The 72,089-nt window shown below is 40.3% G+C and overlaps 3 protein-coding genes and 1 long non-coding RNA gene across 4 annotated transcripts; all 4 read right to left on the bottom strand.

The window, feature by feature from the left end:
• Nucleotides 1–32,844: 32,844 nt before the first annotated feature.
• On the bottom strand, nucleotides 32,845–34,094 carry LOC145960866 (uncharacterized). The gene is made up of 3 exons (XM_083080557.1): nucleotides 34,090–34,094; nucleotides 33,825–34,043; nucleotides 32,845–33,679 (listed from the first exon to the last, which is right to left on the bottom strand). The coding sequence occupies exons 1-3, from the start codon at nucleotides 34,092–34,094 to the stop codon at nucleotides 32,845–32,847; spliced, it is 1,059 nt and encodes a 352-aa protein (XP_082936683.1).
• Nucleotides 34,095–34,605: 511 nt separating this feature from the next.
• On the bottom strand, nucleotides 34,606–35,987 carry LOC145960865 (uncharacterized). The gene is made up of 2 exons (XM_083080556.1): nucleotides 35,185–35,987; nucleotides 34,606–35,119 (listed from the first exon to the last, which is right to left on the bottom strand). The coding sequence occupies exons 1-2, from the start codon at nucleotides 35,985–35,987 to the stop codon at nucleotides 34,606–34,608; spliced, it is 1,317 nt and encodes a 438-aa protein (XP_082936682.1).
• An 8,865-nt stretch (nucleotides 35,988–44,852) lies between these two features.
• On the bottom strand, nucleotides 44,853–45,539 carry LOC145960864 (uncharacterized). The gene has a single exon (XM_083080555.1). It carries the CDS (start codon nucleotides 45,537–45,539, stop codon nucleotides 44,853–44,855), a length of 687 nt encoding a protein of 228 aa, XP_082936681.1.
• Nucleotides 45,540–53,461: 7,922 nt separating this feature from the next.
• LOC145960479 (uncharacterized) lies at nucleotides 53,462–53,803 on the bottom strand. Its single transcript, XR_014435374.1, has 3 exons — nucleotides 53,763–53,803; nucleotides 53,611–53,687; nucleotides 53,462–53,489 (listed from the first exon to the last, which is right to left on the bottom strand). It is a non-coding gene; the product is annotated as an uncharacterized LOC145960479 (long non-coding RNA).
• Nucleotides 53,804–72,089: the final 18,286 nt, after the last annotated feature.

Raw genomic sequence — 72,089 nt, 5'->3', positions numbered from 1 at the left:
AAACTAAAGAAAATTTACTTCCACATCAACAACCTGCAGATAGACCAGATATATGCGCTAGAGTATTTAATATAAAAAAGAATTATTTAATCGATATTATCGTTAGACAAAAACTTTTTGGTGAAGTTTTGGCATATGTTTATGTAATAGAATTTCAAAAACGTGGATTACCACATATACATTTGTTGATTACATTAAAACAGAATTGTAAGATATCAAATTCTGAAATAGTTGATAAATTTATTTCTGCAGAAATTCCTGATCCTAATGAAAATGAAAGTTTACATAATATTGTAATGAAACATATGATTCATGGACCATGTGGAGATTGGTGTTTAATAAACAATAAATGTTCGAAACACTTTCCAAAATCATTTCAATCTGAAACAATTATGGATGAAAATGGTTATCCGCACTATCGTCGAAGGAATAATGGATTGCTGTACGAAAGACCTGGACGATACGTTGTTGATAATCGATATGTTGTTCCATTTAATCCATCGCTATTATTTTTATTTAATAGCCATATTAATGTTGAAATAGTTTCGAGTATACGATCCGTAAAATATTTGTATAAATATATTTATAAAGGTCACGATGCTGCATCTATAATCATTGGAGAAAATATAGACAAAACAATAATTTATGATGAAATTAAAGATTTTATTGAAGCTCGATATGTCGGGCCTGTAGAAGCATGTTGGCGTATTTTGAGCAAACCTTTACAAGAAAAAAGTCACGCTATATTTCGTTTACCGGTTCATTTACCAAACGAACATAATGTAATAATCGATGATAGTATTAATAATGATGCATTAAGATCTGCTGTAGAACGAGTAACAATGTTGTTAGATTATTTTGAGTTAAATGCTCGAGATGAAGAAGCGAAACAATATTTATATAGTGATATTCCATCTCATTATATATTTAAAAAAGTTACAATTAATGGTAGAACTATTAATCGCTGGGAAAAACGTCAAAGATATTTTAATTGTATCGGTCGTATGTATTCCATTAGTCCGTCTCAGCTAGAGTTGTTTCATTTACGTATACTTTTACTACATGTTAAAGGGGCTACGAATTTTCAAGAATTAAGAACAGTTAATAACGAGATACATCAAACTTTTACCGACGCATGTTTAGCATTAGGACTCATAGAAGATGATGAAGAATGGTATGGTGTAATGAATGAAGTAAAAGTTTGGATGATGCCAAAACGACTTCGTAATTTGTTCATACGAATTTTGATTCATTGCCAACCAGTTCATCCGAAAAAATTATGGGATGAGTTTAAAAAAGATATGTCGGAAGATTATACAAGACGATTTGGATCTATAATAGGAATAAAAAAAGCTTATACTTATATTATTAATTTGCTTCAAATGGAAGGATCAAATGTTGCTAATTTTTCTAAAATGGAACAAGAAATGGAGAAACAAGAAACAAACGACGAAGAAATGATTGAAGAGGATACATCGATAGGCATGCGACAATATGAACAATTAAACAAAGAACAAAAAGAAATTGTTGATACTATTTTAATAGCAACAACAAGTAATGTTCGCGAGCGAATCCGACAGTGGACAGTAAGAGCGGAAGGTCTTTCAGAAAAAAAAGTGCGCCTCGTTCACACAAAAGACTGACGTTTATTGGAGTCAAAATTAAAAGACAAGAGTTTAGTGCAGTGATTTCGATTAGCGAAACAGCGGTATAACAAAGTGAGCGCGGTTTTCGCGAGCGGTATCGCGAGCGGTGTAGCGAAACAAGAGCGAGCTAAATGCGTTTTCCGAATTCGTAAGCGGTCGTATAATGCGGTTAATCAGCGGTTTTATCTAAGAGATTGCGGAAAGTCCAAGAGAGTAAGCGATCGTTATAAGCAGTTTACTATGCGGTTTAACTAAGCGGTTTGACAAAGCGGTTTGACGAAAAGTGCGAGACTTCGGCTTGCTCGCGTGCGGTGCCCGTTATAAGGCGAGCGGAATTTTGGGCCCGTTGCGACGTGGCCCAATAAATTTAATTGTTTAGCGGTGACCTCATGGCGCCGCGCGTAATTGGCCGCCGATGAGGTCTGATGTCGGCTTTTTCGCGGTTGCCATGCGCGCAGTCTTTTTAGAACAGCTGATTGGCGATCAGCTCTTCGTGACGTATGGGCGCGCATGCCCGTGCGTCGCGCTGATTTTGTCGACGGTTGATATTATTATTGTCAATGTTTATGACACGCGTTTCTTATGACCCAAAAAAGTTAGAGATAACTCGAACGATCGAGTTTTTCTGGTGAATAGAGATCTCGAGAAGTTTCTCGACGCCCGTTAATTTTGAATTCTCGAGTTGTAGAACATTTTGAAATATTCTAAGAAATTTAATTCGGGATGAATTTTATGATTTTCGAACATCCCGCCCGCCTCGTCAGTACGTGACGAAATTTTCGAGTGTGTTCGGGCTCGGGCAGGTGTCGCGAACGGTCCGATTGATGGTTATTGATAGCGATCATGAATGGAATGCGTGACGTAGTACAAAGACACGTGTTGCTCAGTTCATTCGAGACTTTCGCGAGAATAAGTAACGCGTGAATGTGATGAAATATCTACAGTGGTGTAAATGTACCGAGAATGTGTGAATTTGTGAACGTCGAGAATCGCAACGTAAAGTGCTGTAACAAGTGATTCTAGGAATTAATCGCGTGCGGTGTATCGAGAATTCGACGATCAATTTTTGTATCACTTGAAGATGCGCGGTGAGTAGTGTTGCGGATAACGCGGCCACAGACACGATAAACGAAACGCGGAATGAATGTGACGGACAGATGCTATATATATAATATATACAATGTGTATGAATGAACAGTAGCGCGAGACAAAGAACTTTAAAAGTTGCGGCGGTCTCGCGTGTCCGGAGGTGACGGCTGCGTCGTATTGTACGCCCCAGGAAGCTGACCAGTGGGACGTTGTGTCGCCATCGGTGACACCCGGCAGTGGCTCGCAGAAACCGATGCAGCGGAGAAGAGCGGAGGGTCGTCTCGGGCTCGGTGAACGGTTGGCCGACGGCGTTGAGCGATCCGACGGCTCGATGCTCGGGAAGCTCTCCGTCGGGCACGTCGCGGCTGTTGCGTGGCCAGAAGGCTTCGTCCCGGAGGAGCCATGCTGGGGTCATCCACCGCAGCGGATGGCTGACCTGGTCGCTGAATACTGCGGATGGACCTAGAAAAGTGCGGATGTGAGTTCACAGATTTGATGTGAGGGTGGACGCGCACAGTTATAGTCGCGGCAACGATCTTGGCTTCGCCGGGGCGACCTTGCCCTTGGCAGCCAATTAGTGTGGTGCGGTTTGACCCTTTTGTTGATCGCTTCTCCTGCGGGACTCCAGCCAGGATGCTGTCGTCGGTGGCGGCCCTCTTTTTGCAAGGGATCCCGCCCGCCATGCACAGACTGCGAAGTGAGAGCGGTGTGAGAGCGTCAGGAGCGGACGGTTCCTTCCCCGGCTCTCGGGGTCGCTGAACTGGCTCGTTCAGCTCGAGGTTGGCGGAGCTGTTGCGATAGCGGAGAGTGGTCCTGCTGCCTCCTGACAGGATCCAGCCCAGAGTCGTTTTCTGGGCGATTGGCTCGTCCGCACGGCCCTTGCGGAGTCCATCCTGAAGGATGGCTGAGTGGACGTCGGCGCCGAGCAGAAGATCGATCGGATCCTGGTCGAAAGGTCTTGGATCAGCCAGAGAGAGTCCGCGGATATGCGGCCAGGTGGACAGGTTTCGCATCGTCGGCCCGGAATATGAGGAGAGGCGCGGCAGAACGTGCGCGACGACGGAGAGAGTAGCTCCGGTCGTCTCAGAAGAGAGGCTCACGGAAATCCTTCCGCGGGTGGCTCTTGATGGCGCTCCTCCGATCCCAGCGATTGCAATCGAGGAGCGGGCTCGCGGCAAGTGGAGGCGTTGTGCCAGGGCTTCCGAGACGAGAGAGACTTCGGATCCCTGGTCGACCAAGACGCGGACAGCTTGAGGCTTCCCCCTGGAGTCGGCGATGGTCACGCGTGCGGTGGCGAGGAGGGTCGCCTTGCGATCTGATTTTGGCAGCACAGCGGAGAGTGAACTGACCTCATTAGAAGACGTTGCGTGATACGCATCATGCAGCAGAGTGTGGTGCCGAGATTGGCACAAGACGCACGTCTTAACTGACTGGCATTGCGCCATGAAATGAGTGCCGAGGCAGTTGAAGCACAGTCGGTTGGCTTCTATGAAGGACTTCCTATCGCTCGCGGACTTCGCCTTGAATTGTGAGCACTGCATGAGTGAGTGCTCTCCCTTGCACACGACGCACTTGGAGGCGTTGGAAGTGTGCTGTGTGAAGTGCGACTTCGCTGACCGTGCGGCATCTTCGGACCTTGCGGCGGACCTTGGCTTGGCGGCATTCAAGGTAAGTATCCTTTTGGATATGAAGTCTGTCAAGGTGTCGTGGCTCGGCGGATCGATGGAGTCACACGTTGAGGACTCCCACTCGAGCCGAGTTTGTGGATCGAAGAGCTCGACAATTAGATAGTTAAAGAGGTCCATCCCATGGGAGGCAATGGGCCTGTCGATGCTCTCCTGCGCGTTGACGGCGGTGGTGACGGCGTTGAAGATTCGGCTCAGCTCGTCGGCGGTCTCAGCCTTCATCCTCGGCACGGCGGTGAACGCGGCGAAGTTGGAGCGGATAAGTTCTCGCTTATTTTCGAAGTGTCGGCTTAAGATTGACCATGCTCGCTCATAGTTGCTCCCGGTAACAGGTAACGGACGAATTAAACTTTCCGCAGGTCCTTGGAGGCAGGAGCGGAGATAGTGGAGCTTTTCCACTGCGGATATGGACGAGTTATCGCCGATTATTGACAGAAACAAGTCGCGGAACGCGGGCCACTCCTCGTACGCGCCCGAGAACGTCTGGAGTTTGATGCGCGGCAACGAGAGTCTTGAAGCTTGCTCTGGACCTGGCTCGCTTTTGGACGCGGTAGGCGCTTCGCCCTTGAGTTTTTCGGCATAACTGGCTAGCGTGCTGCGTTGCGTCACGTATGTATTCTCCGCGACATCAATAAAATCAGATTTGGCGTACTCACTCTCATGGTACCTTTCTTTCAGAGCCGCCCGAATGAGCTCGTGCTGAGCCTCGATTTTTCCCCACAGGTTATCGAGGATGGTGAGACGAGCTTGGATGGCGCCGAGGGTGATATTGTTGACCCCCATTTTGCGGAGATTGTCCACGGAGCGAGACATTCGTCCGTGGATGTCGGTTTGAGCCTCCAACAAAGCCTTCAGATCGGCACTCATTGTAACTGATTTCTTGTCTTTACAGAAAACTCACTGCACAAAACTGATCGGCACTGTGGATGTCACCCACGAAACTGCGGATGAGGATGATAAAAAATCCGGCTCGAAGGACCAAAAATGTTCGCGAGCGAATCCGACAGTGGACAGTAAGAGCGGAAGGTCTTTCAGAAAAAAAAGTGCGCCTCGTTCACACAAAAGACTGACGTTTATTGGAGTCAAAATTAAAAGACAAGAGTTTAGTGCAGTGATTTCGATTAGCGAAACAGCGGTATAACAAAGTGAGCGCGGTTTTCGCGAGCGGTATCGCGAGCGGTGTAGCGAAACAAGAGCGAGCTAAATGCGTTTTCCGAATTCGTAAGCGGTCGTATAATGCGGTTAATCAGCGGTTTTATCTAAGAGATTGCGGAAAGTCCAAGAGAGTAAGCGATCGTTATAAGCAGTTTACTATGCGGTTTAACTAAGCGGTTTGACAAAGCGGTTTGACGAAAAGTGCGAGACTTCGGCTTGCTCGCGTGCGGTGCCCGTTATAAGGCGAGCGGAATTTTGGGCCCGTTGCGACGTGGCCCAATAAATTTAATTGTTTAGCGGTGACCTCATGGCGCCGCGCGTAATTGGCCGCCGATGAGGTCTGATGTCGGCTTTTTCGCGGTTGCCATGCGCGCAGTCTTTTTAGAACAGCTGATTGGCGATCAGCTCTTCGTGACGTATGGGCGCGCATGCCCGTGCGTCGCGCTGATTTTGTCGACGGTTGATATTATTATTGTCAATGTTTATGACACGCGTTTCTTATGACCCAAAAAAGTTAGAGATAACTCGAACGATCGAGTTTTTCTGGTGAATAGAGATCTCGAGAAGTTTCTCGACGCCCGTTAATTTTGAATTCTCGAGTTGTAGAACATTTTGAAATATTCTAAGAAATTTAATTCGGGATGAATTTTATGATTTTCGAACAAGTAATAATAGTGATAACTGTTTTTACATTGATGGTCCAGGTGGATCTGGTAAAACTTTCATTTATACAACCTTGTATTATCTACTTAAAAGTAGAGGAAAAATAATTAATACAATGGCATTTACCGGTATTGCTGCAACATTACTTCCAAATGCGAAAACAATACACAAAGTTTTTGGATTACCTGTACCTCTTTTCGCCGATTCTACATCAAACATTAAAGTACAATCTAAAGAAGCTGAAAATTTAAAACTTGTAAATGTTTTTATTATAGATGAAGCTCCTATGGCACCACGCTATATATTAGAAATAATAGATCGAACGTTACGCGATATAATGCAAAATAATTTATATTTTGATGGTAAAATCGCTCTTCTTGGTGGAGATTTTAGACAATTATTACCTATAAAAGAAAGAGCTACGCGTTGTGAAATTATAAATTTATCGATAAAATTTAGTACTCTATGGAAACAATTTAAAATATTTTCATTAACACAAAATATGATAACTTTACCACAAGAAAAAGAATTTGCACAATTTTTAATAAACTTAGGTAATGGTTCTTTAAATGATTACTCAGATAATGTTCATATTCCAGAAAAATGTATAGCAAACGCAGATTTGGATATGGTTAAAGACATGTACGGAGACATTATAAAACGTAAACAATATAAAACTATGACTAATTACGTTATATTATCTGCAAGAAATGTCGATGTTGATGAAATAAATGAAAAAGTAGTAAGTTTATTGGATAAAACGATAGAAAGAGTTTATACAAGTATAGATACTCCTGAAACGACTGGAGATAATAAAGATATTTATGAAATAATTCCGATAGAATATCTTAACTCTTTAAATCCAACGTGTCTTCCACTTCATGAATTACGCTTAAGAAAATACACTATTGTTATGCTTATTAGAAATCTTAGCATCAATGAAGGTTTATGCAATGGTACTAGATTATTAGTTTTAGATTTAGATAATAATTTATTGCGTTGTGAAATTTTAACAGGTAATAAGACTGGAGAAATTGTCTTCATTAATCGTATTATTTTGTATTGCGAAAATGTATACCCATTTACTTTTAAAAGAAGACAATTTCCAGTAAAATTGGCATTTGCTATGACTATAAATAAATCACAAGGACAAACTTTCGATAAAATTGCAATAGATCTTCGAAAAGATGTTTTTAGTCATGGACACCTATATGTCGCATTTTCACGAGTTCGCTCTTGGGAATCGTTGAAAGTTTATTTAAGGGATGATAATCTGTCTAAAAAAAATAAAAAATTATGTTTATAAGGAAATATTTGATTAATAAAATGTTATAAACAAATGATTGATGTATAATTATGTTATAATAATGTAAAAAATGACAAGGTAAAAGCAAATTGAAAGAATTTTTGTCTCAAATGCTTGATTTAATTAAAGATTAAAGATTATCGATGATTATTATTGTTTGTTTTATATTATTTTAATTAAAATTATTAATATTTACTTATACTTTTAAAATTAAAAGAAAATATAACATAAATTATAATTTTCATCTTAATACACATAATCTGCTAACAAAGTTAATTTTTATAAATATTTTAAATTTTCTAAATATGTTAATTTTTATAGATATTAGTATTTTAAAATTAAATTAAACAATTAATAATTTAAACAATGAATTTTTATCAAAAAGTATTAATCAAAGTTAGAATATTATTAATTAAAACATTATTTTAATTTTATAACATGTTAATATTTTAAAACTTAATTTAATAAATTAACGTTTTAATCAGTTGATGTGTCAAAATTTAAAGAAATATTAATTTGTTAATTGAATTTTAAAATAATAATATGTTGTAAATAATATATTATAATACTTTAAAATTAATTGAAATTAATTAATATTTTTTGACAGAGTAAATCAGTTAAATTCTTAAGAATGTTCATGGAATGCGCGCGCGTTAGCGCGCGCTGCGAGCTAGTTTAAAGAAATTTTGCAATTCCGACCTTAATTTTGTCGAAAATAGAAAGATCTGAAAACTGCCGTTCCGATGTTTTATATAGACCTCGAAACTGCTATTCCGTTCTTTTATATAGCTCTGAAAACTGCCACGTGTATATGAATTGCAATATTTTCGACTTTCTTCACACAGTTACCTTATAAATTCTTACTATATGCTTTCTTTTTTGTTTTATTACCTTATGTCATATTATCGGTTTTACATGTTTCGCGACTTTAAATTTAAATATCATTATTCGTAACGATCTACAGGTAAAAAACCGTTAAAATAAAATTTATCATTGATATCCAGAATTTTAAGAAATTTTTTTGGAGAAATATCAATACACCAAAAAATTTTAGAGGAAGAGGAAGGGGGAGGGGGAGAAGGAGATAATATCAGTTGCGAAGCCGTTTTCAAAAGTCGAAATTTCTAAATATTGATATTGATCCCAACTTAGAACATTCTTAATTATTTTTTTCGAAAATATGTAAACTAGATTTGAATTTCTCCTTAACTTATTTATTTATATATTTGCAAATATATCCAACGGTAGTTATAAGGACTTCACAAATTTTAAATATTAAGAGAGTATATATTTACTTTATATAAGGTTTTTCAAGTAGTTAATATTGTAATTAAACTATCTGTAAATATATACAACTTATATGAAGCTTATCTTTTTAATAATAACAGTTATACACTTTTAGTATAAAAATTTTCTATCTATTGGTAGTATTAAGGACTTTATATAAAAAAATGATAGAACGGTAGTTTTCAGGACAGTCCCTAAAACTGCCGATAGACATATATAACTTTCAGGACCGACCCGAAAAACACCACAAGTCCTCAAAATTGCCGATTCATTTGAGAAATTGTCCCGAAAACTGCCCTTTGACATATACATATATATATATATATATATATATATATATATATATTTTAATATATTTAAATTCTCACTTAAATAAAATATATACATATACATATACATATATATATATATATATATATATATATATAATATGTATATATATATTTTATTTAAGTGAGAATTTTTTAAGAGATAAAGCAGACTAGCTGAAATATTTGTTAAAAATTAAATCATTTAAGTCAAAATTTTCATATTTTTGGGGATAAGCTTCGTTTGTACCAATAATTTTTAATATTTTTTCTGGTAACTCATAATCGTGACATTTACCGTATACCTTTTTAAACCATAGCGTACACATAATATTGAATTAATCATATTAAGACTTAAATTATTTCTTGTTTTATTTTTTATTAAGTTGAGTTGACTGAAGATACGCTCAACTTCTGCATTTGAGATTGGAAGTACTAGAAATAATAAAGCTACTTCTGCAATGTTCTTAAAAGGATTTTCACTTGCAGCATCTCGGTATTTATAAACTTCTCCCCAAAAATGTACTGTGTGATGTATGTTATTCCATTTAATCAAGTGGAGTTTATTATATTCCATTTCTATCAATGTAATCTCTAAAGGGTCAATATTCAGTTAATAAAGATGTAATTAGTAATTTCTGATGCTTTAATACATTGTCAACTGAAAATAAGTTGATTTTTTCCAAAATGTAAATATTATCAGGCAATCTCTGCTTTATCTGTTTATATAAAGAAAGCAAAAAATTTTTGCATCTGCATCTTACGTTTTTTTCTTCTGCAGAAGTAATTCTTTTTTTTTCTGCAAGTTCTCTCATTTTATTTTCAAATGCATAACCCAAATAAGGATTTTGATCTAGAAATGGCTCAATATCATTTTTTATAGGATCTACTTTATGAGATGGAAGTATTATCATTTTACTAATGCTATTAATTAATAAAACAAGATCACTTAATAACTTTAAAGGATCTGCATTATTGGCTTCAAATGCTTTGTTTACCTGTTGAATGTTATTTAAAATATGTTTAAAAAATAATAAATATAATAAATTTGTCTCATCTTTGTACATACTATGTATATAAAAGTTCTGCATTGTAACATTTCTCCAAATTGCGTACAATTTCAAAGTGAATTGTAAGTTCTAAATATTGATTTAAAATTGAGCAAATTGCAGATTCAATGGAAAGCCATCTTGTGTTGGCGATCTATACAATTTTTTTTGGTTCTTTTCCATCATTAATAGTTTTGTATAATTTACTATAATTACATTTCCTAATAGATAAACGTGAAAACCAGTTATAAGTTTCAGAAATTAAATATTCTAAAACACCAATGGCAATGCATAATTTGCTGCATGAGAAACTGCCAATTGTAGTACAATTGTAGTAGGCAAACACACTTAATTAAAATTAAATTTGGAATATCTTCCTTCAATTTTTGATAAAGACCGTTATTTATGCCAATCATTGTACTACAATTGTCAGTTGCAATTCCAACTAAGTTTTCTAAAGGTAACTTATAAATATTTAATGTCTCTTTAACTGCAAAAGCAAGACTTTCTGCATTACATGAATTTAATTCTGTTAGCGTCAAAAATGTAGATATAACTACTCCTTTATTTGTATCAAAATAATTAATACCAATAGCTAAATTTTTTTTACAGTTATATCTGTAGATTCATCTAGAAATAAACTGTATTTATGAAAACTTGATTCGGATTGAACTGATTTTAGTAAGTCCTGTTAAAAATATGGATATAACACACACTCTATTATGCCACTACACTTAGTTCGATGAAGCCTCAATTGACTAGCAGCCAAAGATTCATTAAATACATTTTTACATAACAAGCTAAGATGATCGATTGACAAAATAGAAGAATGATTGCAAACAAACATAGCTAATTTTGCTTCTGCAGCAGAATGTTTTAAGGTTTTACTTGAAATGTTCAGTGTTAACTGTTGAGATCTGGCTGATGAAAAAGGTGTTGCAGTTTTAATATGCTTTTTTGTTTTCATGTGATGAGTTAAATCAGATAACTGCGTTAATTTCACATCTGCAATATTTACAAAAAGCTCTTGTAGTATTGGCAGGGCATTCTAAAAGCCAGTTTGCAAAATTGTCTTGCTTCAACCATTCTTTTCTAAATTTTTGAGTATATTGTTGCACTTTTCCCATTCTAAAACAATTATTATAAAGTAATTAATACAACATCAAAATAATAAAAAATTCAGTTTGTGACTTGCTAGACAATATTTACGTTTCATCGACATGGAGCTTATATACTTGGAGACACTATAGCTAAGAATGTAAATTTGTAATCAAGTGACGATATATTTTCTGTCCTTATGTTTCTTGTTTTGTTTTCCTTACGCAAGTGTGGACAATTACAAGTACAAGAATATCACAACTTACTACATTAAGACTCTAAAATGTGATGTCTGATAAATAATCTTTTATAAATTATAATAAACTTGTAACTACACTACAGAATTTATATAAGAACGTATGCGCGAACGAAGAAGAATACAAGGCATAGATGCTAGAAATGAGACGCAATCGACAGCTGACAGATTCTGGCAGTGGAGGGAACACAACCGATTTCGTAATCGTAAGGTCGTAAGAAAATTGACCAATCATAGTTGATTATTCTTTTATAGCAGGAAGAATACTCGACTATGATTTGTCAGTTTGCTTACGATTTTACGATTACGACTAAAATTTTTGTACATGCAAAGACCTTAATTCAAAATTTTAAAACATTTGTAATTATTAATACAGTACAAAAATATTTTAACTTTATAAAAAAAAGCCAGAAAAAAGCTAAACAGCTAAATCCATTTTTCGCAAGCTAGATGAAAGAAAAAATAGCTATATCTAGCTACAAAATAGCTAAATTCGCAACACTGAAGACGAATCTGCAATTCGCTACTAACCATGTCACTTAACATTTTTCGTATTGTAGCGAGACAAATTACATGTAAATAATCTAATACTACATTTGATACTAAACCTAAATTAGGAATAACCTAATTAGGGATAAACCTAAATTAAGGATTAATATCTACTAAAATGCTACGTCCTAAATGATAATATCTGATATCTGTCTGATTTTCAAAGTCCTCATCTGTTTGTCTTCTTGCATTGTCTTCCAGAAAACAAACTCTATTTTTTCTAAAATCACCCTCTACACAGCATTTGGTACAACTAGAATACCCTGAAAAAGTTTTTACATTTAGAATACAAGCCTTTGCTGGAGCATCACAAATTATTTGTTTAATGACAACTTTATGTATTTTTAAACTAGACAGTTTATTTATATCCGAGAGCCGACATCAAGAATCTAAAATTTAAAGTTTATATATTTTCCTATTATAGATCAGACCATCTCGAACAATATCGATAGCAGCATCGCTTGGTTTACAATTTCCGTGATATGTGCCTATTAAAAAACGATGCTATAATCGATTAGACAATCAAATATTGGCCACAGTACACTAGTTGAAGATTTAGAAAATGGTAACCCGTCGACATTAATAGACAAAGAAATAGTATTTTCAAATTCAACAAACATTGTAGAATTCTGTTCAATAAAGTCTATTCAGTTGCGACCTAAGCCGTAATGCCAATAAAATCCTGGTACCATTTCTTTAACTTCCGTATACCTTGGGGTCTACAACGTTCGCGGATCGGTTGGTAAATCCGAATTATGAGGGTCGGTTTTTAACACTTCCAAAAGCGCTGATAAGTCGGAATGCGAAATGTTCCTTTCTACAGCCCACTTTGCAAGACGGACTTTTAATTCGATTCTTTGTGACTGCTGATTAATATTTACGATTTCATTTTTGCGATATTCAGCATTAATTTGAAATGCATCATGCTATTATTTTCTTCCGAACTACTATTATTAATTGAGTAGAAAGACACCTTTTCAATGTTCACATTATTAACATGTGCAATAAATATTTTCTCATTTGAATATTCAATTGAAAATGATAAATTCGAAGCTAAGTTGGTTATCGAATTTTCTTCCTCAATGTCTAAATTCGAAAATCTTTCTTCATCAAAAAGTGTTGATAACGAATCAAAGCTTCTTTATTTATTAATTTTCTTACGTGTCGAGTTGACATAGTGTTTATTGGTTTTCTTTTTGGCATGATTATTTTACCTACAAAGTAGACAAACGAAAGGCAATTGTTATACAACTATTAAGACGATGAAAAGAAAATCAGATTGTAAAGTTATTTTTAACTCCAAGAAACATTCACTTTTTTCACAATTGTGACAGTTTAGAAAAAAATACTATATATAAACTATCAAAAAAAACTTATATTGTTATTTCAATATTCGCATATTTTTTTATGGTAACGTTTAAAGTATAGTCAGTTAAAATGTTTCATATAATACATATAATATAGTATTATAGTATTTGTAATAAAAGATCTTTTTGTACTTTTCTTGATTTTTTGTAAAATTCTATGTATGTCAGCAAATTTAGTACAATTATTTCATTAAGAGTCTATGCGTATATGAGAAAAATATTTGTCACCATAAACCGTATACCATAAAAATTATAATGCATGTTGTATATATGAGATACGTGCGATATACATTTATTGAGTACACGCGTCGTCTGGCATCGGCATTTATAGTGATAAAATGTGAAGGAATTATATTTGAGACTTTTTTAATGATTTAATCATACCTAAAAGGTCCCCAAAAACACATTTTTTCTTGCCTCTCGAGCATATCATGTCTTATTATAACCCCTAAAAAGGTGCGATATATTTTGCGTATACTTAAATTATTTATGTTAAATGTTACGAACATGATTTAAACATGAAATTATAAATAAAATTCACTTACCTAAAAAGAACTCGTCGATTCAACACTAAAAAAATAAGGATCCACTCGAGATGATGTAACAGAATAGCAAATTTGATGAAGACACGAGAAAACACCAGATATCAGAACACATGAGAATCACAGGCGGAAAGCAGACATAGACAGAATAAGCGGGAAATGATGAACAAGCGCAAAACGTTAATATGGAAACCACAGGCTTAAGCCCATATTACACTACGGGTTGCGAGCTCGATTGGAATTAACCAATCAGAACAACTGGCCGGCAAATTTCTCCACTCTGATTGATCAATTCCTCAACCGAGTCTGCAACCTGTAGTGTAATACGGGCTTTAAGTTGATATTTCACATATTGTACCAGTTTTGTCAGATACTATTAAAATACAGGCTTTCTGGAAACTCGAATGTACTTCTCTATCCTGCATTCAATTAACATACTTAAAAAATTTGTCGTATGACTTACATGAAATATCAGTCAAATTAATATTCTTGTCTCATTTTTAGTAAAGAGAAAATTTTATTTAATTTAAAGTACACTTTTTATAAAACTGTTAGATATTTTTTACTGGATCAATATTTGATCAGGTATAGATGATCACCACATACTAATAAGCATCGAAATAAATTTATTGTACAAAATATTTGATTAAAATATGTTGCTTTACATACATCGCAAATGGATTTATTAACGTAAATCGGATGCGATTTGGATCCATTGAGTATCCTGTGGCGAACATCCGACGGATGTTCTAAATAAGGGATACAATAAACCATAATTCGTCCAAAAAAATCGAATATAAAATGGATATATTTATTTTGGACATCCACTGGATGTCCTTTGATGGCCGTGTTACGTTCAGGCCCGAGGAAGGATGGGCCGAAGGAAGGGCGTAACGCAGATATCCCAAGAACAGATGCCTTAAAGGCAGATATCTCGAGTCGAGCGAGCTTGCGGGAGGAACGGAAATAGGTCAACGACCGGGAGGATCGATCTTACTCTATTTTCGATCCGTATGTCCGCTCGACGGTCCCCTTTTTGGTAAAGGAACTTAATCCTTATTACCCGGGACGGGATCAAGTGCGATTCAGGAGCGAGGGTGGTGAGAGAGATCGATTGAGTTGGACGCGGAACAATAAATTTAAATGAATTTATTGTACATTATAAAAAAAATTATACACAAATCGGCATGATCTAATACATAATTCTGTAACAATATTAAGTGAGCATGTGTGTGTGTGTGTGTGTGTGTGTGCGTGCGTGTGTGTGTGCGTGTGCGTGTGTGTGTGTGTGTGTGTGTGTGTGTGTGTGTGTGTGCGAAGATGCGAGGCGAGGAGGTTTTAGTCGAAATTACAAGAATATCTGTCCCGTAGGTATTCTACAGGAATAGCTAAGGGATTATTGGTATATGGAGTAAAGCAAGGGATACAGAGTTCAGGAGGAGCGGTGATAGTGAAGTTGTACAAGGTGGGAATGTATATGCGACCAGGTCCTATGATAAAGGAACCTGGAGGGATCGGATCAGTGTATTCGGGGAAGCAGGCGCAAAGGAAATTCGCGAATGTTCGATCGCTAGGATCGAACAAAGATGAATAAATAGGAAGAGAGGAAGCAGGAGGAGAGGGGGAGGGGAGTCGGGAGTTGCTTTGTGGGGTGAAGAAAGAGAGGGCGACAATGGCGGAAGATCAGCCGGAAAGTCGGGTTCCGTGTCGTACACGGGAGAGTAACTGGGAGCAAGGGTTCCAGGAGACAGATACAGGGAGTCTCGCGTATCTTCTTGAATGTTATTTAAAACGATTCTAGTGATGGGAAGATTCTTGTTTAATTCGTTTATATCTAATGTAAAGGAGGGGTCAGCGACTGCACGAACCAATAGGTTGCGCCTTCGGCGGTTCCGACGGTACCTATTTCGTTTGGCCCGACGCTTCTCTGTATAAGTGCGAGTGGAACAGGATTTCACTGAGAATATAATAACGATAAGTGAATATTCAAATCGCGATAAATAAGAATTTAAATATCGAGTGATTCGACTTACTATTGCAAATGAGGTTGATGTTTGCGAGGATGGGTTGTAGCGAAGTCCCCGTGGGTCGTTGAAATTTTGCGAAACTTATAGTGCGAACTTATGCTGAATAATTTAAAAAAGATGCTGGCTGGCTGGCTGGTTGGCTGATTACCGATGACAGATTGCTGAACCGACCTCGGATTACTGATCCAGATTACTGAATGCTGATTACTGAACGAATCTTGCTGTGAGCTTCCCCTTTTTATACCCGATTAAGAAAATTTTCGTCACGTACGCATCTTTTCAATTGATGCAATTATTTGTTCATATTTCTTAATTTGGATCGATTTCCCGATTATTGACTAATCAATTTCTTAATATTGATTAGACTCAATTCGTCATCGATTTCTTAAGATTTATTTTTTTAATTGTTTACTAGTTGATTAATAGTTTCCTAATTTATAATCTATAAGATTTATTTCTTAATATCGTTCATTTTTTGGAATTAAGTGGTTTATGAATCTTGATAATTTCGAAATATAGGTACTTGATAAATTTCGAAATCATAGGTACGTGACGAGAATTATTTGTTGAGATGATCGGTACTATTTCCTAAGGGTCTTTACTCATAGATATCTGATGGTCGAAAGAAAGATTCTCAGTGTCTCGTCCGTCCTGATAGTGTGTACTAGGGAGCGATCAAATTACGCGTCTAACATTCTTTTACGCTACAACCATGTCGGGCGAATTAATCAGGCATCGCGGAAGGAAGAATTCGCGTAGTCGATAAGACGTAACAGCCGTGTAATGGATATCCATAAACGGACGTCGGTAAGATGTTCGTAACATGTCCACGGACGTTCCGACATAAAACAAACATAATTTAGACGTCCGCTGGATGTCTTGTGCTATGGGTTCTAACGTAATTTTCGAATCCGAATGAATCCGAACCTGGCAATAGAATTGCTGTAGCACACGTCAGTATTTCGAGATTTTCCTAATCTAAAAATGCAAAAATGCCGTTTTCGATAACTATAATATCTATAGCAATTTTTTATCAGCATTAGCATCAATTTTATTATATAATATTTATCTTCAAAATCAATTTTGGTTTTTCCTATTGATTTCTTTCTGACATATATCAAATTGAAATTTGAGATATTTTAAAGCGAGGAAGTACATTTAATTCACATTATACAAAAAGTACCTACATTCATGTATTTACCTACAACAATTTAGTACGTTCAATGAAGCTGAACAGTGTTTTTTTATATAATTATGGTAGTTCAGTCTTATCCTAGTTAGCTCTTTTACACCCGTTTTACCATTTAGGACAGAAACCTGATACTCTAACCTAATTTTGCGACTGAATTTGGATGGAAAAACTAAATTATTGTAGGTAAATACAATATATAAACGTAGGTACCTCATGTACAATGTAAATTGAATGTACTCTTATACTTTGAAAAATCTTAAAATTCAATTTGTTATCTCTCAACGAAGAAAATTGTCCGTCGATAACCAAAAATAGATTTGAAAAGTGAAGACTAATACGAAACGATGTCATTATCAGAAATATTTCAAAAAATTAGATTTTTCGTGATAAATTTATGAAATTTGTTGAAATAACCATTTTCGAATTTAACGACAAATTACTCAGAAACCTAACGTGCTGGGAAAATTCTGTGGCTAGATTCGTCTTCAGCATAAAAAATCTATCAGATTCACCTACTCTGCTTTTTGAAACTGACTCTCGCAAGCTTATGTTATGCCATCGCTTTATTGCAAAACACATGCCCATCTTTTTGCAGTATAAATAAATATATTGTATATTAAAATAAAATATTTTTTAGTTTACACTTAAAGAGCTTGAAATCTTTACTTGTGGGATAGTATTTTTTTGACAGTTTTAAAAATTGCACAAATATAAATAATTTTTGAGAACAGTATTATATACAGGGTGATTCAAAATAACCTAATTGTGATTAAAATGACACATTCTTGAGTCAATTCTAAGACGATTTTTCCTTTGGCAAAATTTCGTCCGACGCTTAGTTTTTGAATTATTAAAAGAAGTAATTAACTTATGACGGGTCGGATACAAGAGGCAGGCAAGGATGGCGCGATTCACCGTCAGACGCGGGTGCTTACGCGGGGCGCCTGCTGCGATCACCTGATCGCTACAGACATACACATGCGAATACATACATTCTCATTCTCTCTCTCTCTCTGCCTCTCTCTCTCCCTCCCTCACTCTCTCTCTCTCTCTCTCTCTCATTTGCTTACTCACTTTGTCATTATTATTCTTACTTAAATTATTATTTACTTTTTATTATTATACATTTTCGCTTTAATTATTATTATTATTTTAAATTGTAGTTTTTTTTTTTACGAGAGGGGAAAATGCATTTTATGCATACTCACCGGGCGGTCCGGTGAGTTATGTGGGACTCGAGTACCAAGTCGAATTACCAACTCGGTACTCCCTACCCACTAAAAACCCCTCTCTTTCGCGAATTTTCTCTAACACTGTTTATTTGACATCCCGAAATCTGTTTTCACACAACACCAAAGAATAGTTATTAATACCTTGTTCGATGCATTGCTGTAATTTCTTGAGAGAAATAAATTTTCCGACAAATCGTACTTTTACTCAAATTGAACGTAGATATCACGTTCTAAGGGACAGAGATCCACTCTAAATAATTAATCGAAAGTTCTTTTTTCTTTTATAAACTGTATTCTTTTATAAACTTCAACATAATCACATTCATTCACTCACCCGATAAGATGAGAAATTTATTAATGACTATCACTAATCACTATCAATCACTGTCGAATAATCACTGTTGGCAATTAAAAACCACTCGATTAAAGAAACACACGCGCACATACGTTATTACACGACGCGACAACGCGACAACGCGACGATATTTACCCGTCAACAGCAAATAGTTTTTGGTTATGATAAGTTACGGTGGGTTTTTCAATCAAACACATGTTCACGTTCGACAGCGCTGTTAGTACCTTAACATGTTTTCTTTACACCAATTGATTACTCTCATTATTTTGTACATAAAAGTATGAAAGAATAAGATAATGAAGGTATAAGATAATCGAAAAATGAATATTTTATTAGATATTTTATGGTTTATGTAAAATTAAGAAATTATTTCAAGCCTCATAACTCGAAAAGTACTTAATGAAAAAGTACTTTATTATAGTGTGTTGGAAAGCTTTTGAGATAAACTATAAGAATAAGTAATAAAAAGTAGGGGATTCTGTTTAAAAAATTAAAGGTGACCTTCATGTGACTTTCAAATAATTATCCAAAGAAAGATTATCCAGAGAATTATCCAGAGAAAGATAGGGATGTATGTGGGAGGAGGTCGGACGTGTCTTTACGCCCATTTGATCAACGAGCGACAGAATCCATCCGTGGCAACGGCATTGATGCATATCCTGTGGAGAGAGCATTCACACATTGTTCAGCCTAACGAATAATTGCTAGAAAACAATATTCGCAGACTAGAAAAAAATGTGAGGCGCAAGTGGCTGGATCGGGAATCGAACCCGAGTCTTTCGCTTTCCGGGCAACTGCTCTAGACCACTGAGCTATCCAGACCTCACACCTAATGCTGCTTTTTAACACAGTGATATGCGACTCCAGAGCGATGTTGGTATCTTGCTCGATGGATGCAATGCCGATTGCCATGGAGGATCCTTGAAAAGGTCGCTCGCTGACCAAATAAGTGCCGGTGGAGGTATTCGCGTACATGCTGGCTTCCGACTGGCCTTCCGTATAAAACGGCACCGACGAGCACAACGCCGTAGAGTGACCACATCCCCCAAGATCCCTCTAGTATATATTAAAATCCCCACTGTACCAAATAGCAGTGGCGGATGGACCCTAAGATAGGGCCTCCAGACACCAAAGTCAAACCAATGGCATCATTTTATGTCCCCTTTCGAGTCAAACAACTTTTGTCTGAAATATTTTTTCTAATCTTTTTTACTTCAAGAGATATTCAGCTGCATCACTTAAAATGAATCACTGTATATATATCATTTTAAATCAAAATATTTTAAATTTATATTTTGCGAAAAATGATTGAAAAAATTTTAAAATAATGAGGGAATTGAATAAAAAGGTCTAATTATTAAATTATTAATAAAATGTTTATATGAATTTAAAATATTTTGATAATTTATTTCTTTAATAGAATTCATAAATTAAAAATAATAAAATGTATAACCTAAAAATATAAATATCTTTTTTATGATTATAATTGATTATAAAGTTTCAAGCAGATAATTCTTTATTTTAAATAAATAGTTTATAAAACTATTAATTTTAGAGATTAAAAAAGATAATTAATATAATTATTATTTTGTTGAAGGACAGCAATAGTTGGATGAGATTATTAAAAAAGATAGATTTTATTTTAGTTTATATATATATATATATATATATATATATGTAGGGACGATTGTCTCCTACTCCGCCTCTGTTACACACACACGTACATATTTACTCACGTATACTATATAAATTCTAATCCCGGCATGCATGCATCCGACATCCGCTTTCACTTTTGTAAAATTTTACAATCCTTGCATGTTACGCAGCCTTCCATCGATTCCTTACATCGCCGATTAACATATGGCAAACACACGGCTTTTCCTACACAACGGTCACTCGTCCCTCCGAGAATCTTTCCGATTTATAAAAACTTTCTCCCGGATCATGCATGCTGAGTCCTGGTTTTCCAGGATTTATTCAGTATCCCGCCATCGAAGAGTGAATATCAAGCCTCAAAAGAATCTATCTCGCGCCTATCGACAGCTCACATCACGCTCTCAGACATTACACACGTGACTGCATACAATATACAAGCACTGTTCAAGTTATAGATCAAAATAAATTCAGAGTTAATTAATCGAGAAGCGTTAATTTCTTGCATTCCGAGATCATCCACACCCACCCCCACACCCACACCCACACACACACACACACACACACCCACACACCCACACCCACACCCACACCCACCCACACACACACACACACACACACACACCCACATCCACACCCACACACACACACACACCCACACCCACACCCACACCCACACCCACACACACACACACACACACACACACACACACACACACATATATATATATATATATATATATATATATATAGGGTGTCCCATTTTATTTTTGTCAGTCAAATATCAGTCATCTCGATATTACTTAGAGTTAGAAAAAAATATTTCAGACGGAAGTTGTATGGCTTGAAGGGGGCCATAAGATAGTGTCATTGGTTTGACCTTGAAAAGTCGTTTGAACGTCACGTGAAGGTCACCTTCAATTATTTAAATGGAACCCCTATTTTTTATTACTCATATCTTGTAGCTTATCTCGAGAGCTTTCCAAAACACTATATATAATAAAGTATTTTTTCATTGAGTACTTTTCGAGTTATGAGGCTTAAAATAATATCTTAATATTACATAAACCATATAATATCTAGTAAAATATTCATTTTTCGATTGTCTTACCTTAATACGATGGTTGTAAGGCTGTTTTCGTTTCGAAAAGGATTTGTATCAGGATGGAAATAAAGGTGTGACACTGTTTTAAACCTTACACGATACACTTTATTAACTGTTCACAAAATGACTCGACTGTTCAATTACGCGTGTGCTTTTATGTACAAAATAATGAGAGGAATCAATTGGTGTAAAGAAAAAACATAATTGTTTAAAAAAAATTACATATACAGGGTGTTTCATTTTAATCCGACCAGTCGAATATCTCGAAAACCAAGCCCGGGAGAGAAAAATATTTCAGACAAAAGTTGTTTGGTTTCGAGGGGGCCATAAGATGGTGACAATGATTTGACCTTGAACAGTCATTTGAAGGTTACATAAAGGTCACCTTAAATTTCTTAAATGGAATACCCTATATATTTTTGCACATTCTTGTAGCTGACATCGAGAGCTTTCCAAAACACTATAATTAAGTACCTTTTCGTTAAGTACTTTTTGAGTTATGAGGCTTGAAATAATTTCTTAATTCTACATAAACCGTAAAATATCTAGTAAAATATTCATTTTTCGATTATCTTACCTTAATACTTTTACGTACAAAATAATGAGAGGAATCAATTGGTGTAAAGAAAACACATAGTTGTTTTGAAGAAAAAATATGTAATTTGTAATTAACAATTCCATATTTTTTCTTAAAAACAACTATGTGTTTTTTTTACACCAATTGATTCCTCTCATTATTTTGTACATAAAAGTATTAAGATAAGATAATCGAAAAGTGAATATTTTACAAGATATTTTACGGTTTATGTAAAATTAAGAAATTATTTCAACCCTCATAACTCAAAAAGTACTTAACGAAAAGGTACTTAATGATAGTGTTTTGGAAAGCTCTCGAGATAAGCTACAAGAGTGTGCAAAAATATATAGGGTGTTCCATTTAAAAAAATTGAAGTGACCTTCACGTGACCTTCAAATGACTCTTCAAGGTCAAACCAATGATACCATCTTATGGCCCCCTCGAAACCAAACAACTTTTGTCTGAAATATTTTTCTCTCCCGGGCTTGGTTTTCGAGATATTCGACTGGTCGGATTAAAATGAAACACCCTGTATATGTAATTGTTAATATACGGGTGTCCCGAAACTAACGCTTGATATTATAAAGGCAGATTCTCCGGCAAATTTAAAAACGATTTTTCCTCAGCGAAAATGTCGCGGCACTAGTAGTTTTCGAGTTATAAACGATTGAAAATAAAGGGTTTTGGGCAAACTAAGGCTTATGGAAATAAAATATTAATAAAGTCACATTCTTTAATTAATTTTAAGTAGAGTTTACTTTAATAGAATTTTAATTTAAGGCTTAGTTAGAAAGATACATGATGACAAAAATTGGGAATATGCAAAAAATAATGATCTCCCTCGACATTTTCGCTGAGGAAAAATCGTTTTTAAATTGGCCAGAGAATCTGCCTTTAAAATATCAAGCGTTAGTTTCGGGACACCCTGTATAAATATGTATATATAAATATACAGGGTGTCATGAAAGTGATCATAATTTTAAAAAATTAAGGTAGATTGGCTCAAAGTCAGAAGAAAAGTCTTGTACAGTTATGCAATATTCGCAATAATTAACGAGAAATAAATTAAAGAAAATCGGCCAAAAAGGCCCGTGTCTGTCGTGAATTTTGCGTCTCTCGCGAATTGATACGTGAAAGACCGTATCTGACGCCCACTTCGAGATATCAAAACGGCCTCCGCTTCGCCGCGGCTCGCGCAGGAACACCCTCCATCCCGGTTCCCCCGGACGCGAGTACCCTTTTCCGTTCTCTCTGTTTGATGACGTTTCATTCCCCACCATTCTCTCTAACATCCGAGAATTGACTTTTATAAATTAAAAAGAATTACGTCGCAATATATATATATATATATATATATATATATATATATATACAGGGTGAGCCATTTTAATTAACGCACGCAATTATTTCGGAAACAAAGCATTTTAGAGAAAAATGTTTCAGACAAAAGTTTTATGGTTTCGAGGGGGCCATAAGATCAGCGCAGGGTGGCCATCCGCCTCGTTCGAGGATATCGGACGGTGTCGCACGCGGCGGCCTCGGTCCTGGCGGGTCTCCCGCCCATGGAGCTTGTGGCGCGAGCACAATCCCGCGCCTACGAGAGGTTGAAGGAGCTCCGTGGGTTGGAAGTACCGATCACCGCTAGGATTCGGGACGTCGTCAAACTCCAAACCCGACAACAGATGATGGAGGAGTGGGGGGAGTACTTAACCTCCATTCCCCCAACAGATTCAGGGAGCAGAGTCGTCGGGGCCGTGGGGCCTGTCCTAGACGAATGGACAGAGAGGCCCCACGGCAGTATGTCATACCACCTGACGCAGGTACTCGCCGGACACGGCTGTTTCGGCGAGTACCTGCATAAGATTGGGAAGGAAGGCACGACACAATGCCACCACTGTGAGGCGGAAAGGGACACGGCGCAACATACACTCGAGATTTGCCCAGCATGGATAGAGGAGCGCCGTGTCCTTTCCGAAATTATAGGGGAGGATTTATCGCTCCCGGCCGTTGTTAAAGAAATGGTCGGGAGCGAAGAAGCATGGAGAGCTGTGGCAACCTTCTGTGTCAGAACGATGACACAGAAGGAAGCCGCGGAGCGCGAGAGAGAAAGGGCTGCTGCCGCAATCAGCAGCGAAGAAGAGGATACGGAAAGCGACGGGGGAAGAGGTAGAAGAACAGGAAGAAGGCGAACACGCCGGAGACCCCCCCCCCCCCCGTCGCCGCCTCATTGGAGGCAGTGATCTCTCCCCTGTCCGACAGGACGGGGGATGATAAACCTGGAGGGAAAACACTACAGTCTTTCCCCCCCCTAATAACACCACCGGTACGGGGGTGGGGTGATCACTGAAACAGATCACCCCACCTATACATATAGGTAGTTCTCGCCTCCCCTCCTACAACAAAGAGGGGGGGAAGGCGAAACAGGACGGGGGCTTGAGCGGGAGACCCAAGCCCTCGTCCTTCCCCGGGGAGAAGAAATTTGCTCCCCCGGAGGAGCGGCATGGGAGTGTGACCCTCCTGTGCCGCAACAAAGGGAAGGCCCCCTCTCCCAAATATACAAGGGAGAGGGACAAGGGCCGCCGTCCAATAAAAAGATGGCGGCCCTCGGGCAAGGCTAGGCAGGGGCCCTCCGGAAGTATTGCAGGTGCTCGTTCCCGGAGGGTCCCAGACAGGCCCGGGCCAGGTCACCGCAGGGGTTTTAGTGGGTCGGGGGCGTGTCTTAAGCGCCCCTAAAACCCACATAACCCAATGTTTCGTCCCCGCGGGCATTGGGTATCTCCTTGGAGATTTCCCCTGCGTCAAAAAAAAAAAAAAAAAAAAAAAAGGGGCCATAAGATGGTATCATTGATTTGACACTGAAGAGTCATTTGAAGGTCACGTGAAGGTCACTTCAATTTTTTTAAATGGAACACCCTATATATTTTTGCACACTCTTGTAGCTTATCTCGAGAGCTTTCCAAAACACTATAATTAAGTACCTTTTCGTTAAGTACTCTTTGAGTTATGAGGCTTGAAATAATTTCTTAATTTTACATAAACCATAAAATATCTTGTAAAATATTCATTTTTCGATTATCTTACCTTAATACTTTTACGTACAAAATAATGAGAGGAATCAATTGGTCTAAAGAAAACACATAGTTGTTTTGAAGAAAAAATATGTAATTTGCAATTAACAATTCCATATTTTTTTTTAAAAACAACTATATGTTTTCTTTACACCAATTGATTCCTCTCATTATTTTGTACGTAAAAGTATTAAGGTAAGATAATCGAAAAATGAATATTTTACAAGATATTTTACGGTTTATGTAAAATTAAGAAATTATTTCAAGCCTCATAACTCAAAAAGTACTTAACGAAAAGGTACTTAATTATAGTGTTTTGGAAAGCTCTCGAGATAAGCTACAAGAGTGTGCAAAAATATATAGGGTGTTCCATTTAAAAAAATTGAAGTGACCTTCACGTGATCTTCAAATGACTCTTCAGTGTCAAACCAATGATACCATCTTATGGCCCCCTCGAAACCATAAAACTTTTGTCTGAAACATTTTTCTCTAAAATGCTTTGTTTCCGAAATAGTTTCGTGCGTTAATTAAAATGGCTCACCCTGTATATATATATATATATATAGTGATATATATAAAGTGATCATATTTTAAAAAATTAAGGTAGATTGGCTCAAAGTTAGAAGAAAAGTCTTGTACAGTTATGCAATATTCGCAATAATTAACGAGAAATAAATTAAAGAATATCGGCCAATGCGCGTGGCTAGAAGTGCGTGGCGGTGAAGGCGGTCTCACTGTAACATAATGGCGGCACGCGGCGAAATAACCGTGCAGTCTAGATTGAGTAACTTCCCTCAGTCGAGAGTCTACGCCGCTGTAATTCCCGGATTAATTGTTCGCGACGTAACACGAAGATCCAGTCGTCTTCTGGATCGACTTGACTCATACGATTCAAAGAAAATTATCAGTACCGAATATAATTGGAAAATATAAGCGAAAAACGAGATCGAACAAAGCGATATTTTAATGACCGACAATCGTCGACAATCCCAGAATATTCGAATCGAACGAAATTTCGACAATAATCCGACAGAGGTTAAAGAAAAGGCAAAAAAAAATTTTAATGATTTTCGCGAAAGCATCAGCTGAGTCTTTCAAGAATAATAATATTTGCGCACAGCTGTTATACTCGACATCAACGCGTTATTCTCCGTATTATTCTGCCACTATCATCCAGTTCGGCGACCTTGTTTTTCAGTTCCCCGAATATTTACAAAATTTCGAAACGACGACACGTTGAAATCCTTCTCGAAATTTCACCTACGAACGTGTTAGCGGAAATTTTCAAACGAAACGGACAAAAATAATTTAAACAAAACGAAACTACGCGAGCGACAAAGAAAAGGAAAAAAAAAGACAATGGACGAAATAATACCATCCGCGAAACGATAGCCTAATTACGCGAGTCCAAAAGTTCTGTTAAGAAACAGAACTTTTGTTCTGCCCCAGAACAAAAATTTTTATAAAATGCGGTGTCTCTTAATTATTCCCCAGCGAAACTTTCCAACGTTTAGCGTTTCCAATTTTCAACGCGATGGCCCCACGTTGGGCGCCAAATTTTTGCGACGTAATTCTTTTTAATTTATAAAAGTCAATTCTCGGATGTTAGAGAGAAAGGTGGGGAATGAAACGTCGTCAAAAAGAGAAAACGGAAAAGGGTACTCGCGTCCGGGGGAACCGGGATGGAGGGTGTTCCTGCGCGAGCCGCGGCGAAGCGGAGGCCGTTTTGATATCTCGAAGTGGGCGTCAGATACGGTCTTTCAATTCGCGAGAGACGCAAAATTCACGACAGACACGGGCCTTTTTCGCCACGGGCCGACCAGCTCGCCTAACGGTAGAGGGGCGGGATTATTGGAAAGTTTTCTATAATCTTTGATTAAGAGGCTCCTCGAAACGGGAGAGACTAGGCGGGCGAGACAACCATTAAACAATCACAGCGACATTTGAATAACTTACGCGAATTAGAATAACAAACAAAAAAATTACAAATTTATTAAAACAAAAGTAACAGAAATCAATGAAAGTCAGAGGAAGATATCATAGTTAGAGAAAATCATACAAAAAAAATACAGAGTAAGAAAAATAATAGAATAACAAAATGTAATTAAACTTGCAAATAATAGAAAAATGACGGATTACAAATATTAGCCGGAGCGCGACAACGGTGGTCGAAATAATCTGAAATTCGCAGAATCGTTTTTGTGGCTATCATTCGCCGAACGCCGTCTCGCCGTAATTATATATTTCGCCTTGCTTTTACTCGCTGTGATAATTTCAATAATCCGCAATCGCGACAACGAGAATACTTTATGTACAGGACTTACTCAATAATAGGCGAAGACGAGAGAGAGCTCGTTGATGATGAGCACGGGCGTAGCGATCGGCAATCGATCGCTGTCGTACGCTGATTCCGCCGCTCACAACGTAAAGGGTTCTTAAAATTATTCCGACACGCGGGGATTTCTCGAATTCGCGACCGCAATCTAATGCGCACCGCGACACACACACGCACACTCGACACACAATCCAAGGAACGCGACGAAGGTCACGATATGCTCGACACACACACACACACACGCACAACACGAGTCTCACCTACACACGAAATCGAGATTTGATTGCGGAGGTATTTCACGCGGTCTCCACGGTCTCGTTACAACTTCACGCGTATCTCGAACACCTTTATTGCGCATCTACCGCGCACGCGGTCGATTGACGAGAGCCGTTAACTACGCGTGTTCCGATACCCCGAATCCCGGAGAGACGAACGGTTCCTTAACGTTTCCTGCCGCCGTTACGATCGCCGTCGATATTCCGATTACTTGACTAAGGTCGTCCCGAATATTTTATAACGAAATTTTAGGTCTGAGCCCTCCCAAACGAAAATGCAATAATGGCGACCACGCCAGAATAACCGGCTCGCGAACGATAACGCGTACGTGGCTCACAGAATTTTAACAATGATGGGCAACCTCACCGACACGTCCTCGATGCTCGTCCAAGGAGTGGACCTCGGTGCCGTCCTCCCCAGATCCTCACAATCCGACAAGCAATCTCGACACACGACACACCAAAATATAGCGAGACTTCTTGAGCCGAGCGCCCGCGCCAAAGTGAGTCCTGGATCGTGCGATCCAGGCTCGATACTGGCGTCAATCCTGCGCATAGGGGTGCGCAGATTCGCGACCAATAACGCCGTTACACGGGGGTTTCGCGACGCCGCGTGATAAGACCGTATCGGGACTGTAACGGCCCCGAAATTTACAGAATGTTGAAGGCGGTTTAACCTCCCCGAAGGCGACGTTTTCCGGTCGCTCTTCCGCCTGGATCCGCTGCGGGTGGCGGCGAGGTGGGCCCGGTGACCTCTGGGTCCGGCGGCCGTCCGTTATTGCGGTCCGTTCATCCCATATTCGGGGGCGGGCGCCACCCTCGATTGCGAGCGGTCCTGGCTTGACGCCAACAAAGTTTGGCTGCTTGTAACGGGCTGACGTGGCTTCTCGAGCCGTTGGGAGTGATCTTCTTCCTTTCTCTTTTAGATTCAACCGCCGCCGCTCGGACGAGGTGCCCACATACAATGTAATTCGACATAAAAAAAAACTAATTAATACGCGACATTGATAATTTTCATTCCGCCCCTCCGGAGATCTCGGTACGGCTCTCGCAATCCTCAGGCGCAGCCGCTCGGCTCATGCTCGTCGAGGATTTCTGGGGAGGGCGTACGCGCGTCGAGACGGCAACGTCACAATATATATATATATATATATATATATATATATATATATATATATATACATATATATATACAGGGTGATTCTAAATAACTTTATGCTTTTGCAGAAACATAATCTTGACCGAACTCTAAGACGATTTTTCCTTTGACAAAATTTCGTCCGAAGCTTAGTTTTTGAATTATTAAAGGAAGTAGTTAACGTATGACGGGTCGAATACAAGAGGCAGGCAAGGGTGGCGCGATTCACCGTCAGACGCGGGTGCTTACACGGGGCTCCTGCTGCGATCAGCTGGTCGCTATACACATACAGACACACATGCGAACACATACATTCTCTCTCTGTCTGCCTGTCTGTCTGTCTGTCTGTCTGTCTGTCTCTCTCTCTCTCTCTCTCTCTCTCTCTCTCTCTCTCATTCGCTCACTCACCTGTAATTTTTTTTTTTTTTTTACGAGAGAGGGGAAAATGCATTTTATGCATACCCACCGAGGTCGATCCAGTGAGTTATGTGGGACTCGAGTACCAAGTCGAATTACCAACTCGGTACTCCCTACCCACTATAAACCCCTCTCTTTTCACGAATTTCCTTTGACACACTGTCCCTCTGACTTCCCGAGATCTGTTTTCACATAACGTCAAAAAATATTTATTATTACTCGTTCGATGACTTTTGATGTATTGCTGTAATTGCTTGAAGGAGAAATGAATTTTCCGATAGATCGTACGTTCTCAAATTTAATGTAGATATCACGTTGCAAAAGACAAGAAATCCACACTAAATTATTAACTGAAAGTTTTTCTTCTTTCATGAACTGTATTCTTTTATAAACTTTAACGTAATCACATTTATTTACTCACTCGATGAGACGAGAAATTTACTAATGACTCTATCACTAATCACTATTAATTACTGTCGAATAATAACTGTTGGTGATTAAAAATCACTCGATGAAAGAAACACGCGCGGACACGTTACTACACGACGCGACAATGCGATGATAATTACGCGGCGACTGCAAGCAGTTTTTTGTCATGGTAGGTTGCGGTAGGTTAAGGTACTACTGGCGCTATCGAACGCGATCATGTGTTCGATTGAAGAATGCGGTAAACATAATAAACATTTAACATATTAATATTATTATTATCATGAATGTGTGTGATATCCATACATCGTATGATATCTATTTAAAAATTAATTAGATTAAATAAGTGTTTTTAAAATATTTATTACTTTTACTATTATCTTAAATAAATATTTAATATTAATATTTTATATGATAATAGTAAAAGTAATAAATATTTTAAAAACACTTATTTAATCTAATTAATTGCAAATTGTTAATTGCAAATTACATTTTTTTTCTTCGAAACAACTATGTGTTTTCTTTACACCAATTGATTCCTCTCATTATTTTGTGCATAAAAGTATTAAGGTAAGATAATCGAAAAATGAATATTTTACAAGATATTTTACGGTTTATGTAAATTTAAGAAATGATTTCAAGCTTCATAACTCGAAAAGTACTTAATGGAAACTAACTTAATTATAGTGTTTTGGAAAGCCCTCGAGATGAGCTACAAGAATGTGTAAAAATATATAGGGTGTTCCATTTGAAAAAATTGAAGTGACCTTCACGTGACCTTCAAATGACTCTTCAAGGTCAAATCAATGGTACCATCTTATGGCCTCCTCGAAACCATACAAAACATGTCTGAACCATTTTTCTCTAAAATAAAAAATGAGAGATATTTGGGGTGGACACTTAAAATGGGACACCCTGTATATACAGTGTCCCTGAATGGTCTGTACAAACTTTGTGAATAAGTTCCAGGGACCTAAACAAGCAGAAAATGTCCCATAAACATTGGGTTGGAAACGTTTGCTTCTGGAGTTACGACGGTTCGAAGTTTTCCTGCAATAGCTAGAGAAATTATCACGTCAAATCGCATAGGTGTTACAAAACTGTGTTTATTTATTTCCTCGGTTTTGCCACGGACATAACAGGACAGTACACTTGCTATAGCAAATGCTCAAAATGGCCTCCGTTAGATTCCAAGGAAGCCTGCGCACGTCGCCGCATTGTCTGGCGAACCGTTCATTTCCACCGGCACGGCCAGATGGATATCCGCCAGTTCATCAAATGAGTAATTTGATTCATTCATGTTTTTAAACACAGTTTTGTAACACCTATGTGATAATTTCTCCAGTTATTGCAGGAAAACTTCGAACCATCATAACTCCAGAAGCAAGCGTTTCCGAACCCATGTTTATGGGACATTTTCTGCTTGTTTAGGTCCCTGGAACTTATTCACAAAGTTTGTACAGACCATTCAGGGACACCCTGTATATATCAAGATAAGAAAAACAACGAATCGAAAACGAATCACAGAATTCCGAAGACTCGCTCGCAAGGCTCGCGAGCGAGTCTTCGGAATTCTTTGATTCGTTTTCGATTCGACGACATCGGAAATCTTTCCTTATCTATAACAATTTAGGGATTTAAATATCGCAAAAATTAAAATTTTTATTTCCCATTTGTTCGATGTGAAAATAATTACAATGGATTAATGAGATTTTTGCGATTAAAATGACACCAAAAACGACATAAATCGGATAATTTTTAGTTAATTATGTAATTAAAATTTAATAATTTGTATAATTAAAAATTATCCAATTCATGTTGTATTTGATGTTATTGTAATCGCAAAAATCTCATTAATCCATTGCTGTTCGCGAGTGAATTCGAACTGCCGCGACGGCGAAGAATTTGAGTGCGCGACGAACGGTCGACCACAGATAGTTTATTAAAACAAAAGGACTCCACACAATTAGTAATGAAGACGATCCCCGACACGTAATTTTTTTTGTGTTTTTGATTTTTATTATTAGACAACACCACAATTATAATTTAATAAAAGAAATATATATATATATATATATATATATATATATATATACAAGGTTGAAAAGCTAATGTGCTTTCAGATTATCGAGCGGCTGAGTACGGCGGTTTATCGAAGCGGTTTATCAAAAATGCGGTTTTGCGAGAAGTGCTAGACTGCGCCCGTTTCGTGGAAGTCGCGTCTTTTATTGAAGTGCCCCTTTGCGACGTGGGCCAATGATTTCAATTTTTTGGCGGTGACCTCAGGGCTCGTGGTCTGATAGGCTACTGCTGGGTTTTGACATGCCAAAATTTGCGGTTGGCATGCGCGCACCCTTTTTCGATCAGCTGATTGGCAATCAGCTGATCGTGACGTATGGGCGCGCATGCCCGTGCGCTGTTCTGATTCTGCTGACGGTTGATGTTGTTGTTATGAATGTTTATAATGTACGTTTCTTGTGTGATAGAAAAAGCGGTAGATAAGCGAGCGGTTGAGTTTTTTCTGGATGTTCGAAAAATCGAGAAGGTTCTGAATACCCGTTAATTTTGAATTCGAGAATGATTTTGTAATATTTCAGCTAATACTAATTTTGATTGCGATGCATGTTATGAATGACTTTTCTCGTTTCTCGAACATCCCGCCCGCCTCGTCAGTACATGACGAAATCCGTGAATGTGTTGCGTACGAACAGGTGTCGCGGACGGTCTCATTGATGAGCAGTTGAGCACAATTGATGAATAGAATGTTTTGATGACGTAGGACGACGGCACGTGATAATCAGTTTATTCGAGTCCGTCGCGAGAATAGGTAAACGTGTGGATGTAACGAAATGTGTACGGTGAACAACGTAACATTTATACAGGAATTTTAGTGAATAATCTTGCGAGTGCGATGAGTGAAATTTGAAGTGATTATAAATATCAAGAATGTGAGGTGCGATGATAAGTGAATGAGTGTGAAATCCTGAAGTGAGAGAGGAGAAAAAAAGAAAAATTTATCAAAAGAATTTCGGAGCTTGATGAGCTCACGAATTCGAATGCGGCGGAGGTGATGCAGTGTCGGTTCCTGGGAGCAAAACGAGTTTGACCAGTGGCCGGACAAGCTCCGAGGACGCAGTGCGCACAGTGACTACACGTGTCACGCCGTCGTCTCCGGGGTGCAGCCTTGTAATTCGGGCGAGTGGCCACCGGGTTGGAGGCGTGATCTCGGATCGCACCAGGCACAGGTCACCGATGTTGGGGCCGACTTCGCTCCTGGTCCACCTTGGTCGAGACGCCAGTGCCTGAATGTATTCGCGCGACCACCGTTGCCAATAGTGGTCGCGCATTTTTTGGATGAGCTGCCAACGAGACAGCGTGTTATTCTTCGCGTCTGTCAGCGACGGCTCGGGAACGGCCAGAAGAGGAGCCCCAACCAGGAAGTGTCCGGGCGTGAGTACTGTGAGATCGTCTGGATCGTCGGTCAGTGTCTGCAGTGAGCGCGAGTTGAGGCACGCCTCCACCTGTGTGAGAAGGGTGGTCATCTCCTCGAAGGTGAGCGTTGCCTCACCGATGACTCTTCGAAGGTGGTGTTTCGTGGATCTGACGGCCGCTTCCCACAGTCCCCCGAAGTGAGGCGCCGCGGGTGGGTTGAACCTCCACCTTATGCCGTCGGAGGCTGCTGCTTGCGCGATGCGACGGCCGTCGGTAGTTGACGCACGGAACATCTCCCGGAGTTCCCGACTCGCTCCAACGAAGTTGGTGCCGCAGTCCGAGAACACTTCGTGACAGAGGCCTCGTCGGGAAACGAAGCGACGGAAGGCAGCCAGGAACGCCTCGGCCGTGTAATCCGATGCCAACTCGAGATGAACCGCCTTGGAGCTGAAACAAACAAAGACGGCTATAAAACCTTTATGTGCTCGGTGGCCTCGCCCTTTGCCGGTCCGGATGAGGATCGGGCCGGCGTAATCAACTCCGGTACGCAGGAACGGACGAGCAGGAGTCACCCGCTCTTGAGGGAGGTTACCCATCATGGGCTGCGGAGTAGCAGTTCTCCATCGAGTGCAGTTGACGCAGCGGTGAATCAGCTTCTTCACGACTGCTCGGCCTCGCGGGATCCAAAATCGGAGGTGAAGCAGCCCAAGAGTCAGCTAAGTTCCTCCATGCAATGACCGCCGATGGCAGGAGTCCACCAGGAGTTGAACTATCCAAGACTCCGGTGGTACGATCATGGGATGTCGTTCGTCTTGCGATAGGATGGCATGTTTTAGTCGGTCTCTGACTCTCATCACGCCATCGTGATCGAGGAAGGGACTCAGCTTAACAAGTGGACTGCGGGGCGGCACTGCGCGTCCTTTGCCCAGTAGTGCGACCTCGTTGCTATAGTGCAGTGTCTGTGAAGTGCGGATCCATCGTATTAGTGCGTCGTCGATCTCGTGTGGTTCGAGTGTTGGCGCGATGTTCGTGGGGTGGCGCGTCCTTGACGATGTGGTTTTGTGTCGCCAGCGAAGACACCAAGCTGAGACTCTCACGAGCTGGTGTAACGAGGAGAAACGAAGGAGAATCTCTGGCTCAGCGATCGCTCGGTTAACGACATTCAGTGAGCTGGCGGCTCGTTGTTCGGGCAGCTCGGCGTCGGTCACGTCGCAGTCGTCACTCGGCCAGAAGGGTTGGCTCCGGAGAAGCCAAGCGGGACCCGTCCACCACAGCGGATGGCTGACCAGTTCGCCGGGCTGGAGTCCTCGGGAAGCGCAGTTCGCTGGATTTTCTCGCCCGGGCACGCGTCTCCACTGAGCCTCTGGAAGGTGCTATTGAATGTGTGACACCCGATTGGCCACGTATGTCTTCCATCGAGATGCGTGTCCCTGGATCCAGAAGAGAGCGACCTTGGAATCTGACCAGAGGAAGACAGGCGCTATGGACAGTTTTAAGAGGGCGCGGGTGTGAACCGCAAGATTGGTCAGAAGAGAGGTAGCGCACAGTTCCAATCGCGGTAGTGATACTGGCTTCACTGGAGCGATCTTGCCCTTCGCCGCCAATAGGTGCAATGCGGTGTGGCCGTCAGTGATGGAACGGAGGTACACTACCGCGGCGTATCCTCGCTCCGAGGCATCGGCGAACTCATGGAGTTCGATTCTTGTGTTCGGTCTGTCGCTGCCTAACCAGCGCGAGACCGTTACCTTGTTGAGGAGCGGAAGTTCAGACAGGAGATTCCTCCATGCTTGAGTGTCCGCCGTCGGAAGTGGAGTGTCCAGTCTAATTTTCTCAACCAAGCGGACTGGATGAGGATTTTTGCCCGCATGGTGACCGGAGTGAGCCACTCTAGTGGGTCGAACAAGCGTGCGGTCTCGGCGAGGACGCGTCTTTTTGTGAACTCCATGACTTGCCGGGCTTGAATCGCGTAGGCGAAGTGATCACCGGTCGGGTGCCAGAGTAGTCCTAGAGTTGAATGGGCTTCAAGTGACCAAGAGTGTGGTGCTCTCGTGAGTCGGTGCTTCTGAGGAACTCCAACCAGAATGTCGGGGTTGTTTGCTGCCCATTTCCTCAGCGGAAACCCGCCCGCCGTGCACAGGCCGCGTAATTCCTTCTGTAGCGAGGTGGCTTCCGACGCGGTGCTTGCTCCAGTCACGATGTCGTCCACGTAGGTGTCCGTTTTTAAAGCGATGGCTCCTCGCGGGAACCGCGAACTCTCGTCGTCAGCGAGCTGGTGAAGAGTCCGAATAGCTAGGAACGGTGCGCAGGCTAGGCCATATGTGACCGTCATCAGGCGGTATTCGCGGACGTCGTCGGCATCGTGCCGCCAGAGAATCCGCTGGTGATCGCGGTCTTCTGGGTGGACAAGGATCTGACGGTACATTTTCTCAATGTCCGTTACCAGAACATAGCGGTGCCAGCGCCAACGTAGGAGCACGTCAGCGAGAACTGGCAGGAGGTTGTTGCCTATGAGCAGTTGGGCGTTCAACGAGGTGCCGGACGTCGTTCGTTGTGACCCGTTGAACACAACTCGGAGCTTCGTGGTCAAACTGGAATTCCGCAGCACTCCGTGGTGTGGTAAGTAGCATGATGCGGTGTTTTGTTCCTTTGGCGATGCGTTGACTTCCTTCAACCTGTGTTGCAGGTTCTCGTATTCAAACATGAAGGTGCGGTACAACTCCCCGAACTGGGCGTCCTGAACACAGCGACGCTCCATAGCGGACAGCAGGCGCTCGGCCGGCTTGCGGGTTTCGGGGAGAGACGGCGACGATCCAGAGAACGGCAGTCTCACCAAGTATCGTCCGGTGGACGTGCGGCAGTGAGTGCGGGCGAAGAGCTCCTCGCACTTCTCTTCCTCCGGGATGAGAGTGACCGCGGCGGAGGACTCCTTGTCTTACTCCCAAAACCGCTGAACGAGCTCGTTCAGCTCGTGGTCGACGGTGCATTGATGCGAGTTGTGGTGCCTGTGGGGTGTCGCCCTGCGGCCTCCCGATAGAATCCATCCGAAGGCTGTCTTCTGTGCGATGGGCTCGTCTCCGCGTCCCTTGCGAAGCCCATCCTGCAGGATGGAGGAGTACACATCAGCACCGAGAAGTAAATCGATCGGATCTCGACTAAGGTACTGAGAGTTCGCCAGAGAAAGACCGCGCAGGTGTGGCCAACTAGTGTTGCTTCGGATGATGGGTCCCTGGTAAGACGAGAGGCGTGGAAGGACATACGCTTTTACAGGGAGGGCTTCTCCTGTCACCCCAGAGGAGAGGCTCATAAGTATCTCTCCGCGAGTGGTTCCGGGTGATGCCCCTCCAATATCAGCGACTGACATCGAGGAGCGGACTCGCGGCAAGCGCAAGCGTTGCGCTAGAGCCTCAGAGACCAGGGAGACCTCTGATCCCTGGTCGATCAGCGCCCTGACGGCTTGAGGTCTTCCCATGTGATCCGCGATTGTGATACGTGCGGTGGCGAGGAGGACCGCCTTGCGGTCCGACGAGAGTCGAGTCGTGGACAACGCGTTTGCTTCGCCGAGTCGAGTGTACGCGTCGTGTAGTAGTGTGTGGTGTCGAGATTTACATGTGAAACAGGTTTTAACAGACTGATACTTTGCCATCAAGTGGTTGCCGAGACAGTTATAACAGAGTCTGTTTGTTTCTACGATGTTCTTTCTCTCGCTCGCGGGTTTTGCCTTAAATTCAGTGCACTGCATGAGGGAGTGCTTCCCCTTACACACGGCGCACTTCGAGAAGTCGGAAGTGTTTTTTACAAAGTGCGACTTCGCTGACCGTGAGGTTTCTCCAGATTTTGCGGATTTCGGCTTCGCGGCGTTTAGGGTAAGTATGCGCTTTGATATGAAATCTTCTAGGGTGGCGTGGCTCGGCGGATCGGCGGAATCAGACGTCGCGGACTCCCATTCGAGCCGAGTTTGCTGATCAAAGAGCTCGACTACGAGATAGTTGAAGAGGTCCATCCCGTGGGAAGCAATGGGCCTGTCGATGCTCTCCTGAGCGTTGACGGCAGTCGTGACGGCGTTGAATATGCGGCTCAACTCTTCGGCGGTCTCAACCTTCATCTTCGGCACGGAGGTAAACGCGGCGAAATTGGCTCGAATTAACTCTCGCTTATTCTCGTAGTGCCGGCTTAAGATCGACCATGCGCGCTCATAATTGCTCCCGGTGATTGGCAATGGACGAATCAGTTTCTCCGCAGGACCTTGCAAGCACGACCGGAGGTAGTGCAATTTCTCGACGTCGGAGATTGATGGATTGTCACCGATGATCGACGAGAAGAGATCGCGGAATGCTGGCTAATCTCCGTACGCGCCAGAGAACGGCTGAAGTTTAATACGCGGTAGCGAGGTTCTTAGCGAGTGCTCCTGGACTGACTCGGTTTTCGGCGCGGTGGACACCTCGGGTTTCAGTCTATCCGCGTACCCGGTTAACATGCTTCGCTGAGTCACGTAAGTTGTCTCCGCGACATCAATAAAATCTGATTTGGCGTACACACTTTCATGATACCTCTCTTTCAGAGCCGCTCGAATGAGCTCGTGCTGAGCCTCGATTTTTCCCCACAGGTTGTCGAGGATGGTGAGACGAGCTTGAATGGCGCCAAGGGTGATGTTTGTGATACCCATCTTCCTGAGATTGTCCACGGAGCGAGACATGCGACTGTGGATCTCGTTCTGAGCCTCCAGTAGCGCTCTTAGGCACTCATTTTTGATTGTTTGTCTGTTTAGGATGCACTTCATCACTTGAGAACTTCACCCACGAAACTGCGGATGCGGATATAATCCGGCTCAAAGGACCAGAAATGTTCGCGAGTGAATTCGAACTGCCGCGACGGCGAAGAATTTGAGTGCGCGACGAACGGTCGACCACAGATAGTTTATTAAAACAAAAGGACTCCACACGATTAGTAATGAAGACGATCCACGACACGTAATTTTTTTTGTATTTTTGATTTTTATTATTAGACGACACCACAATTATAATTTAATAAAAGAAATATATATATATATATATATATATATATATATATATATATATATATACAAGGCTGAAAAGCTAATGTGCTTTCAGATTATCGAGCGGCTGAGTACGGCGGTTTATCGAAGCGGTTTATCAAAAATGCGGTTTTGCGAGAAGTGCTAGACTGCGCCCGTTTCGTGGAAGTCGCGTCTTTTATTGAAGTGCCCCTTTGCGACGTGGGCCAATGATTTCAATTTTTTGGCGGTGACCTCAGGGCTCGTGGTCTGATAGGCTACTGCTGGGTTTTGACATGCCAAAATTTGCGGTTGGCATGCGCGCACCCTTTTTCGATCAGCTGATTGGCAATCAGCTGATCGTGACGTATGGGCGCGCATGCCCGTGCGCTGTTCTGATTCTGCTGACGGTTGATGTTGTTGTTATGAATGTTTATAATGTACGTTTCTTGTGTGATAGAAAAAGCGGTAGATAAGCGAGCGGTTGAGTTTTTTCTGGATGTTCGAAAAATCGAGAAGGTTCTGAATACCCGTTAATTTTGAATTCGAGAATGATTTTGTAATATTTCAGCTAATACTAATTTTGATTGCGATGCATGTTATGAATGACTTTTCTCGTTTCTCGAACAATTGCAATTATTTTCATTGAACAAATGGGAAATAAAAATTTTAATTTTTGCGAAATTTAAATCCCTAAGTTGTTATAGATAAGGAAAGATCTCCGATGTCGTTGAAGCGAAAGCAAGAAGGAGGAAGGAGAAAGCGAGATCAAAGACGAATCAAAGAATTTCGAATACTCGCTCGCAAGACTCGCTTTTTCTTATCTTGATATAAACAAAAAACCACCGCGCGGCAACAACGCACGAGCTCGCGAATCGGCCAGCAAGTCTGCCAAGGAAGGGAACCGTGTACACGTACATAACTCTTTCCCTGTGTGCGGTACTCCCTTCACTTGTTATTACGTGCTGTTGCGGCTGGAATCTGGCAGTCTTGTACGGCCAGTCGCCAGTCGATATTTATCGCCACTAAGGCCTACGACCTACAGTATTTTGTGCGTGAAATATATTTTGTGCAATTATGCCCAGGCCCAAATGTAAGTATTCTCTCTCTCCCCCCTCGCTCCCCCTCGCTCTCTCCCCCTCGCTCTCTCCCCCTCGCTCACTCCCCCTCGCTCTTTCTTCTTCGCTCTCTCTCTCTCTCTCTCTCGATCTTTTACTTTTACATACAGTGTATGAAAAATTATATATGTATATATATATTTTTTTATTTTTTAGCGAGAAGCGACGGATATATTTCAAGAATGCAGAAGACGACGGCGCCGTCGCCGTCACCAACGCGCACGAAGGTGACAACGGTGACCAGCGCGCAGATGACGACGGCAACGATGTCATCACCAGCGTGCACAAAGGTGGTGACGGCGACGGCGCCGTCCCTAGCGTGCACGAACATGGCGACGGCGATGGAGCCATCACCAGGATACATGATGACGACGGCGCCTCTATCAACGGACACGATTGTAGTAACGGACACGATTGCGACAACACAGAGATATTTTTCCGCACCGACGGCAACACCAGGATATGTGCCCGCACCAGTGACGGCGCCGTTACCACCGGGCACAAGAATGCTGACGCCACAAAATATAAAGCAGGTAGGCAAAGAAATAAATATTGTATATATTTAATAAACAAAATGATGCTCTTAACCGCTCCAAATTATAACTTGAAAATAATTATAATAAAAGTAGGAATTAATTTTATTTCAAAGATTAAATAAAATATTAGTAAATTTCTAAAAATTTCTGAAAATAATATAACTAAAATCACTAATATTACTATAAATATAATTAATTTTATTGAATTTATTTCTAACTAAATAACTATAAACATTAATTCTAAAATTCATATTCTTAATAACAATAAATCAAATCAAATCAAATTTTATAAAAATCAAATTTTTATAAAAATCCTACTTTAATTCAAATCATATCTTTAAATAATAAAAATAAATGAATAATAATAATAAATCTAATTAAAAAGCAAATATAATAATATATATTTTAATTAAAAATTATATATATGTTGGTAAGTCAATTCGACTAATGTGGCGACATCTAATTATCTACGTTCTTATTAGTTGATTCTGTTCTGTTTTATGTATTGTCTATGGCTCGAGTACTTTTCTTTGTCTTGTCTTGCCTTTGTGCACGTGTCACTAATAAACGAGGTATTAATTCACAAATCGCGTGTGATTCCTAAAATTCCCGCAAAGTTCCCACAGGTTATGGGCCCAGGAAGCTAAAAGATTAAAGTGAATTTCCTCGAGAACGATCGAAAAGATCGCAAAAGTGAGTGAAACTCGCGAAGGTTATTTTTTCACGTGTGCATTAAAAACTACAGTAAAAATGAGCCAACTAAATATAAGAATCCAACCTTTGGATAGAGACAATTACGATACATGGAAAGTGCAAGTAAAGGCTCTCTTAACAAAAGATGATACTTGGGGTTACGTCTCGGGCGAAATAGCAAAACCGACGGGAGATGACGCAGCCATCTTGCAGTGGTTTAACAACGATGCGAAGGCCATGTCGGACTTGATCCTCTCCATCTCCCCAGCCGAATTGAAACACGTAAAAACATGTGAGACTTCTAAAGAAATATGGAAGAAATTACAGTCAATCCATCCCCAAGGACCAGCGTGAAAAGCGATGTTACTCAAGAGCCTAATCCATGTAAAAATGAAGGACGGAGACGACATGCACACACATCTCGCAAAAATTTCTCGGACATCGTAGACAAGTTAGAAGATTTGGAACTAAAAATAAATCCAGAGCTTGTTACGATTCTTATGCTATATAGTGTACCGGAAAACTACGAACCTGTTTAGAGTGGCAATAGAAACGCGTGAAAAGCTCCCCACACCCGAAGAATTAAAAATCAAGCTATTGGAAGAATTTCAGTCGCGAATAAGTGCTGAAAAAGCATCGACGACGACTGTTTGTCTCGAAAAATAAACTTAAAAGACAGAATGTACGAAATTCCGCCGAAAAGACGAATGATGAGCGAAAAGAAGTGCTTTAAGTGTAAAAAGTTCGGACATTTCGCAAGATACTGTAAGAAGCAATCAAATGCTCAGAAAAAGAATAGTGAAAAATCAAAATGTGCGTAAGTGGCCATGAATACATGCGCGTCTGTCGGAAGTGTACAGCGCCCAGGGGCAGCCATGGTGAAACGGCGAAACTCCTGGTGCCTCGACTCTGGCGCCTCCTCGCATATGTGTCGCGACGAATCCGTGTTCGAAGAGATTCGTGAAGATAATAAACTAACCTTAAACTTGGCTACGACAGACTCAACGAAAATTCACGGAACCGGGATTGTCAAACTAAACGTGAGTGATAAAGTGACAGCTGTATTAAAAGATACACTATTCGTGCCAAATCTTCGTTCAAACTTGCTTTCACGGCGAAAATAACCAATTATGGACACGAATTACACTTAGAAAAGATGGTGCAACGATTGTGAACGAAAATAATGAGAAGATTATAAAAGCAAAGCGAGTAGAAAATCTGTATGTCATTAACGAAACAAGTGAAACTGCAAGCATCGCGAATATCAAGGAAAATTCGTGGTAAAGACGTCACGAAAAATTCGGTCGAAAAAGTTGCCTACTTGTGAAGTATGCATACAAGGAAAGCTTGCGCGAATTTCGTTTGACAGATTGAGTACAACTAGCTCTGAAGTGTTGCAATTAGTGCATACTGACATTTGCGGCAAAGCTGCCAGATCTTCTCCGCAAGCAACATGCAACGCGCAGTGGAGGGAGTAACGGAGATGTGAGCGTAAGCGTACGTGTGAGCTCGGCGCTTCGGCTAGCTTCAGATAAAAGAAGAGGACAGAATACAGTTTTCTGTCTCCTTCTTACCAAGCAGGCAACGAAAGCGACGGGCGACGGGCGACGGGCGACGGGCGACGGGCGACGGGCGACGGGCGACGGGCGACGGGCGACGGGCGACGGGCGACGGGCGACGGGCGACGGGCGACGGGCGACGGGCGACGGGCGACGGGCGACGGGCGACGGGCGACGGGCGACGGGCGACGGGCGACGGGCGACGGGCGACGGGCGACGGGCGACGGGCGACGGGCGACGGGCGACGGGCGACGGGCGACGGGCGACGGGCGACGGGCGACGGGCGACGGGCGACGGGCGACGGGCGACGGGCGACGGGCGACGGGCGACGGGCGACGGGCGACGGGCGACGGGCGACGGGCGACGGGCGACGGGCGACGGGCGACGGGCGACGGGCGACGGGCGACGGGCGACGGGCGACGGGCGACGGGCGACGGGCGACGGGCGACGGGCGACGGGCGACGGGCGACGGGCGACGGGCGACGGGCGACGGGCGACGGGCGACGGGCGACGGGCGACGGGCGACGGGCGACGGGCGACGGGCGACGGGCGACGGGCGACGGGCGACGGGCGACGGGCGACGGGCGACGGGCGACGGGCGACGGGCGACGGGCGACGGGCGACGGGCGACGGGCGACGGGCGACGGGCGACGGGCGACGGGCGACGGGCGACGCTGCTCGCTCCTCGCTCCTCGCTCCTCAATATCTCGATATATGCTCGATATGTTTCTCTGTTACAGCTTTTCTTTATGTTTTATATTTTTGTTACAACTGTGTGGTAAATATGTATAAATATGTATATATAAATAATATATTTATTATATATATTTTTTTTTCTTATTTTTTTTTATATATTATACGTTTATATATACATATTTATACATATTTACCACACAATTGTAACAAAAATATAAAACATAAAGAAAAGCTGTAACAGAGAAACATATCGAGCATATACAGGGTGAGCCATTTTAATTAACGCACGCAATTATTTCGGAAACAAAGCATTTTAAAGAAAAATGTTTCAGACAAAAGTTTTATGGTTTCGAGGGGGCCATAAGATGGTATCATTGGTTTGACTTTGAAGAGTTATTTGAAGGTCACATGAAAGTCACCTTCAATTTCTTAAATGGAACCTACTATTTGTCATTGCATATTCTTGTAGCTGACATCGAGAGCTTTCCAAAACACTATAATTAAGTACCTTTTCGTTAAGTACTTTTTGAGTTATGAGACTTGAAATAATTTCTTAATTCTACATAAACCGTAAAATATCTAGTAAAATATTCATTTTTCGATTATCTTACCTTAATACTTTTACGTACAAAATAATGAGAGGAATCAATTGGTGTAAAGAAAATACATAGTTGTTTTGAAGAAAAAATATGTAATTTGCAATTAACAATTCCATATTTTTTCTTAAAAACAACTATGTGTTTTTTTTACACCAATTGATTCCTCTCATTATTTTGTACATAAAAGTATTAAGGTAAGATAATCGAAAAATGAATATTTTACAAGATATTTTACGGTTTATGTAAAATTAAGAAATTATTTCAAGCCTCATAACTCAAAAAGTACTTAACGAAAAGGTACTTAATTATAGTGTTTTGGAAAGCTCTCGAGATAAGCTACAAGTGTGTGCAAAACTATATAGGGTGTTCCATTTAAAAAAATTGAAGTGACCTTCACGTGACCTTCAAATGACTCTTCAAGGTCAAACCAATGATACCATCTTATGGCCCCCTCGAAACCATAAAACTTTTGTCTGAAACATTTTTCTCTAAAATGCTTTGTTTCCGAAATAATTGCGTGCGTTAATTAAAATGGCTCACCCTGTATATACAGGGTGTTTCATTTTAATCCGACCAGTCGAATATCTCGAAAACCAAGCCCGTGAGAGAAAAATATTTCAGACAAAAGTTGTTTGGTTTCGAGGGGGCCATAAGATGGTACCATTGATTTGACCTTGAAGAGTCATTTGAAGGTCACGTGTAGGTCACTTCAATTTTTTTAAATGGAACACCCTATATATTTTTACACATTCTTGTAGCTTATCTCGAGAGCTTTCCAAAACACTATAATTAAGTACCTTTCCGTTAAGTACTTTTTGAGTTATGAGGCTTGAAATAATTTTTTAATTTTACATAAACCGTAAAATATCTTGTAAAATATTCATTTTTCGATTATCTTACCTTAATACTTTTACGTACAAAATAATGAGAGGAATCAATTGGTGTAAAAAAAACACATAGTTGTTTTTAAGAAAAAATATGGAATTGTTAATTGCAAATTACATATTTTTTCTTCAAAACAACTATGTGTTTTCTTTACACCAATTGATTCCTCTCATTATTTTGTACGTAAAAGTATTAAGGTAAGATAATCGAAAAATGAATATTTTACTAGATATTTTACGGTTTATGTAGAATTAAGAAATTATTTCAAGTCTCATAACTCAAAAAGTACTTAACGAAAAGGTACTTAATTATAGTGTTTTGGAAAGCTCTCGATGTCAGCTACAAGAATGTGCAAAAATATATAGGGTATTCCATTTAAGAAATTTAAGGTGACCTTTATCTCACCTTCAAATGACTGTTCAAGGTCAAATCATTGTCACCATCTTATGGCCCCCTCGAAACCAAACGTATAAGGTGCTCAATTGCGATGAGACTTCCAATCTTTATGCAATATTTACTTGAGTTAACCACGGATTAATTGTTCAAAATTACCGCCGTTTTGTTGGATACAAAGATCAAGTCGTACCCTGAATTGTCTTATTGTTCCAAGTAAAACATCTCGAGGTATTGCTGCACAAGCTATACGAATGCGTTCCATCATATTATCTCTCGTTGTTGGCCGTTGAGCATAAACAGCGTTCTTAAGATATCCCCATAAGTAAAAATCTGGAGAAGTTAGGTCAGGTGAACGAGGAGGCCATGCAACAGGATCACCTCGTCCGATCCACTTGCCATTGTAATGGGTATTTAAATAATTGCGAACAATGTGTGCATAATGCGGCGGTGCTCCATCTAATTGGATCCACATCCTTAGCCTTGTTGCTAAGTCCACATTTTCTAGTAATTGTGGTAAAATGTCTCTAAGCAAACTTAAAAAGTTTTGCCTATTCACGTTCTCTTCAAAGAAATAAGGACCAATCAAATAGCCATTGACGATTCCACACCAGACCATAAGACTCCAGCGGTGTTGATTGTCTATGGACCTGAACCAGTGAGGATTTTCATCTGACCAATAATGGCAATTATGTCTATTCAATTCTCCAGTATTTTTAAATGTTGACTCATCTGAAAAAAGAACATACCGGAAAAAGTCTTGATCTTCTTGAATCATTCGCATTGCCCATCGACAAAAACGTATACGCAAAATCATATCATTTGGGGTTAACTGTTGAGTTAATGTAATGTGATAAGCGTGATATCTTCTCGCTCTCAATATTCGCGATACTGTTGCTTGAGGTATGCCTATTTCTCTTTCTATTTGTCGAGTACTAATGTGAGGATCAAGATGAATAATCGCTAAAATGGTAATAACACGCGGATCGACAAAAACGTATACGCAAAATCATATCATTTGGGGTTAACTGTTGAGTTAATGTAATGTGATAAGCGTGATATCTTCTCGCTCTCAATATTCGCGATACTGTTGCTTGAGGTATGCCTATTTCTCTTTCTATTTGTCGAGTACTAATGTGAGGATCAAGATGAATAATCGCTAAAATGGTAATAACACGCGGATCATTTTCGTCGTATTCGTGGTGTCGGCGTTGACGAACAAGAGCTCCATTTCGAGCTCTCTGAACGAGGGTTTGAATTGTGACATTATTGGGGTGTCTCCTATTGGGGTAGCGTTCTGCATAAAGTCTTGCAGCTGCTGCATAATTGTTTTGACTTTGTCCTAAAATCATTATCATATCAACAATGTCGTTGGCACGATAATCAGCCATGTTCCAATTCAAAAAATTTGTTTGAAAAAGGTAAATTGGAAAACAGACTTTTTTTCAATAGAAAATGACGATGCACAAAAAAGTAAAATCAATCAGTGTAAAGAAAAAACATAGTTGTTTTAAAAAAAAAATATGTAATTTGCAATTAACAATTACATATTTTTTTCTTAAAAACAACTGTTTTTTTTACACCAATTAATTCTTCTCATTATTTTGCATATAAAAGTATTAAGGTAAGATAATCGAGAAATGAATATTTTACTAGATATTTTATGGTTTATGTAAAATTAAGAAATTATTTCCAGCCTCATAACTCGAAAAGTACTCAATGAAGAAATACTTTATTATAGTGTTTTGGAAAGCTCTCGAGATAAGCTATAAGAATACATAATAAAAAATTGGGGGTTCCGTTTAAAAAATTAACCTTCATTTTTGCTTATTACTTTATAATTATTGCGAATTTTGCAAAATGGTAGAGGACTTATCTTCTTAGTTTGACCCAATCTATCATCACTTTTCGTTTGGTCCCTCACAAATCGGACACCCTGTATATATCTCGATATATGCTCGATATGTTTCTCTCTTACAGCTTTTCTTTATGTTATATATGTATACACACACACGTTTTGCGATATATTTAATATTATTAATTTTTTTATATATCTAAAATAATAAAAAAATAAAAATGTAAGTGGCGACTTTCCACACCACCCATGAGGTATCACCAATGGCGCGTTAGGTTTTTCATGTGGACCTTCGCCTGAAGCCCTATTATACCACATTGTTTTATATTATATTTTAGAAGGAAGAAAGTATGGGAAAGTAAAAATAAATACTCCCTGAATTATTTTTTGTTCTTTATTTAATATATAGTAGTGATATAATAGTAGTGATAATTTTTAATAATAGTCGGGCCGCCTCCTCGGCCTCGTCGGCCTCTTCGGCCTCGACTGCCTCGACTATTTCGGGCGACGCCCCATCCGCCCCTGGTGCCCCTGGTGCCCCTGGTGCCCTGGTTCCACCGGGCATACCACCGGGCACGGGACTGGCCGCCTCCTCTTTTTTTTGAGTTGTTTTCTGAAAAATAAAATAAATTATAATGATGCATATATATATATATAATTTGATAAAATATAATTTAAATATATAAAAAAATAATATACTATTTTGCTGCTGCGCCTGTTGTTCCTGGTGCTGCTGCGGCGGTTGCGGCGGCTGCTGCTGCTACTGCTGTTGTTGCTGCTGGTGTATATATAACTGCAGCTGCTGATGCATCAATTGCTGCTGATGCAACAATTGTTGCATCAGCTGTTGCATGTTGGGCTCTTGTAGAGCGAGCGCGCCCATTTCTTCATTAATTTCCTCTAAAATTTAGAACAATTAAAAACATAAAAATTTCTTAGTATTTTGATACAAATAATGATTTACTTACGAGACATGTTGACGCTCAGCGCAAGTTCGTCTTGCCGTCTTTTCGTGTACTGAGAATGAGGCACACTTTGTTCATTTGTTTCATGCCGTTTCATTTGTTTTATGCCGTTCATTTGTTTCGCGGCGTTTTCATCAGATAATCTTGTCGCCTTGTACGCTCGAGTAAACGTATTTTTTTATACGTGCCTTGTGAAATCTTGATGTTCAAGAAACTATCACAATCCCGATTGTGAGTGTGTTCTGATTATTTAAAATTCCTACATATCTTTATCCTTTGTAGTCTTTATCTTCTTTTATTCACTCTTCTTTAATTCTTTGTTTCTGTATTTTTTATTTCATAAAAATGTGCGATGAGTTAAAAAAAAAATCTAAGCGAAGCTTTTCAGAGGCTTGGCTCAATGATGATCGAATTAAATGTTGGATACGAGTAGATATGGGCCACTATGGTGCGTCAAAATAAACCCCCACCACTCGACCCCTGGCGCCGTGGGCGTGACCGGCTGAAGTGGAGGGAGGCGTTCTGATTGGTGGAAACAATACCCCACCTCCCGAAATCTCGATTTTGATTGGCTTGCACCATAGTGGCCCAGAATTTGATTGGCTTGCACCATAGTGGCCCAGAGTTTGATTGGCTCGCACCATAGTGGCCCAGAGCTGCGATTGGTCGACGCCCCTATGTCGGGGATTTATCAAATTTTTATTTCCCTACCTCCACGGTACTAGACTCGAAAAAGCAAACCTCCTCTCGCTCCAGCTCTACCCCACCTGTACAGGGTTCCGAGTCAAATTCCCGTTACCTAGCCCTTAGTCGCTCTCGCTACGTCTTGGCAGAACGAACCCCCCACCTACCGACTTTCGGGGTAGCTGGTATATGTCTCGAGGAAACAATCCTTACCTCCCCACTCCGTCTCGGGGCCCGCTATGGAATATCGAAACAAGCCCCTCCGTTCGAACGGTTCATGACGCGCTTTATCGGAAAAAAAAAGGCAAAGCATCTCAGCAGGAGACAATAATTATTATAATTATACTACATTGCACTACAGAGGTAAAAAGATGAACATGCGGATGATGAACGCGAGGCGGGGGTGTTATAAAGGAAGAAGGAAAAAGCTAAAAGTATTAAACACGAATTAAGATAAAAAATTTTCACATTTATTAATATTTTTCAAAACCAGGCATTTTTTATACAATTTTTGCTTATTATTAATATACAGAAATATATACAAAGAAGAATTATATTTATATTGTTATAAATTTTACATTTTTTCTTATGCTACTTACAATATTTATAATTCTATTTTTTTAAATAAAATCGGAAAATGCGCGACTTTTATTTAAAAAAGGAAAAGACGCACAAGAAATAAGAATATTGTTATACCGTCGCATATCCGTACGGTAACGAATATCTGTTATTGATAAATCTACGCTTTACTAATACCGGCGCACATATTTTTGTTTCACTTCGCGTAACAATTTCATGAAACGCCGTACGTCGAATCGCATTAAAGCGTAGATTTATCGAAGTTTCGTTATTTTCTTCTTCTTCGTTTTCCTGTGTGTCTTTTTCTCTCGCTAATAGTAGTTTTTTTATAGCATTAAAATTAATTCGTCGCGAGTTCTCGTAATTGAGAGTAATACCCTTAACTTTACAAGTTTCGTGAGTATTACCCTCCGGTGTTCGCACGATGTAGGCGTAAAATTTCGGGCCCCCGGACACGAACGCCTCGATATAGCTACCACGGCCGTAGCTTTCGAGTTCATCCGTCATGTCGCCTAGAAAATTTCCCGTAGGCGGCACGTATTCGTTCGAATCACCGGTGCTTATAAAAATACACGAATCCGTATCGTAATATAATACACGACGATCTAAACGTTCTAGGTACTCGTACAATTTTAAACGCGCTAGTGCAGTCGTATACGCTGCTATCACGACGTTTGTTATCGGCGAGGGAACGAGAGCCTCTTGTCGCAGTCGCCACGAAACATACATTACCTCGTCATTCACGGGTAATATGTCGATTATCTCGTATTCGGCGCTCGTTAATAATGTCGCGAAACGTTGTTGTGTTTTTACGATTTCGGTAGTCGGCAAATTGGATCGTTGGCCGAATTTTCCCCAGAATGAATTTAAGCACAGTTTCGCAACCGAGCGTAAAGCGGGATTCCGCGCGATGTTTCGCTTATCAAGAACGATACCCTCAGTTTTTTCATATTCCCTCAAGTATCGCTCTTTTGCCTCGTCGTTTTCCCCGCATTCGTTCGGCCAACCACTGGCTTCCTGTTTAAGCTGTAAAAACGTATTAATATATTCGGCGAACAATCCACCTTGCCGCGACGCACAATCGTATTGGCTAACTCTATATTGCCAAATTTCGCTTACCGACGTTACGAGATAACCTTTCTCGACGGCCTTGCGTAATTCGCAGGTTACCCAGGTACCCTCGAATTCACGCTCGCTATCATTATGAGTGCACGGTGTCTGAGAAAATGTTTCGCAGCAACTACGGCATAACGCGAAGAGTAATTTTCCTCGCGCGCAATGCGGAAGTACGGGGTGAAATAAATCACGAGGAGGGAGTACTCTACAACGTATGAGGCCTTTGAGCAAGTCGAAATTATAATTCGGTGACCTTCCGACTAACGCGCTACATTCATCGCCGACGTAAATTTCCGGATGACCGATCGGAAAAGCGCCCGTCTTCAATACAAACGGGTATAAAGAGCATACGTCGACGTAGCGTATTTTCTCCGTACCTGTGACTTCGTATTGAGTTGCGATATTTCCCGTACGCCCACCGAAAAACGCGTTGCGAAGATCGAGCGGTGGTGTTTCTACCATCGGATGGTTCGCGAGAAAATCATACATTACGCGATTGTCGCGCATTTCTTGGTCGAAGGCGCACTCCCACTTTTCCGACACTATGTATCCCCGCTGACGAAGACGCCATAAAACAGCGAGAGTTCGTTCATATCGCGAATTTAATGTATCTCCGCGATCCTCCCCCGACGAAAGCGCTTTATCGCGATTTACAGTGAAACAAGTTGGACATCCATGCCAAAAGCAACCGTAACATTGCAATACGTGACGCTGCGTCCTTCCCGCAACAGACGTTTCGAAATAACCATCGACGAGCGTACCCTCGATCGTGCGATATTACTGTGCACGCCCCGCGTGATTTATATGACGGACGAGTTCGCGCTCCATCCATATTAGCCATTGTAAGGCTTTACGCGAATGATTGCTCGCGCATCTGTATCCCCCCGTAGGAATAATGCCTATCGTATCGGCTTGCAAAAAGTTTTTCCGGAAAACCGTCATGCAGGTCGAAACAATAGTTGTACATTCCTCGAACGGGCATACATTTCCGCGATCTAGGAAAATTTTTCTAAACGCTACGCACGCTCGTCGAAGAATATCAACATCGTTACGACAATAGCGCACTATCTTGCGTTGGAAGTCGAATACGGTATTTTTTCCCCTCATTTCGGTATGCCATGTGAGAAAGCGTTCGCGATCCTGCGATTTCATGCTATCCGCAGAATAATATTGTACATCGGGTAACGGTCCGACGTACGTTTGATTTTCGATAGTATTAAATAAATGCGGAAAAATGCCCTTATCCTCGGCATCCTTTAGCCCGAAAGCCTTAGGTAATTCGGATAAGCGCATCGGCATATAATTAACGCTATCGATGAATTTTGTGTGTCCCGCGGTTAAAAGAATAATTTTTGTGCCGTTTAAAATTACTTTCGGTTCAATATCCCTACAATTTTCCACGATATATTTCAAGATAAATTGCGCGTCGAACGCTTTCGCATTATGCGCTATACAAATTATGTGTTTAAAATATTTTACCGGACGCGTAACGAAATCTACAAACTGTTTAACCGGATCGCGTTGAAATACGAACTCTCGCACTCCGCACCAACGACACCACACGGACATGTCATTTCCCCCCACGCATGCTTCGCAAATCTGTTGCGCGATGCATAGCGTCGGAATATGTTTTTTTATATTTCCCGTTCCTTCGACCGTCTCGTCCTATCACGTTTCGAAATCGTAAAATACGAAAGCCACACGCCCTTTCCGCATTCATATGCACGTTCGTTCTTTTCCGCGTTATCACTTATGTTCCGTGCTTCTTCTTCTCTCGTGCTAGATATATCTACCTCATCCGGTACCATCGCCGATGAAGATGGCCCGGCAGAGGAAATATCGACATCTTGACGAAGAGGTTGCATATAACACATATGATTGCGCGGTTGTTGTGAACGGCATAATTTGCAATAAGAAACGCCGCATTCGTGTTTTAAATTCGATTTAACGATACGACCGCAACTGTCGCAAAATCGCACGATGCTACAAACATTAGCGCGAGTTCTAGCGTCGTATGATTTGTCGCTACGATGACGCTCGAAACACCCTGCACCGTAAAATAACCGATTGCACGTGTCGCATTTTATTTCAGCGTAAGTGGAATTGCACGGTGGTACGGATAAACATCGCGGGCATTTATTTAAACACCGGTGACTATTAAGGGCAGTCTACAATGGCAGTAGCAGTAGGTCGTAGCAGTCGTAAGCGAAATGAACCAAATCCATTTCCTACGGCTATAATATATGTTCTACGGCGGACGCGCAATCAGAATTAAGAACGCAGAATTCTTCCGTGACTGCGTATGCGCGACCGCCGTAGAACGCACGAAATCCGTAGGAAATGGATTTGATTCATTTCGCTTACGACTGCTACGACCTACTGCTACTGCCATTGTAGACTGCCCTTTAGGCCTATCATTTCGAAAGTCTACATTACACGCTACACAATAATCGCGAGTACCAGCGGCGGCTTTTAAATTTAAAATAGGATTATAATGTTGCGAATCCTCACAATACACGATATTTAATCGCCGCGAGGACTCGCGTCCGAGAGAAGCGAGTATTTCGGTTCCGTCATACAACGGTTTTTCACCACGACCGAAAGTATTAAAATTATATACAACAATCGCGATATTGTCGAAATAACGTTGGAAACGTTCGATTTCGCGAATTCCACAACCCTCTTCCGGTATTACGACACCGGCATTTCTCGTTAATTGCAATGCACATTCGCGTTGTAACGAAGAATGCGGATATCTTATCGCGTTCCATTTCTCATGCAGCTCGCCTGTACGGATATTACCACGCTCGCTATAAGTTTGAGCTACTACGAGGGCGCGAGGAAAGCACAGGTTATCCGAATTATTAATTTCGACTATCGAACGTTTCGCGACATCCCTGCGTGTTAACGCGACGCGACCGCGACCTGAAAGCATCGAGACATTATAAACCCGTATGTTAAATTGGTCAGCGATATCGAGACCACCAGCGCTCTGTGCTAACGAACTCACGAGTCTCCAAATATCCTCATAACTCAAATCGCGCGACGGACGAAAAGATATACCCGCGGGACCACGCGATAAATTCGGCGAATCAAACGATAACCCTACGTAATCGCCCGGTTCGCATGAATTTAACGCATACGCGTGAATTTCACGAAACGCGTTTTCTAACGAGTGATATATATCATCGCCTTCAGTCAACGGTCGTATCGTGAAACTCGCTTCTCTACCGATTACCCTGAATCTTTTAAATTGTCGCGCATTTTCCGATATTAAATTTACAAAATTAAAATTATTATTTCCGACCTGCTGGTGCTGAAGTTGTTGCTGCTGTTGCTGTTGTTGATGTTGTTGTTGCTGCTGGTACTCATGCTCCTTTTCCTCCGCGTCCTCTTCACCCTCCTCAGTCTCGGATGAAATATTTTCCGAGCGGGGTAACTCGGCTACCTCGCCCTCAGTCTCCTCCTCCACTTCTCCACTCCTCCGCTTCTTTTTCTTCTTCTTCCTCATTGCTGCGGGAGAGCGCTGAATTTTGTCCGCCGATAACACCACCACCTCCGTATTGCACTGTTAAAAATAAAAAACCGTATAAATTATAAAATACTATTTTTATTATTTTTATTATTTTAATATTTTTATACTCGAATGTAATCCGTACTATGAATATTAATACAACGAAATAACTCACCTTTTTTAGCAATATTCGCTGTTTTTTATTCCGTTGCTAATATTCCGGGGAATAGCTAATCCCCCAGCGACGAGTTTCTAAAGAAAAATTAAGAATTTGCTGGATTAAATTCGTACATAAAAATATACCGAGAAATAAATTAATGAAGTTACCTTCTCTGGAGGGAGCGTATACATTTTCCTCTTCTTCTTCATCCTCCTCTTCTTCCTCTCTCTGTCTCTTCTTCTTCTTCTTCTTCTTCTACCATTATCACTTCCTCTTCCTGCACTTCTGCTGCCTCCCCGCTCTCCTCTGTCTCTTCTTCGTTAATCTCCACTCTCTCGCGCTCCTCCATCTCTCGCGGAAATTCTAATAATATTTTAAGATTTGAATATTTAATATTATAGAAACAGAATTTTAAAAAGTTTTAAAAATACTTTTATATTCGGATTTTCGTTTTAGTATATATTTTACATCAACATCATCTTACCCGGCGAGAACACTTTGCTATCGGGGCTGCTGACTGCGTATGCGATGTCGGCAGCGTCATCGTCCATGTTTTCCTCGCCGTCGTCATCGTCGTCAAGAACGACAACGGGAATCGCCGGATTTTCCTCGAGTAATCGCGGTCTTCCTGAAATGTAGAATATTTTTTATTAGTATTAATTATTATTTTTATTACTAGCGAACAATTTATCTGAGAAAAATTAGCACACGTTTTTATTACGTGCAAACTTACGTGAAGGACCTGCCTCGGGTTCTTCCTCAGCGCGGCGTCTACGCGAAGGTCGCATCATCTCTGTTCTCGCGGGATTATTGTTTCCTGCGATTATAATTAGTAATTAAATATTTAACTTTATAATCGCGATTTTCGTATTTTTTCATCGAAAGTAAAAATAAATAAAATAAGTAAAAATAATTACCCGCCGACTGGATCCTGCTGTAGTTTTGGAGTAGGTAGGTTACATGTCCGCCTACATCCTCCTCTTCTTCATTTTTCTTATCTCTTCTCAAGGCTCTTCGTGCACCAATTATTTCGCCGGCAATATTTAGTAATTCCGTGTCGCCGTCGAAATGCCCCAATTTATATAAAATTGCCAGCATTGTATCGGAGCAGACACACGCGAAACTCGAAAATACACTATAATTATGTTCACTTGTTTCTTCACTTTCCGTTAATTTGGAAATGTAGCTTGCGAAATTTATCTTTGGAGATAAATTCGCAGCCAACTTTACACAACTTGATATCAAATTTTTATTACACGCCATTTTTTCTCAAAGGAATAACACGCGAGTGAAAATCGTACAAGTTTCCTCGGGCGAAAAAAATCTCGAAAATGCTTATATTCGGTTAAACGTTGTCCATTTTATGTTTTTTCCCCTCTCAAAAAAGGAAAACCTAACAAACCTTTATCAGCGCTCGGAGAAGCCCCGAAAAAATGTAGAAAACGTTTGAAATTTCTTGTAGTCATACCGTATTGTAATTATATTTTTCATCGTAGCGTGAATAATCTATTTGATTTTTTATTTTGTTTTTTCGAAAAAGTAACTGACGCCAAGCATTTTTCTAATTACCTTAATTAAGTATTGGTATACGCATATGATTTCTTAAAAACTAAGCGTGATAAAAAAATTTGTAATTATTTCATTTGTCAAAGATTTTTATTCCGCGTCGACCATAGCTATTACACGAGTAGAATAAATTTTTAAAATTATTTGTTTCTTTATAAGAAAAAATACTCGTTTAATGCTAATAATAATAATAATAATAACAATACACGACGTGTTGCTGCGTGTTCGCAGTAAAGGACAGAAGGAGATATTGGGAGATATATTGAAAACGCAGTAAAAAAAGTACTCTGTGAATTTTTTTAAGAAAAACTTGATATTTATTATTATTACATTTATCGATGTACGTTCATTTATTGGTTTTCATAAAATTTTCGTTTCTGTAAAATTGTACGAGAAATTTCATTAAATTTAAGCGAAAGTATCTCTACAATGCTGAAATATACATCTAAAAATGTTAAATTATTAATTTGAGTTCGGACACTTTGTTCGATTTCTTCATAATTTCCTTTAATTGTGAGTTTTATAATTTCACAATCTATATACGACGAGGGAAGTTTTAATTCTATTTCGTTTATTATATAGTTAGCACATGTATTGACAGTATCAACGATATTAATTAATTGCGACAAATGCGTATCTACGCATTTTATAATATTTTCCAAGCCGAGGAAAGTAACTTTCTGCATCACGATAGCGATGTTATAAGTTTTTCGTTTCTTCAACGGAGGCTGTTCTTCTTCCTTCTCGCCATTAGTCGCGGAATATTCGGTGGTTTCCTTGTATGCCACTAGAATAGCCCTCGCGCCATAAGCGCTGGTAAAGTTGATGGTGATATTGTTAATAATAATCGGACTTAATCCCCCCGTTCTTTTTTGATCCTCGTTCAAATACTGCCTCATATGATCCATGCAGCTTTGAAATTGCTGCCATGTGTCGAAGTCGAAACAAATCCCATCGGCATTATTGCTCGTTAATTTAACAATTGAAACGAAGCAGTCTTCCTTCGTCGATTGCAATCCCACTTGTATCTTCTTAGTGAAGGATGAATTAAGTCCATATGTTGTTGATAGCAACAAATGTCGGTTTCTTCCGTCGTTGCCGATTTTATTGTCTCCATTTCCCGGCTCCGTAATATCACAAACGTGCGCGGATTTCACAAAACTCGCTATTTTTTCCGTCGTTCCGGCCATTGCTATTAACTTTCGAGTGCACTATGTAAAAAATACTCACAACAACGATAGCGTATTCGCGTAGAATTTTTCTTCTTCGCTCGAGGCTTAACTTCTGTTAACGGCGGAATTCGAATGAATACGCGGTTTGTCCTCGCGCTTATATTACTGCTTTCCCCCTAAAAAAAAATCTAAAAAGATTGGTGGTGAAAATAATATGCGAAAAAGCGAGCATAAATGCGTGTTCAAACAAAATATTTTACAATAATCAAAGAAAAAATACCGAGAAACTTCTATAAACGTTTCTAGAAACTTCTAAAAATTTTCTCTAAGCTATATCCCGGTGATTCACCAAAGGAAAAATAAGAATATTTTCCATATCTTCCTAAATTATTTAGAAAGTGAATTGTTTTCTTATTACCTGGGATAGTGATTGTCTGAGTCAGCTATCGGTTGATTCGTAAAATACGTGTATATACAGGTATTTTGTAATTTAGATGATACATCGATTTAAAATATATTTTCCGGAATTTAAGCATTTTATTTTTACTATAACCGTATATGGAGAATCAATTATGAGCTCATTAGTGTTGAAAACCATCGATGGTTATCTTAAAATTAGATTATTTTATTGGATGTCTCGAGTTTTTAACGGGCGTTTAGGCTTTCAAGAATCTCTAGATATTATTATATCGCGGGGGGATAGTGTTTGTCTGAGTCAGCTATCGGATGATTCATAAAATACGAGTACGTACAGGTATTTTGTAATTTAGACGATACATCGATTTAAAATATATTTTCCAGAATTTAAGCATTTTATTTTTATACTATAAGCGTATATGGAGAATCAATTATGAGCTCGTTAGCGTTGGTGCTCGCGAAAGTCGCCGATGCGAGCCTACCCTCGCGCGAATACGCTTACTCGCGGTCGCGCGCGCCGTGTATCGGCTAATCAGCGGTGCTTTCCGCTCGCACGCGTAACAGAGAACGCTAGCGCGAGCACGCGGCCGCCGCGGATGGGACCCCCGTGAATAAGCTTATTTTCTTCTTACATTCCTGCAAATAATATTCGAGGAGCATGCGCATTTTTTACTTAGGTTATTGTTGTTAAATATCATCGTTTACTTTTTTATTTATGAGATTGTTCCTAAACACGAAATCGATTACTTTGTGTAATGGACGTGCGCTGGAAACATCCTTGGACGTCGATCGTCTGCGGTCCTACGGGATGCGGGAAAACAATTTTCGTGAAAACATTTCTTCGACATTTATCCCGCATGTCCGATGTCCGATTCGAGAGAATTTTATTTTATTACGCCGAGTGGCAAGATGCGTATCAGTGCTTACATTGCGACACGGGTGAGAGAGAAGAAGAGAAAAGCGAGAGCAAATATAGCGATAATGCTTTAGTAAAATCGAGGAAAAATATAATCGAATTTCACGAAGGGTTACCGCGCCCGGAGGATTATTCCAACGATCCGCTTTCTCCGAAATTGGTGATAATCGACGATCTTATGAGGGAATCATCTTCGTGCGACGCTATCGTGGATCTATTTACCAAAGGAAGTCATCATAAGAATCTCAGCGTTATACTCATTTCGCAAAATCTTTTCCATCAGGGACGTGGGCAGCGCGACATATCTCTCAACACGAATTATATAGTAATTTTCAAAAATCCGCGCGATCGCGCGCAAATTCGTCATTTAGCACGCCAGGTATATCCCGACGATCCAAAATTTATGGAAGAAGCGTACGACGCTACCTCGAAGCCGCATGGATATTTATTGCTCGATTTGAAACAATCGACTCCAGACGAATACCGATTTCGCACGTGTATCTTTCCGGAGGATACTCTACATTACGTCTACATACCGCGTAAATCAGTCATTAGGGGCGGAAGCGTATAAAAGAACGGTATTCGCACCCGCGAGTTGTAGTTGCACGATTACGGCGCAATGGTGAAAAAAGCAGACCCTAACAAAACATCATCGACGGCGACAGCGAGGAATTTACCGAATAGCGCAATAAAGACTGCAAAACGTTGCATCGGAGAGAGGAACCTGTGTCTCTTAAAAACTCTATGCTATTTGAAAAAAAATCAAAGAGCGGCGTTCTTACGCGATGCCGACAATAAATTTGTAAAGTGTATTCAGGAGTGTATTTTCAATACGCTCGAAGGTAACGTACCGCTCGAATCTAGCGAAAAAAAGCGTTTATCCAAGCATAAAACGACTTTACGGCGCATCGCGGCAAAGCGGGGTAATTTAAAGACTAAAAGAAAACTATTGGTACAACGCGGAGGATTTTTACCCTATATTATCGGTCCTATACTCGGAGCTTTATTATCACGGATTATCGGCGAGTGAAAAGAAATACAATTCTTTATATCCTTTGTGAGAAAAAATAATAATATTAGAAATAGTATTAAAAATGGAAAAGGCTAAAAAAATGGTTTTAATTTCTGCGGAAAATCTCTAAAAAATGCAACGAATGCAGCAGCAGCAGCAGCAAAATCAACAGTCGGAAAATGTTAATAATACAGAAAATGATAATAATAAATCTGTACGGACACCGGGAACCCCTTTATCGCGACTCGATGCGAAGATGTGTCGTATTCTCAATCTCTCGACTCCCACCGACGAGGATGAAAGATGGAAAATGTATAAAGAAGTACTTCAACGTTATCTTTACTTTGTCGGGGATGCAAAAAAGCGTTTTCGCAAAGATTCGCGTGGGGCTTTAAACGGCGACGCCGATGATAAAACTGAGCAAGACGAGGACATGTACTTGGAAGATGACGATACCGAAGAATTTACGCGTACTTTAATTAGTAGCGTTGGAGATGGAGGAGGTGACGCTAATAGTTTCGGGAAAAAACGCGATCAATCGGCGGAAATGATTAAAAATATAATCGAAAGTGTGCCGAAAACTTATCGCTACAAAGCTCACACGCTATTGAAATATTTACTCGATGCCCCGTCGTCAAAGATCGGTTGGGATAGACAAGGACTCGTGACTATAAACGGTGCGGTTGTAACGGGTTCGAATATTAGCGATCTCATAAATGACGCGATACGCGAGAGAAAAACAGTAAAAGCAATCGGAAGAGTTCAGTTTGCGCGATTACTGCAGGACATAAACACACCTTCCAGTCTCATAGGAAATCGTAGTTTTTTACACGCTGGCAAAATAGCTCGTCGTATTAAAAGCAGCGAATTAGCAGCTGTTACTTCCACTCCGAAAACTCGTCGTTCACGCAGCAGGTTAAACGAGACGGTTGTATCCGAAGAAGATACGGTATTTATATCTGCCGATGAGGATGAGGATGAGGCCGATAAAACATTAGCAAGTAAGGACGAGAATTTCCCGACGAAGAAAGCAAGAGGTTTATTCGGTTGGAGCAAATTCTAATAAGATGGAACTCGAAAAATTATATTACGATCCTTCGCACTACGCGGGTTATTCAGCGACGGTCAATTTATCACGAACGGCTAAGCCGAGTTTCTCGCGTAACGAGGTTGTCGACTGGCTTAAATCGCAAGACGCGTACACGCTGCATCGTCCAGTATGACGAAAATTTCCGCGTTTACATTATAACGTGACAAATATCGATGATTTATGGGAGGCTGATTTAATCGATCTTCGTAATCTTAAGAGTTATAACGACGGATATTCCTATCTACTGGTGGTTATCGATGTACTTAGCAAATTTGCTTGGGTAGAACCTTTGCGCGATAAAACTTCGGCGTGCGTGATAAAGGCCTTTCAGAACATATTCTCGAGAAACAAAAAACGTTTACTCGTTTACCTACAAACCGACAAAGGTAAAGAATTTATCGCCACTACTGTACAAAAATTTTTAAAAGAAAAAAACATCTGTTTTCGCGTAGCTCGTAATCCCGATATTAAAGCAGCTATAGTCGAGCGTTTCAATAGAACACTTAAAGAGAGGATGTGGCGTTATTTTACGCATAAAAATACTCGTCGTTATATCGATATTTTGCAGGATATTGTTCGTGCTTACAATCATATTCGTCATTCTAGCATTAAAATGCAACCCGCGGCCGTTACGTTGGAAAATGCACGTATCGCGCGAGAAAATATGAATCGACGTTGGAATATCAATGATGATGATGATGATGCCAGAGGGAGAAAAAATCGCGGAGGCAAACAAAAGTGTAAATACAAAGCGGGCGAACTCGTACGTATCAGTAGAGCAAAAGCGGCGTTTGAGAAAGGATACGAGGCTGGATGGAGCGAAGAAATATTTCGAATTCATCGCGTTCTCGAATGGAGAAGACCTCCTGTATACGAACTAAGTGATTTACAGGGCGAGGTTATAGACGGGATTTTTTACGAGCAAGAATTAGCACATGTTATTAAAGACTTGCGAGAGGGAGAATTTATCGTAGACCGTGTGATAAAAACCAAGGGACGAGGTAACAATAAACAATTACTAGTTAGTTGGCGGAGATATCCTTCTAAATTCGATTCTTGGATACCAGCCTCGAGTTTAATATCAAAATGAGAGGGGAAGAATTTTACATAATCCTCCCGAGCAATAGTAGCATGCGATACTTTCCGGAAAATAAAACAACGTATTTCACCACCGAATTACCTCAACGTATAGACTTAAGCGGTCGTTGGGAAGTAGCGCTCACGGAGATACAGTTTCCGTAGCTTTTTACATATACGCCCTGGAGAAGGTACATTACAATTCCTCAATGTTAGAAGGAAGAACGAAGAGATAATTCCTGTAGACGATGCCGAAGTACCGCCAGGCGTTTATTCAAATATACGCAATATTATAGAAACGTTGAATTACGCGTCCAAATTGGTAAACTCGCATATCGTTTGGGAATTAAAAGTCGGAGGTAGAGTTGCTGTGAAACTTTCTTGCGTAGAAGAAAAATGCGACATGGTCCATTACGTATATTTTTTCGACAAACTTTGTCGAATACTCGGTTTTGATATAGACGGTAAAAAACGTTCACGCTTACTTTTCCCGTCATTTCTTTTTGTACTTGAAGATGCTACCGAGCATATAATAGCCGACAAACCAGCTAGCTTGTTGCGAGACATTCCCGACAAACTTTTCGTCTACTGCGACATTTGCAAGCCTTATATCACGGGTGATGTACAGATACAATCGCCCCTTCTTCGAATAGTCGCGCTTAATGTTCGAAATAATTATTCGTTTGCATCTAGCCAGATAACCCATTTTTCGCCCGCGCAATACATTGCTTTGCGTCAAACATGTTTCCGAACAATCGAAATAGATATAAGAGATTAACTGGGGGAAGGTATACCATTCGAATTCGGAACGTTGACTGTGACTTTGCACTTTAGACGTATCGATTAGATATTATAAAAGACACGGAATCTGCGAAAGAGAAAAAATGCATTTGACCGTTCATTATTATTATTATTAATGGACTATTACTCGGTATACCGCGACGAATTACAGAACGGAGGCGGTCGCGGCGGCGGAATCCCGCGAGTTTTCGTCGGAACGCCCTATCAGCGCGGTCACGGAATCGGCAGTTTTCTCGGGGGATTATTCAGACGCGTACTACCATATTTAGGTAAAGCCGCGCGAACTGTGGGGAAAGAAGCTTTACGAGCTGGCGTTAATGTAATCGAAGACGTCGAAAACAATACACCATTTAAGGTAGCGGTCAAACACCGTTTTGAAGAATCACGAGACAAACTCAAGAGAAAAGCCAAAGAAAAAATAAGTAGTCTAATGAAGGGCTCTGGATATAAGTCTGATGCGAAAATGCATGTAGCTCAGTTCCCTTTTGTCAGGCTTGATAATCACATCGCACGATCCGCAATAACATCGGCTCGTAAGCGACGACGGACGAGTAAGAAAATCAAAGCGGTTGGGGAAAAAAGAACGAGTACAAAAGCACAGAGAAATAAAAAGAAGAAAAGTCGTACGGTTGTGAAAAAAAGACTTAAGACGTCTGCGAAACGACGTAAAATCGATAAAAAACGTACCGTATCCGATATATTTTCTTAAGCGGTTATATTCGGAGCATTCTAATTTAACGGCGGTGGCGAGCGACGGACGACAGCGAGCAATTTGCGATAAAGGAATATGTCTTTTCTTCACACGCATTCGAGCGAGTGTTTAAAGAGCGAACTAGATCTCTTCTCTTTACCATCTCTACGCAAACTAGCATCGAAAATTTGCAATGGATTCATTACAAACCCGTGACCTCTCTCTCGGACGACTCGCCGATAGAATTCGTCATCCCCGGACACGGAGAAGAATATTTAGATCTCACGCACACCATGCTGAGTCTTCGTCGTAGAAACAAACGCCGATTCCGCGAGACAGGCTTCAGGAACAAGCGCCGAAAGAATAGCCGTAGGCCCTGTAAATCATTTGCTTCATTCTATCTTCAATCAAATCGACGTGTATTTCAATCAAAAGCTCGTGTCGCCTCCAAACAACGCTTACGCGTACCGAGCGTACATAGAGGCATTGTTAAATTATTCTTCACCCGCAAAAACTTCCCATCTAACTTCATGTCTATGGGACATGGATGCACCTGGACACATGGACGACCTGTTGGAATCAAATCCCAGCAATCCCGCTCTCGCGAGACGCGCTCGTTACATTTCCGGAGGAAAGGCGTTAGATCTCGTAGGACATCTCCATTGCGACGTTTTCAATCAAGACAAATTTTTAATTAACGGTGTAGAAGTACGATTGAGATTCGTTCGTTCGAAAGATTCGTTCTGCCTCATGGAAAGTAGCGGAACATCGAAAATTCACATTCTCGATGCTACCTTGCTCGTTAGAAGGGCGAAAATAAGCTCGGGTTTGTTACTCGCGCATGCTAGAATAATGAGTAAAGTTACAGCCAAGTATCCGCTCACGAGAGTCGAGGTTAAAACATTCACGATTCATAGCGGTGTTCATGGGTGAATCGTTAGACTAATGTAATACTCGGTCAATTACCGAAGCGAGTAATAGTCGGTTTCGTTAGTAATAAAGCGTTTAACGGCGACAGAAAATTAAATCCGTTTAATTTCAAAAACTACGGAATAAATTTCTTTTCGCTGTACGTCGATGGCACGCAAATTCCCAGTAGACCTTTGCAACCAGCTTTCTCCGTGGAGGAACCGCTTTACATCGAAGCTTATCAAACGCTTTTCTCGGAAACGGGCATTCATTTTTTGAACGAAGGAAATTCTATAAGCAGAGACGATTATTTCAAAGGATATACTTTATTCGCTTTTGATCTTACTCCCGATCTATCCGCTAATTGCGTTGGACATTGGAATCTCGTCAAACATGGTAGTTTACGATTAGAAGTGCGATTCGTAAAGGCACTTTCCGAGACGGTTAATTGTATTATCTATGCCGAATTCGATAATGTCATAGAAATCGACTCGTCTCGTTAGGTCATCGTCGATTTTTCGGGGTAAATTTTGTATAGACGCTTAAAATTGTTCCCCCTCTACCTCGCTCAAAACACCGACATCAGCGCGCAGCGTTTCGAAAAATATTCAGTTTCGTTGGAGACACGCTCGGCGTCGTTGTTTCACATAGAGCCTCGCGTCGAATCACATAAGTTTTTCGTAAGATGGATATAGTCGTCGATATTCAGGGTTTCCGCGATGCGAAGAAAAAGTTTATCCCTAAGGAGGTTGCTGTTGTAGCGATTGACGCTCCAATCGTCGATCATTGGATTATGATACCGCCGCATTCGTTTGCCGAATTACCTGAAAAAATAAGACAAGAAAACAACTGGCTCACGCGAAATCATCACGGCATTGAATGGTTCGATGGCGAAACTAATCCGAAATATTTTACATCGCAACTGCGGCAAATTACAAGATGCGTGCGTCACATTTATGTTAGAGGAAACGAGAAAGCGAGTTATTTGAGGAAACTACTTTCTAGAAATATATATAATTTGGAAGGCATCTCTCCGGCATTCAAAAATCTGACGGTAGAAGAAGAGTGCGGATATTACGGATTTCGAAAATTCGGAATCTTTCATTGCGCATTACGCAACGTTTACAAATTAAAAAGCTGGATTGTTGCGCAAAATAATTTCAGCAGCGACGGAGACAGCATTACTCAAACGACTTGCAGTTCTCCCGAAATTTTGATAGTAAGCGACGACGACGACGACGACGACGATGAAAATGAAAATATTTAAGTACAATCAAATAATAAAATAGAGAAGAAAAATCTGCAAAAAATCGAACGTGCGGCTATTAACCGCCCCACGCAAACAGAAAATCCATTAGCTGTACAACCCGAAAACAAGCCACCAAAAGAAATTATTCAAATAATACCGCTTGTTCGCTCGTCTTCGCTGCAAACAAATGGACTCTCGCGAAATTCTACAAGCATTGCGTCAGCTAGATGTCAAACATGTGGGAGTCTATCCTGCCGACAGATTGCCGATGGTGTGGACGAAGTCGACGGCCATCGTCGCTAATACGAACAATCATAATCGCCCTGGAGAACACTGGATCGCTTTCTTTCTCGACGAAGACGGTACAGGGACATACTTCGATAGCTACGGAATACCTTGTATCTGGGTTTTTTCCTACGTCTCCGACGAAATTCGAACATTTATCGATGGAATACCGAACAACTACAAGGGCTTTTCTCTCAAACCTGCGGACTCTACAGTTGTGTATTTTTATACAGGGTGATTCTGAACAGACGTTTGTCTTTAAAAAGATAAATTGTCGAGTCTATTCTAAGACGATTTTCCCTTTACCAAAATTGTCTACGAGGCTTAGTTTTTAAATTATTAAATAAAATAGTTCGCGAATTACGGAACGAGTACAAGAGGTAGACAGGGACGGCGCAACTCACCGTCCGATACAGGCGATCATGTGGGGCGCGCGACGCGATCAGCTGATTGCTGCACACGATGAGTGTAACAATCAGTGTGTGTGTGTGTGGGGGGGGTGTATTTATGCACGCGTACCCACACATGCACCGTACTCTCTCTCTTTCTCTCTCTTTCTCTTTCTCCCTCTTTCTCTCACTCTCTCACTCACTCACTCACTCACTTATTCTTACCTTAATAATGAGATTCTTCATACTGCTGATAAATAGCAGTGCCCAGTGTGTTGCACGATAATAATCGTCGTCGACGAGACGTCGTTTCTTCAACACGCAGTCTGACACAAATAAGCGAAGTTTTTTCTTTCATCACTTTCGACACTTTTACAAATTTACTCGCGCACTTAATCACTCACGATTGATAAAAGGAGGAATTTACCAACGGTTACGGTACGAATTTAATAAACGGTTAACGCATTTAATTATTAATTACACACTCGATTAAAGAAACGCGTTAACAGAACGCGATACTCGATGCAAAGCGCGCGACGACCGACGACAAGCAGGTCAGGTTAGTACTAGCGCGTAATGCTACACGTTTATGTTTGGCAGCGCTAGAGGCGCTAGTATTAACCTGACCTGCTTGTCGTCGGTCGTCGCGTCGCGCGCTTTGCATCGAGTATCGCGTTCTGTTAACGCGTTTCTTTAATCGAGTGTGTAATTAATAATTAAATGCGTTAACCGTTTATTAAATTCGTACCGTAACCGTTGGTAAATTCCTCCTTTTATCAATCGTGAGTGATTAAGTGCGCGAGTAAATTTGTAAAAGTGTCGAAAGTGATGAAAGAAAAAACTTCGCTTATTTGTGTCAGACTGCGTGTTGAAGAAACGACGTCTCGTCGACGACGATTATTATCGTGCAACACACTGGGCACTACTATTTATCAGCAGTATGAAGAATCTCATTATTAAGGTAAGAATAAGTGAGTGAGTGAGTGAGTGAGAGAGTGAGAGAGAAAGAGAGAGAGAGAGAGAGAGAGAGAGAAAGAGAGAGAGTACGGTGCATGTGTGGGTACGCGTGCATAAATACACCCCCCCCACACACACACACACTGATTGTTACACTCATCGTGTGCAGCAATCAGCTGATCGCGTCGCGCGCCCCACATGATCGCCTGTATCGGACGGTGAGTTGCGCCGTCCCTGTCTACCTCTTGTACTCGTTCCGTAATTCGCGAACTATTTTATTTAATAATTTAAAAACTAAGCCTCGTAGACAATTTTGGTAAAGGGAAAATCGTCTTAGAATAGACTCGACAATTTATCTTTTTAAAGACAAACGTCTGTTCAGAATCACTCTGTATTATATGTGCAGCGGTTACGATCTCGATGGATTTCTTAGTCTTTTTTCCGAAAATTGTGAATATAACGATCATTTAATCGTAGAATTATTTCATAAAATTTTTCTTCGCGAAAAGAAACATGAAAAATATAATGTTAATTAATAGCGTGTTTAATTGTAAGAAGATATAAAAAAATATTTTTGCGAAGTACTACGAATTGTATGCGGGTATATTAATAAATGTGAAAATTTTTTATCTTAATTCGTGTTTAATACTTTTAGCTTTTCCCTTCTTCCTTTATAACATCCCCGCCTCACGTTCAATCATCCGCATGTTCATCTTTTTACCTCTGTAGTGCAATGTAGTCTAATTATAATAATTATTGTCTCCTGCTGAGATGCTTTGTCTTTTTTTTTCCGATAAAGCGCGTCATGAACCGTTCGAGCAGAGGGGCTTGTTTCGATATTCCATAGCGGGCCCCGAGACGGAGTGGGGAGGTAAGGATTGTTTCCTCGAGACATATACCAGCTACCCCGAAAGTCGGTAGGTGGGGGGTTCGTTCTGCCAAGACGTAGCGAGAGCGACTAAGGGCTAGGTAACGGGAATTTGACTCGGAACCCTGTACAGGTGGGGTAGAGCTGGAGCGAGAGGAGATTTGCTTTTTCGAGTCTAGTACCGTGGAGATAGGGAAATAAAAATTTGATAAATCCCCGACATAGGGGCGTCGACCAATCGCAGCTCTGGGCCACTATGGTGCGAGCTAATCAAACTCTGGGCCACTATGGTGCAAGCCAATCAAATTCTGGACCACTATGGTGCAAGCCAATCAAAATCGAGACTTCGGGAGGTTGGGTATTGTTTCCACCAATCAGAACGCCTCCCTCCACTTCAGCCGGTCACGCCCACGGCGCCAGGGGTCGAGTGGTGGGGGTTTGTTTTGACGCACCATAGTGGCCCATATCTACTGATACGCAAAGTATCTTTTGATGAGAGCTTGTATCATTGTATAATATGTAATAAAAATATTTCGTGCAATACACATGTTTTGAGACATGCGGATTCTGCGAGTCATAAAAATAATATTAAAGAAATACTTCATCTTTAAATAAGAAGAATGAATAATCTGATAATAAAAATTCAGAAAAAAAACATCAGAAAAATGTAAATTTAAAGAACAATGGCTAGATATTGAATTATTTAAGCCATGGCTACGCAAAGTGTCACATGACGTAAAGGACCCCGCACAAAACCTATGGAAATGGGTTCTCGGCGAATGTGTCTGAAACTTTGGGAGAATGTTGTTCATGTCATTCTGATCAAAAGTTCTCATGGCAACATCTCTCTTTAAAGCAGTATTTTAGCTCCAGGAGACCTCAAAGATGGATGTTTTATCACGCGATCACAGATGATTTCACCGATTCAGCTTTCGAAATAATGATTGTGTGTGTGTGTGTGTGTGTGGGTGGGTGGGTCATCATTACCGCACGGTATACCCGTGCGGGAAAGTCATTCCCATGATGGCGCATGCGCAAGTGCGTTGCGTGTTCAATCGGCTACTTCGCGTACGGAAAACAAGCGCGTTATGTGCCACTTTCCACGCACCTGTGATATAAACGGATTTTGTCGCGACGAAAGACTGTATATTCAGCGAGACTCATGCAAGACTTGCGCGGGGCTTAACAATACTTGTTATAAACTTGGATAAATATAATCATATAATCTAACATCGCATTACTGAGAATATTGTTTATCCTATCATTGTATGTTTTTCAAATAATTGCAGTAAAGCACAAATATATTTTATTATTTTCATCATAATATATTAATACGCTCTTTTCTTTTCTCTTCTGTTTCGAAATTGGTTTGTGCTGATAAAAGAGCGCGATCAGTAATCGTTGATTCAGAATGGCTTGGCGAAACAGATTACGTTGTTATATCTGTAATGGTGCTTTTCTACCGGCACAAATGAGTCGAATAGATGGGGATGAAAATGCTGCTCGTCGCGAAATCGCTATTGTTAGACGTAATTCTTTTAACAAACCAGTTCTTGAAATAACAGATCGAACAAGGCTCTGCATCAATTGTAATCGATCCGTTCTTGATGAGATACGCATAATAGAACACGATCCCACTTGCCTTCGACTTAATGTTTTGACACAAACTGCCAATCGTATCTGCGTAATATGCAATGTTGAAGATGTTCCCAAGGTTTCTGCCGATTGTCGAGTAAATGTTTTTATTTTGTGCAATATTTATATTCCCGAGAATGTGAGATCATGTCAACATCATCTTGACGATAGAGGTTTTTTCTTGGAGCCATTATTATGTGGTTTACGATTTATAAACAGACCGTATGTTCTTAAAGGTCCACAACTTGCGATTTTTCTGCAAGGACTTCGCAATGTCGCTGTGAATAAGCGCAGATTTGTTGATGAAAATAGTCTCACAGATTCTGAATTCTCATCATTCTCTCCCGTGACAAAAGAGCAATTTTTAGAACTCTTTAACTATTGTGATAGAGTAATTTGCAATGGGGGTTACAGGTATCGAAAAAGGATCTCTTGATGTTTTTATGTAAACTACGACAGGGTTTATCTGATGACTTTTTGCAAGTTATTTTCGAGTATTCAAGTAGACAAGCAACAAGTATGGCAATTTCTACTATTCGCCAATCTCTAATGCAACGATTTGTTCCGGAAAACATTGGTCTTAATTCAATTACTAGAGAAAATTATATTGCAAGACATGTACCTGAATTCGTTAATGAATTGTATAATGCTAATCCAAACATTCCTCGTGTAATTGCTGCGATTGATGGAACTTATAGTTATATACCCAAATGTAGTAATTTTCGCACATTACGTCAGTCTTTTTCGATTCATAAGAGTCGTCATTTACTGAAACCTGTACTTATAGTAGCACTTGATGGATATATTCTCGATATTCAAGGTCCTTATTTTTCCGATTCTCGGAATAATGATGCGACGATTTTGAAGAATGAATTCGAGAGAGATGCAGAAAGAATGAGAGAATGGTTCCGCGATGGAGACATTCTAATTGTAGATCGAGGATATCGTGATGCTACAGAGCTCTTGGCTCGGCTGGGTATTATATGGAAAATGCCAGCACTCCTTCAACAAGGGAGAAATCAACTCACTGCAGAAGAAGCCAATGATTCACGATTAGTTACCAAGACGAGATGGATTGTTGAAGCTCGAAATGGGCATATCAAATCGATATTCAAATTCTTTCAACAGATTATACCAATATCTCACCTTTTGAATCTCGGTGATTTTTATCGTATTGCTGGTGCAATAATCAATAGGTATCGTCCAGTTATTGAGATGCAAGGAACCAATGCAGAATTGGCTCGTCAGATGCTTGAGAGAGCTAAAACACCAAATATTATTCAGGCACTAGTCGAGGTTGATAACCTGCACACACATAATTCTCAAAGATGGGTACGATTAGATGTACAACAAATTCTTGATTTCCCAATTCTAGATTTAGAGTATTTAAAAGATCTCACTGTCGGTATTTATCAAATCAACTTAGCACCATCGTATGTGCAGGATAAATTGCAAAGGGAGGGTCAAGAAGAATTTCATGTCGAAATGATGAGAAACGTACAAAGGCTACCTCAACCTAGTCTCATGAGAGTAAGAATTTTCTCAAGATTTCGGAATGCAACTAAATATCAGTTGTGGATTAAGTATCGACCCAATAATGATCAAGAACCAGCGGATGCTGTAGATGAGCTCGTACAGGGTTATTATTGTACGTGTAAATCAGGTGCACGAACGCTAGGCACATGTGCACACATAACTAGTGTACTGTGGTATGTTGGGTATGCTCAACATCAACAAAATATCAAATATCCCTCAACTAGGCTTATCAATGTCACTCACGATGCCGCGAACAGATTGCCTCCTGAATAAAATCGTATTGTTTAATACAATTCGTTTTTTTCCAAGTAATAGACATATTTTTCATGAATTAAGAACAAAATCGGTCCTTTTCAGGGCCATAATGATGTGCAAAATCCAATCGCGCAACCTCCTCGCGGTGCACATTGGGTAACGCTAATGCCGACGGTTCATACTGTTATTACTGTTATTCATCAATTCATTGGGTTATTAGATTTAATGAGTTATGCAATACGCACACACACACACACACACACACACACACACACACACACACACACACAATCATTATTTCGAAAGCTGAATCGGTGAAATCATCTGTGATCGCGTGATAAAATATCCATCTTTGAGGTCTCCTGGAGCTAAAATACTGCTTTAAAGAGAGATGTTGCCATCAAAACTTGATCAGAATGACATGAACAACATTCTCCCAAAGTTTCAGACAAATTCGCCGAGAACCCATTTCCATAGGTTTTGTGCGGGGTCCTTTATTTTTTTGTTCATTTTATGATAAATCCATGGTTGCTGATTTGTCGAAAATTTATCGTCACGCAGAATCCAAAACACATATAGAATCCAAAGCACATATAGAAATATGTAAAATTAAAACAGAAACAAAGAATACGAACGAAAATATAAACGTAGTAGATGATTCACTTTTGTCGTTTGAAGAGCGAAAGAAAATAGCAGAAATTCGGTATGCTGCATTAATTGCTGATAAAAATATTTCGCATCAAACTGCAAAAGAAATCCTCAGTTTTTTTCAACATATAGGAGAAGATCCTAATGTGTTAAAAAGCATGAGCATGAGCCGAACAAAATGTAAAAACATTATTACAAATGTTTTGTGCCCGGTCGAAACAGATTGTGTCGTCAATAAAATTCAGAATACAAAATTTTCAATTTTTATTGACGAAACATCTGATATAACAAATAATAAATGGATGACTTTTCTTGTTCGATACGTTGATCCAGAGACATTAGATATTCGCTCACAATTAGTTAAATTAATCGATATTGATGCCAAAGATTCAAGTGCAGAAAAGTTGTTTCAGGCATTTAAATGTGAAATGTGGAAATTACAGATACCGTTTTTAAACATCGTAGCTTTATCATGCGATAATGCATCTGTTATGACAGGAAAACATTTATCGTTTAAAAAAAAATTGGAAGAAATATGCCCACATTTATTAACATTTTCATGCCCATGTCATTCCTCCGCATTAGCAGTGCATGCTGCTTGTTCTAAAATGCCTGCATATTGCGAGGAATTTCTAAAAAAAATTGCTACTTATCTCAATAGTAGTTCAAAACGTTCGGCTATTTTTCTTGAATTTTGCGAATGTTTCCAAGAAACAAATCGCAAAATATTGAAATTATGTGATACACGCTGGCTTTCGCACTATTTATGTATCGAAAGGCTTCTTGAATCTTGAAATACAATTAAATACTTTCTTACTGAAATGGTTGTGAGTGAAAAAACAAATTCTGGAGAATATCTATTGTCTATGATGAACAACGTAGAGATGAAAGCTTATTTTCTGTTTTTAAAATACGTTTTGAATTTCTTTAATGCAATTAATGCATTTTTTCAAGCATTAGAAACAAGGATTCATTTATTACATCCTAAATCTATAAACTTTCTTTTCCAAATTTGTCGAAA

This window comes from Camponotus vicinus, unplaced genomic scaffold, assembly GCF_025532165.1.
Source record: "Camponotus vicinus isolate PSW18456_S1 unplaced genomic scaffold, iyCamVici1.0 SCAF_10, whole genome shotgun sequence".
Taxonomy (NCBI): Eukaryota; Metazoa; Arthropoda; class Insecta; order Hymenoptera; family Formicidae; genus Camponotus; species Camponotus vicinus.
Note: the sequence above shows the minus strand (reverse complement) of the source record. Positions and strands in the feature narration are given on the sequence as shown.

Coding starts and splice junctions, on each gene's coding strand:
- LOC145960866 (XM_083080557.1), bottom strand. Junction 33,680..33,824: donor TACTCCGCAGCCCATGATGG/GTAACCTCCCTC, acceptor TGTTTGTTTCAG/CTCCAAGGCGGTTCATCTCG.
- LOC145960865 (XM_083080556.1), bottom strand. CDS start 35,987: ATGGAGCGTCGCTGTGTTCAGGACGCCCAGTTCGGGGAGTTGTACCGC. Junction 35,120..35,184: donor GCCTACGCGATTCAAGCCCG/GCAAGTCATGGA, acceptor TCGACCCACTAG/AGTGGCTCACTCCGGTCACC.
- LOC145960864 (XM_083080555.1), bottom strand. CDS start 45,539: ATGATTTTGCGTATACGTTTTTGTCGATGGGCAATGCGAATGATTCAA.